Raw genomic sequence first — 62,903 nt, forward strand, 5'->3', positions numbered from 1 at the left:
AAAAGACATAGGGTAGCTGCGTGGATAAGAAAACAGGACCCATACATATGTTGTCTACAAGAGACACACCTTAGAACAAAAGACACACACAGATTGAAGGTAAAAGGATGGAAAAAAATGTTTCATGCAAACGGAAATGAAAAAAAAGCTGGGGTAGCAATACTTATATCAGACAAATTGGACTTTAAAACAAAGGATATAGTAAGAGATAAAGAAGGCCACTACATAATGATAAAGGGAGTAATCCAACAGGAAGATATAACTATTATAAATATCTATGCACCTAATAAAGGAGCACCCAAATATATAAAACAGATTTTGATGGATTTAAAGGGCGAGATTAACAGCAATACTATAATAGTAGGGGATTTCAATACCCCACTAACATCACTAGATAGATCCTCAAGAAAGAAAATTAACAAAGAAACAGCAGACTTATTGGAAACACTAGATCAACTCGATTTAATAGATATCTTCAGAACCTTTCACCCTAAAGCAGCAGAATATACATTCTTTTCAAGTGCTCATGGTACATTCTCTAGGATAGACCACATGTTAGGGCACAAAAGTGCTCTCAACAAATTTAAGAAGACTGAAATCATATCAAGCACTTTCTCCGATCACAACGGCATGAAACTAGAAATGAATCACAGCAGAAAAGCTCAAAAATTCTCAAACACATGGAAACTAAATAGCAGGGTGTTAAATAATGAATGGATTAAGAATGAGATCAAAGAAGAAATAAAGAAATTCCTAGAAACGAATGACAATGAGCATACAACAACTCAAAATTTATGGGACACAGCGAAAGCAGTGCTGAGAGGGAAGTTCATAGCACTACAGGCACACTTTCAGAAGCTAGAAAAAGCTCAAATAAACAACTTAACCCTGCATCTAAAAGAATTAGAAAAAGAACAGCAAGTAAAGCCCAAATGTAGTAGAAGGAAGGAAATAATAAAGATCAGAGCAGAAATAAATGACATAGAGGCTAAAGAAACAATACAGAGGATCAATGAAACTAGGAGCTGGTTCTTTGAAAAGGTAAACAAGATTGATGAACCTTTAAGTAGACTCACCAAGAAAAAGAGAGAGAGGACTCAAATAAATAAAATTAGAAATGAGAGAGGAGAAATAACAACTGACACAACAGAAATACAAAATATTGTAAGAAAATACTATGAAGAACTGTATGCCAAAAAACTAGACAACCTAGATGAAATGGACAAATTCCTTGAAACGTACAATCTTCCAAAAATCAATCTGGAAGAATCAGAAAACTTAAACAGACCAATTACACCAAAGGAGATCGAAACAGTTATCAAAAAACTCCCAACAAAGAAAAGCCCCGGGCCCGATGGCTTCACAACGGAATTCTACCAAATATTCAAAGAAGAACTAACTCCTATCCTTCTCAAACTATTTCAAAAAATTCAAGAGGAAGGAAGACTTCCAAACTCCTTTTATGAGGCGAGCATAATTCTGATTCCAAAACCAGGCAAAGACCACACAAAGAAAGAAAATTATAGGCCAATATCTCTGATGAATATAGATGCTAAAATCCTCAACAAAATATTAGCAAACCGGATCCAACAATATATGGAAAAAATCATACACCATGATCAAGTGGGATTTATTCTGGGGAGGCAAGGCTGGTACAATATTCGTAAATCAATCAATGTGATTCATCACATAAACAAAAAGAAGGAGAAAAACCATATGATAATTTCAATAGATGCAGAAAAAGCATTTGATAAAATCCAGCACCCAGTCATGATCAAAACTCTCAGCAAAGTAGAATACAGGGAACATACCTCAACATGATAAAAGCCATCTATGAGAAACCCACAGCCAACATCATACTCAATGGGCAAAAATTAAAAGCAATACCCTTAAGATCAGGAACAAGGCAGGGGTGCCCCCTTTCACCACTCTTATTTAACATAGTCCTGGAAGTCCTAGCCACAGCAATCAGACAAGAAGAAGAAATAAAAGGCATTCAAGTTGGAAAAGAAGAAGTAAAACTATCATTATTTGCAGATGATATGATATTGTATATAGAAAACCCTAAAGTCTCAGTCAAAAAACTACTGGACCTGATAAATAAATTCAGCAAAGTGGCAGGATATAAAATCAATACTCAGAAATCAGAAGCATTTTTATACACCAACCATGAACAGTCAGAAAGAGAAATTAAGGAAACAATCCCCTTCACAATTACAACCAAAAAAATAAAGTACCTAGGAGTAAACTTAACCAAGGAGACTAAAGACTTGTACTCGGAAAATTACAAAACATTCATAAAAGAAATCAAGGAAGATACTAACAAGTGGAAGCATATACCGTGCTCATGGTTAGGAAGAATAAACATCATTAAAATGTCTATATTACCCAAAGCAATTTATAAATTCAATGCAATACCAATTAAAATACCAATGACATACTTCAAAGATATAGAACACATATTCCAAAAATTTATATGGAACCAAAAGAGGACACAAATAGCCTCAGCAATCTTAAAAAAGAAGAATAAAGTGGGAGGTATCACACTTCCTGATATCAAGTTATACTACAAGGCCATTGTACTCAAAACAGCCTGGTACTGGCATAAGAACAGGCATATAGATCAATGGAATAGAACAGAGAACCCAGAAATAAACCCACAGTTCTATGGACAACTGATATTTGACAAAGGAGGTAAGGAAATACAATGGAGTAAAGACAGCCTCTTTAACAAATGGTGTTGGGAAAATTGGACAGCTACCTGCAAAAAAATGAAACTAGATCACCAGCTTACACCACTCACAAAAATAAACTCAAAATGGATAAAAGACTTGAATGTAGGCCGTGAAACCATAAGCATCTTAGAAGAAAACATAGGCAGTAAGCTCTCCGACATCTCTCGGAGCAATATATTTGCTGATTTATCTCCACGGGGAAGTGAAATAAAAGACAGGATAAACAAATGGAACTATATCAAACTAAAAAGCTTTTGCACAGCTAAAGACAAGAACAGAATAAAAAGACAAACTACACAATGGGAGAACATATTTGACAATACGTCTAATAAGGGGTTAATAACCAAAATTTATAAAGAACTTGTAAAACTCAACACCAGGAAGACAAACAACCCAATCCAAAAATGGGCAAAAGAGATGAATAGACACTTCTCCAAAGAGGACATACAGATGGCCAATAGGCATATGAAAAAATGCTCAACATCACTAATCATTAGAGAAATGCAAATTAAAACCACAATGAGATATCACCTTACACCAGTCAGAATGGCGCTTATCAACAAAACAACACAGAATAAGTGCTGGCGAGGATGTGGAGAAAAGGGGACCCTCCTGCACTGCTGGTGGGAATGCAGACTGGTGCAGCCACTGTGGAAAACAGTATGGAGATTCCTCAAAAAACTGAAAATCGAACCGCCTTTTGACCCAGCTATCCCACTTTTAGGAATATACCCCAAGGACACCATAGAACGGCTCGAAAAGGAGAAATGCACCTGCATGTTTGTGGCAGCATTGTTCACAATAGCGAAGATCTGGAAACAGCCCAAGTGTCCGTCAGAGGACGAGTGGATTAAAAAACTTTGGTACATATATACTATGGAATACTACTCAGCCATAAGAAATGATGACATCGGATCATTTACAATAACATGGATAGACCTTGATAACATTATACGGAGTGAAATAAGTAAATCAGAAAAAAAACTGAGATGAATCCATACATAGAAGGGACATAAAAATGAGACTCAGAGACATGAACAAGAATGTGATGGCAACAGGGGCGGGGGGGGGGGTTGGGGGAGGGGGGAGGGGGTGAAGAAGGAGAGAGGGGTTAGGGGAGGGGAGGGGCACAAAGAAAACCAGATAGAAGGTGACAGAAGACAATTTAACTTTGCGGGAGGGGTATACAGCACAATCAAATGTCAAAATAATCTAGAGATATTTTCTCTCAACATATGTACCCTGATTTATCAATGTCACTGCATTAAATTTAATAAAAAAATATTAATATTAAAAAAAAACATCGTTCAGACTTAAATATAAATAAAACGAAAATAATGTAAGTTATTTATTCTTTCTCTGCAGATCAGTACCAAATGGCCCATGGACTGGTACCAGTCCGCGGCCTGGGGGTTGGGGACCACTACCCTAGAGAACTGGGCACATGTACACCAAAAAACATGTGCAAGAGTGTTCATAACAGTAAAAGTTGGGAACTGGTACTAGCCCAAACTTCCATCGACAGTATAGTATAATACATAGACAAATAAATTGTTTATACACAGTGGAAACCTATGCATTAACGAAAAGGAGAAAAACATAGGTTAGCACAGCAGTACACATGAATCTCACAGGAGATGCTGAGCAAAAGAATATATATGAAATGAATCCATTTAAATAAGGTTTAAATAACAAACAAAACATGTATTTGGGTAATAAAATGACAAAGAAAAACAGGAGAATGATAAAACCAGTATTTGGGAACTGGGAAGAAGGATGGGAAGGGGAATTTCTGGTATTCTAGTGTCATTCTATATCCCTTGTTCTCAGAATGGACACATAGGTATTCGTTTCAAATTTGACATTTATAATACATTGGTGCATACTTTCCATATGTGTTACATCTCACAAGAGTTTTTAAAACTTTAAAAAATATTGGAAGAGCCTGGCCTGTGGCGCAATGGATAAAGTTGAGGTCCTGGAACGCTGAGATCGCAGGTTCAAAACCCTGGGCTTGCCAGGTCAAGGCACATATGAGAGTCGATGCTTCCTGCTCCTCCCCCCTTCTCTGTTTCTCTCTCTCTCTCTCTCTCTCTCTCTCTCTCTCATTTCTCTAAAACTAAATTTTTAAAATCTAAAAAAAATGGAAGAAAATCACTATATGGGTGAGAAAAAAATGTTAACTTCATTTACTATTTCGTTGCCTAGTTTCCCCCATTTTATTTATTAAATCATCAAAACTACCCCTACTGATTTGTGATACTAATGTAACAACATATTCAATGCTTACTTATTCTTGAAAGTTGGTAATAATTTTATCAACAAGCTGATCTTGGTTTTTGGCTAGGATGAACGGATTGGGGGGACCGGGTGAGAAAATTGTGAATAAAGTAGAATAAAAGCAAGGGAGGAAAATAGTCATCGTCATGGGATTTATTTTTAAATAGGAAAATTCTAGATACAGAACTGGAAAGAGAAAGGAAGTCTGTGGGACGGTTGCCAAGTCAGAGAGTAAAGTGTCACCTGATAAAAAGGACTTATGAATGAGCTCAGACCATGGAGGTCGTAAGATAAAGTCTGGAATGTTCTAAAAGAGTTGACATATAGTCATTTTTAAGTTATATTTATTGCTTTTTTTCTTACTTTAAATGCAGTATTTGATTGAAGAAAATTACAGAAAAATAGGCGCTGACACATTTTCTTCTACCTTGAATGCCGGGATCCCTTCCAGCGTAAGCGCACAACGGACATGATCGTTACCTGCATTCTCCGCGGAACGGCCCGGGGGGCTCCAGGGCGACAGTCTATCCCAAATCGGTCATTAACCAGCCTCCCAGCCACAGTACAGAGCAGTCACGGTCTAGTCCAGGCCGGTCGCCCCCTCAGCCAAGGGTGGAGCTGAGAGGTGCGAGGGGGCGGTCCGAGGCCTGGCCCGCCCCCAGAGCCACGCTCCTGCCCCGCCTGGCCCGGGCCTGCGCTCACACTCGAATCCCCTAGTTGAGCCCGGGCGGTCGGACCCGCGCCGCAGCGGCTGGAGATGCAGCGGGGCGCCGCGCTGTGCCTGTGTCTGTGGCTCTGCCTCGAACTCCTCGGCAGGGACCGCGGTGAGTTCTCCGCCCGCCAGTGCGCGGTTGACCGCCAGCAGGGACGCTCTCCCGGGGCGAGTGGTGGTACCGCACCGACGGGGTGCGGGTGGGGGCTAGGGCACCCTCAAGTGTGGGCCACCTGGGGAGACGGGCGGGGAGCCAGGGTTGTGGACATCGGACGGAGCAAGGCGGATCGGGCACGGGCCGGCCGGGATAAGGACAAGCCGGGTGGGAACTGAGGCCGGCTCAGAGATGGGGCTCCCGTGGCACCGCAGCGCAGGGACAGTGTCCGGGTTCCGACCTCGCTCCGCCGTCTGTGGTTCAGCCGCCTTGGAGCCGGGCCCGGTCGCGCTGCATTCTTATTCTGGATCCTTCGCTTCCTTGCTCGCTCCCGGGCATAGTCCTAGCCCTTCCACCCGCGTGCACCCACGACGGTCCCAGGGCGACGAGGCGGCAATCCGCGCCGGGCCGCAGACCTGGGTGCGCACTTCCCGACGCCTCCCGTCTGCGCTCGAGGGCGGCCCCGCAGAGGGCGCTCCCGGCAGGCTCCCACCTTCCCCAGGTTATGGAGAGGAGAGGTCGGGATGCAAATACCGGGAGGGCGCAGGTGCATGTTGGAATTGGAGGCGAATCTTGAGTTGGCAACTTGTAAGCGATAAGCATGAAAGAAGAGGCAGGAGGTCGGCCTCTCCGTATTTGGGGGTGCAAGGATCTTGAAGACTGAGTTAAGGAGCCTGGACCATAAGGCAAGGGTCACTATGGAAGGGTCTTAAACTGAGGAGAGGCTAGGTTCCATCTGTGATGGGAACATAACCAGAGGTTTCCCATATAGGGTTGGAGAGAAAGGAGAGTGGGGCTGAGGAAGGGGCTGGTTGGCTGGAGATGTCAGGGATAAAGCACCGGTTGTGGAGGGGAGATGAGACCTGATGACCCTGGAAACCAGAGGGTAAGAGGGGGGATCATGGGTCCCCAGTGGTTGGAGGAGGAGTGCTGGGAGGGCTAAAGGGAGAGCTGGGGCTCTCACCATTTTGGGAAAACCTGGGCATTAAATACTGGCTTTAAATGCTTCCGCTTTTTCAATTCTTACAAGGCAGTGTTAGGTCCATTTTTCAGTTGGGGACGCTTAGAACAGGACATATGTAACTTCTCCAGTTTCTCCGGAGACCAGTAGTAAAGGAAGTTGTCAGCCCAGGTCTTTGGGATAACAAAGCCTTCATGGGCTGAAGGAGGTGTGGATGAACCTCCAGGAACGCAGAAGGGCATCTGTCTGGACCTCAAGTTGGGCCAATCTGATCCTGCTGTCTCTGGGCCCTTCTCACTCCCCCGCACTCAGCCTAGGACTGGACTCTCTCACAGGTGCTCAGCATGTGTTTGTTGAGTGACTGAATGAGTGTGGGAGAAGCGAATGGATTTCTGGTTGGACTGTGGGGCTGAGGGGGTGGGAGACCCTGCCTTGAGACATCTGGCTGGCAGCTGGGTAATAGTATATGAGAGGCTGGCCTGGGGAGCTGTAGAGGGAGCAGAGCAACGGGTCCAGGGTGGGACACCCTCTCACACAGAGGACCAGGGAAAGAGGGGCTTCCAGGGAGATGGCAACATTCTGCAGGGTGTAAGAACCAGGAGAGCCTGGTGGCCTGGTGCTTGGGCAGTGGAGGAGGGAAGGTGGTGAAGCCAGTCCTGCTGTGAGTACAGGTGATTCTTACCAAAGCTAGACAGTGAAGGGGAAGAGAAAGGATGTTGGCTGAAAAGGTCCATGGAAGCAGTGGCCCAGGCTGCATTTGGGTTTGGCTGATGGGAAGATGCTCACAGATAGTAGAGACCATTGCTGCCCTCTGTGAGCATTTGCCTCACCCACTGCTAGGTGAGAAGGACTCAGCCTTATGGGGGGTTCTGGAACAAAAGCAGATGAGTGTCAGTGCAGCCAGAATCGAGGTCAGGTGCTGGCAAGAAAGAAGCCTAGGGACCCTGGGACTGGCCCATCAAAGGTGCACTGTTGGCCCTAGAACCAGGCCTTTGTCCCAGCCTTCCCCCTACATTATTTGCTGTGTAGCCTGGGCCCCTTTTTCCTCTCCTTGCACATCAGTTTCCCCAGGCATAGCAGTGCAGCAGGTTGGCAAATACTCAGGGACTTTGTGGCCAGGTATTTTAGCCTGGTTTCAAAAAACCTTGCTCTGGCAGTGACCCTGTAGAGAGGTCAGGTGGCAGAGGTCAGCTCCAAGATGCTGTCTCTTGGGCTTAGTCTAGAGAGGCTGTTTGCACCTCTGAACAGTGGGCAGTCAGCTCAGGGACATGCCAGGGAAGCAGGCAACAGCTGGACACTGCATTGGTTTGAGGGCAGTGGCCCCTGCCACGAGCCGAGTTCCATATGGCCATCCCGGCTCTCCACTGTCCCAGCTCTTCATCCTTAAGCCAGACCAGCTGGGTGGCACAGAAGAGTGAGTGTGAGGCAGAGATGCAAGTCAGTGCAGGCAGGAAGATGTGGGGTCTGGGCCCACATTACTTGGTGCTTGTGGACCACTGGCTCAGTGCTCCAGGGATGCCAATGTAGGTGCTGCTCATTCATGTGCCTACCAGGCCTCCAGGCTCAGTATGGCCGAGGGGCTTTGCCTCTCCAGAACACAGTGGTCATGAGGTATTACAAGGAACTGTCTGGCTGGCTTCTGGCTTTGCCTTCTCCACCCTGCCCCTAGGCTGTGGCACCTTGATCCAGACAAGGAAACTACAGTTCTGTGCAAGTCACAAGCTATGGTGCTCAGGATAGTCCAAGGGGAACTGGACCTGCAGGGTGGTCCAGGGGGAATTGGACTTGCAGGGGTTTCCTGAGTGTCAGACCAACAGGCATACAGATGTGACATTGGATGTCTAACACAGGGACAGAGTGCTCAGTGACCGCAGTGAGGCCCAGCTGGTGGCTGTAACTGCATAGGAAAGCAGCAGCACTTTCAGTTTAGGGCTTCTTGGAGGGTCTGCAGACTCCAGGAGGCAAAGAAATCCTCCAAGACCAAGAGGAAAGAAAGTCCCGACTGTATGGGGACATGTGAGTGGTCAGATGAGGCTAGAGTCTGGGGTGGGGGCAAGACAAGGCAGGTGCACGTGGCAGGAGCCAGCAACACATCTGGAAAGAGGAGATTCTGAACAGGGAGCCACCTGGCCAACATCCATGAAGACATCACCATAGGCACAGACCAGATGCGAGCCTGTAGCAAGGAGGCCGTGAGTGAACCCAGGAGCTCCACCAGGGGAGCAGGCAGCAGTGACTGAAGATGATGGGGAGAGTGGGACAAGGGCATACCAGATCAGCATCTTCACCAGTTTCTGGCTTATGCAACAGAATAGATCACGAGGTTATTTACCAGATGGGGACTGTGGGAGAGAGGATCAGGTGTGGGGAAAGAGAAGGTTCTCCACTGGGGAGGCCTGTCCTCTGGGTGGAGATGTCCCATAGGACTTCCAAAGAAACCCAAGTTGATGCAATTCAGCCAGATAAGGAAAGAAGACAGTTGGTAGTACTAAGTATGATGGGACTGAGGAGAAGCAGGGAACCCAGGGAAATTAAGTGGGGTCTTAGCTGTGAGAGGAAGTTCTTCTCTAGGTCTAGCTTACACCTCTCCTGCTATCATCTGGGTATTTTCCTCCATGTGGCAGTTTCTTTCTACCCTTCCCTAGCCGCTGCCCCACAGCTATCTGAGATGCCCCTTGAAGAGGGGGTAGGCAGGTAGAGTGGCTCTCTGGAGAGCCACTCATACTCACTGCACTGATCTCTGAGCAAGACTCTACTGACATGTCTGGCTGGAGCCAGGGATTCCTGAGTTTCAATCCTTTTCAGACACTGGCTTCCTCTGGGATCTTGGTTTTCCGGTCACACCGAAGGCAGAAGTCTGGGAGAGGAAGGTGTGGGTCTGCATCACGTTGGCAGCTGAGGCTGGGTGGGCAGACAACAGGCACTCCCGGCCCCACATCAGGCCGGGTGTGGGTGGCCTCTCCAACAGGCACAGGTCAGGGTGGTGAGTGGGGGAGCCCCGCCACGTGGCCAGCGAGGTCAGCAGGGGTTCATGGGAAAGGACTTGTCGGCCATAGGAGAGGACATCCTGACTGCATTTCCCTCTTCCTGCTGCAGGAGCCCACGGCCCGATTTAGCAGCACTAGGGGGCCACCTCTGAGCCAGCTGGGCAGTCTGATAACACCGCCTGTCCTGACCCCAGGCAGGCTGGGGCAACTAACTGGCACAGCTGGCTGCACGCACAGCTGTGCTGTGCTGTGCTGTGCTGAGAGCTCAACATCTGCCAGAGTTCCCACCTCCCTACCGCTCCCACTCCAGGGTACCCAGGCAGCCCCACTCCCACTCAGCCTCACCACTCTCTCTCCTTGCTGAAATTGCCTCTGTGCTGCCCCAGAGTGACCTCTCTAAAACAGAGGCCTGAGCTTCCAGTGACCCCCCTCAGTGGTCAGCACCCATTTCCTACTCAGGTGGTATAGGATCTCATTTTGGGGTCCCCAGGGCATCCCTACCCATGTCCACCTAGCGTGCACCCCAGCCTCAGTGCATTCCAGATTGGCTCTGCCCTTCACCTTGCCTTCTTGACGACTCCAGGCAGGGGGCTGGCTGCTGCTTTAAGTAAGAGGGACCTTCTGGGAGGGTGGCTTCATTTCCACTGCGGTGTGCCCTGAAAGCCCAGAATCCAGGTGTTCAGGTGAGCTTGGGGGAAGCTCTTATTCTCAATCAACCTAAAGCACTATCCTCAAAACTCCCCTAAGCTTAACTGATGGAGATCTGTTAGCATTGAGCAGCAAGTGCGCCTGCACCCAGGCAGACCAGCAGGCTTGGACTGCCTGGAGACAAGCCACACCTGCATATCAAATGGTTAATCTAATTGCTTTACCCCATGGTGTATGAAGGTTTTAACATTGTGACATAGACTTCTTGTGCCCATTTTTCAGATTAGGAAATTAAGGCCAGAGGGATGAAGTGGCTCAGAGCAGCTTTGAGGGAGGTGACAGGTGTCTGGTTCTAGGTGGCATGGTCGCCAAGGGGGTAAGACAGGGCAAGCACACAGACGGTTGTCCACATTCCCTGGGCAAAGTTCTAGAAAAGTGGGTATGTGGGATCTTAAATTTCTGACCACGTCAGGGACATTATCATCTTGATATCCCATAGACCAGTGGTCCCCAATCCCCGGGCCGCTGACTGGTACCGGTCTGTGGGCCATTTGGTACCGGTCCGCAGAGAAAGAATAAATAACTTACATTATTTCCGTTTTATTTACATTTAAGTCTGAACGATGTTTTATTTTTAAAAAATGACCGGAATCCCTCTTTTACATCCGTCTAAGACTCACTCTTGACACTTGTCTCGGTCACATGATACATTTATCCATCCCACCCTAAAGGCCAGTCCATGAAAATATCTTCTGACATTAAACCGGTCCGTGGCCCAAAAAAGGTTGGGGACCACTGCCATAGACCTTTCAAAAGGTCACACCGCACAGACATACTACCTTCTCTCAGGTCTACCCTGGCTGATGTACTTACCTCAGTGCAGGGCACCTGTGCCTCCATCCCTCACCTCCATACCTGTCCACAAACTGTGTGCTGTCCCTTTGTCCCCCAGATTCTCAAAGCCAGTCGGGGCAATCACTGGTCAATTCCCATGCTGAGGATGACACCATGAAAAAGCTGTCCTAGTCTTTGAATTAAGGAACTGTCAAGACCAATGAGCCAATCTCTGCCTGGAGTCGTGGGCTATGGGCATGTGCAAGGGGTCCATGGGAGGAGGCTTCAGCTTGCAATTCTGGGGCTGGAGTGGGTACCAGGCAGCTGGTAGGTGACAGATCTGGCTGGAAGGTCATGGGAGGAGCTCAGATTCTGCCTTGAAATATCAGGGAAGCAAGGAATGGTTTTAGACGGGAGAGGGGCTTGTGCTCTAGAAAGACTCTCTGACCACTGAATAAGGTCTCAACCAGTGAGGAGACACTGGAGTGTTGAGTCAAGGAAGGGACATTGAGGCTGGCCAGATAGTGGAGAGGAGAGGGGAACTGAGCAGGGGCAGCCCAGGATGTCTAGAGTGACCAGAAGGGATCCACTGCAAAGCGTTTGAGCGCTATGAGTGCAAAGCTGTGCCAGGGTGCCAGGGAGAGGATAGTGGCAGAGTGGTAGGGGACCCCGGCCACCCTGTCTTTGATACTGGACCCGAGAATGGACGTGACTTGGTGACCAGTTGGCTGTGAGGAATGAATGAAATCATGGGTGCCTGGCAAGTGATTGCCCCTAGGCGAACCTCGCAGAAGGGAAAATGTTTCCAAGTGTGTGGAAGAAGGATGAGTCCATTGGTTTAAGGCCTTTACATTCCATAAACTGCAGAAATGCAAATAATGCAGACCTGTATGGAGTAAACAGAAGCTTCCCATAATCTTGCCCCCAAAAGTAATCTCTGACTAGCAAGTTAACTTCTGTACCTTAGTTTTCTCTTCTGCAAAATGACAAGAAATGTATGAACTGGATGAGGGGTGGGGCGTTATAAATCAGAGGACTGCTGTGTGCATAGCAGGCCAGCCCACAGAAAGTGCTAAATACACATTTGCCGTTATTGTCGTAACAGGATGTATTGGGGTAAGCAGAATTAGGGGTCAAAGTTTATGAGCATTTTTATTACTGCGAGGCCTGTTTGCCCACATCCTTGCCAATGCTAGAAATTCTCCATCTTTTTAATACTTTCTCATTTGAGAGGGCCAGTGGACAGCATACGCCCTGTGGCTCCAGTTGTCTTCCCCAGTGGTGAGTGTGTTCTGGTTAGGGTCTGAGGGCTCAGGAGTGCCCAGCAAAAGACATCTTGAGACCACAGCCTCCCAGGACAGAGCTGCCAGGGGCAGGGGGGAGCTCAGAGATGGCCTTGAAGTCCTGGGCATGGGCCATCTCCAGAAGGAGAGAGCACATGGATGAGAAGAATAGAGCCCTGAACACAAGGAGCTGGCCAAGACTCTGAGGCTGAGCCTGTGACCTGGGCCCTCTTCTGTGGCCTCATTGCCCCACACTGTGCTCCATCTGTTCCGTAAACCTTACAGCCCAAGGTCACCTGCACTCTGGCCTTTGTACCAGTTCCTCTGTCCTGTGTGTCCTTCAGGGCCAGCAAACTCCTACTCAGTCTACAAAGCCCATTTAAACTCACATGAACATGCCTCCCTCCAGCAAGGCTTTCTATGACCCCCCACCTCCATACTGTAAACGACTCAGGCTCACAATGAGATGCAACAGCTGTGACAGGCAATGCGTTCAGCAGGTGGCAACAAAGAAGGGCTCGGTGTGCATCAGCCAATGACAGTTTGTTCTTACAATTGTACTTAATGTTATGCTATTTGTGGTCTGTGGTTCCCAGTAATTCCACGGACACTCCACATTTTACAAGTGGGAAAATTGGGCTTGGAGGAAGTGATTTGCCCAAGTCTACACAGCTAGAGGGTGGCATTGTGGTGCACACAGCCAGGCTTGGGAAACCCTTTCACCCCAGCCATTGCAGTCCTGCAAGGTCAGGGGTGAGGCGACTGATGGCCTCTTGACGCCCACCCTTCATCTCTGAGGACACAGAGGCTGCCAGACAGGTTGGGGATTCTCCAGTACAGAATACCCCATACCTCCTCCCAGGTCTATACACAGGCGAGGCTCTTGAGCAGGTCTCCCCACCCTGCCCAGCCACGGGGTCAATGTATGGATACTGTCAAGCCTGGTTTCACATAGCCAAGCTGTCCCTTATGCTTCTACATCAGTTCACCTCCAGTCTACAGTCACTGGCTTGACCCTGACCGTTTCTGTCCTCCTGGGCACAGATGCTGAGAGAGTGTAAGCCAGATTGACAGGACTGCCACACAGCACTGTCACCCACAGGACATGGCCTGCAGTAATGCAATAACTGCTACTGCTACAGAGCTAGGGCATGGAGGGGTGCCTCTGTGGTCCAGGCCATCCTGATGTCATCCCTGGTCAGTCTCCTGGACCTGGGGACAGAGCCATGGGCTGTTGACATCTTGACCCCCAGGAGAAGCCCAGTGACACAGTCTCTCCCTGTGCGGCAGGTCAGGGCCCAGGTGGGGGATGCTCTCAGCCCTCAGTCTCGGGCACACTGCACGGGCTCTGGAGCAGGAATAGCAGCTCTCCAGGCACGGAGAGCAGGAAGAACAGAGGATACAGCCCAAGCCCAGCTGGGAGGTAGGTCAGGGTCTGGCGTGCTCTGCAGGTGGACAGTGCGTGTGGCTGGTGTGTTGGGAGGTGAAGCTGGCCGGGAAGGTGGGGATTTTTGGGATGGGCTTTACCCTGGAGGCCAGGCCAAGGTCATGTACAGCTCTAGAGGGCCAGGAAGAGCCAGTGAAGGTGGCTGAGGGCTGCTCCTCTGGGTTGAGGGACAGACTGGAGGCCAGAAGGAGTCTGCCGGGGGCAGGGGGCAGGCTGGCTCTCAGGGTGATTGTTGAAGAAGGAGATGGAGATGTGTGAGGCGTCAGCAGACATGGGCTCCCGCTTAGCTACCGGCCGTCCCTGCTCTGGGGGTGGGAGCTTCACTTTCTTTGTTGGCTGAAAAACGAAGACCCCTTCCTCCCAGGCTGTGTGAGGATCAAATGAGGCAGTGACTGCTGGGCCATGGTCAGTGCCTAATCCACAAGACTTCCCACCCCTGCTGCCCACCCCTCACCCAGGATCCCAGTGTGCCACTCCCACAGTTAGCCTCCTGTGGCTGATGCCAGGGGCCCTGCTGCCCAAGGCTGCTGACAGTACAGAGAAGAGGTATGCACTTTGGCCTCTCTGACCTTGACTTGGCGCCTGCCCCAACTGTTCTGCTGTAGGCTGGGGGGCCAGGGCCACTGGCCAGGGGAAGGAAGAAGCAGTTCCTGGGCCAGGAAAAGGAAGGCAGGGGGATTGCGGCAGAAGCCAGGATGACAGTGCTTCCTGTTGTGGGAAGGGAAGGACAGTAGGGACAGACAACAGCCAGAGAGGAAGGATGCACCTTCCTCAGAGATGTAGGTGGGGGCTGGGCAACATGGAGCCTCTGGACATGGCAGCCCTCAGGCCCAAAGCTGCCCCAGCTACTGAGCAGCCTAGAGTACACATGGTCACCAGGAATCCTAGCCTTTAAAACTACAGGTCCAACCCAAAGAAAGACCTCAGAAGTTCATTTAGCCATCCAGTCAGCCATCCCCCTATCGTTCCATCCACCCATCCACCCTGTGTATCTGTCCCTCCATCCTTCTATTCTTTTATCCTTCCATATAGCCATCCTTCCTTCCATCTTTCCACATATTCATCTACCTAGCCAGCCAGACACTCATCCTTCTATCCATCTGCTTGTCCATCTGTCCTTCCCTCTAGCCACTTTCTTCCATACTTTCATCCAATCATCCATCCACCCATCCATTATTCATTAAACAAGTATTTAAGGAGCCTTGGCTCTGTGCCAGGTGCCATGCTAGGGACAGGGTTGTATTGGAAAGAAGACTGTCTTTGTCCTTACCCCACTGAAACTTACTGTCTAGCAGAGAAAATGGAAAAACATAACTTCAATAAGAAAATAATGTAATTACAAATTGTGACAAGAACGATGAAGTTAGCAACCAGAAGGCTGAGACGGGAGCTCACAGGAGGACTTAGGTTTTGGGGAGGTGAGTTCATGTCTAAACTGAAGGTTAGAAGCTGGCTGTGCAGGGCGTGTGAGAGGAGGCGAATCAGGAGGAGAGGTTTGTACAAAGGGCTGGGGTTTGGGGAAAGCAAAGCAAGTTATGGAAGAGCGTGCGGGCTGTGGTGGCTGGAGGATGGGGACACAGCCAGTGGACAAGGTATCGAGAGTGGGCAGGGCCAGCCCAAGGTCAGGAGTTTGGATTTTCCTGAAAGTTCAGTGGAAAGTCACTGACAGGAAAGTCCAAGCATGATTTTAAACCATCACTAGGGACTAGGTGAGGGGTGAAGGAGGGCAGGAGCAGCCTCAAGAAGCCATGTTGGAGCTGACTGCTGTGGGCAGGTCCCGGTCCTCAGAAGGAGAGCAGGATCTGGCTCTGGGATGCTTTGGTGGTGGACAGAAGGGCCAGGTGGGAGAGGCTGGCATCTGCTCCCATCTGTGGAGATGAAAGCTAGCAAAGAGGAGCCTTTGGCAGCGTTAGAAAGGGTGTGAGTTTTGAGTTCAGCATCAGAAATGTGGACTTAGGTGTCTATGGGGTAGTCAAGCACAGTAACAGCTGGATCTTTTACCCTGGAGTGGAGAGAAGGGGTCTGGGTGGGAGACAGAGAAATTGGGGGTAGCTGGACACTTGGGAGAGAGATCAGTGGAGAACAGAGTGAGGAGCACGGCGCTCGTTGCTAGGCAGAGGGCGGAAGACAAGGGAAGAGCTAACTCACAGAAGGCAGCAGGGAAGGCACAGCTTCGCTCCCTGCCCACGGGTGCCACTCAACCTGCAGCCTGGGGGTCACGGGAGACCATGAAGCAGGGAGTGGGCTGCACCCCAGTGGGAGGATGAGCACATGTGAGAGGAGGGAACAGTGAATAGGGCTTTTGCTGTGAAGGGGAAATGGAAAGGGATCAATGGCTGGAGGGGAATATAGGATCAAGGAATTGGGGTTTTATTTTTGTTTATGAGACATGAAATGATTCTATAGAGAAATATTGGTGATCAGAAGAGAAAGAAATTAACTGCAGGAATCAGGTCCAGGGGACTGGGATCCTTGACACGTTGGAGGACTTGACCCTGCGAGTGGAAGTGTCAGGTTTTGGGGCCTCGTTGGGGGTGTCTCCATCTGATGGCCTCACTGTTAATGCTGAGAAGGTAGGTGGGGTGGGAGGGGCACCCTGAACCGCAGCCCCAGGATCCCGTTAGGGTCTGCCAACAGGAAGAGAAAGGGGAGCTGCAGTATGGGGCTCCAGCTTTGTCCACAGTGCTGCACCCTGATGGGTGTGGTGGGCTCACAGGGTTGGGATGGAGAGCGAGAGGCAATAATGGACCATGACCATACTGTGCCAGGACATGGGGGAGGCCAGGAAGGAGTGGCATTGGGGAGGGGCCCCTGGCCTGGGAGTTTTGATGTGGCTGCAGGACTTAGCAGCGGTGGGACACGGGAACCTAGCAGGAGACAGAGGAGGCAGGAGAAACACTCAGGAAAACTGGCACCTGGTGATGGTGAAGCTTCTGGCCCAGGGTGTGCCTGGGAAGCAAGGGGCTCAGGGAAAGTGTGGGGAGGACAGTGGAGATGAGAACCGAAAAGCCCAGGGTACTCGTGAGTCATCCGTGTGGGTGCTGAAGTAATGGAGAATGGCCTGAGTTGAGGTGGAGGGGGCTGGAGAGCCAGAAGCAGAGAATGGGGGAAAGTGACTGAGACAACAGCTGATGACAGGTTTAGTGGGGAAGGGGCAGTGCCCCTGGAGAAGGGAGGTAGCCACATGGAGTTCTCCAGTGTCAAGCATGTGCAGGGAAGAGCAGGAGTCGCCGCAAGGCAGTGTTGTCCTCAGAGAGCCAGGTTTCAGTTAAGGCAGGAAGGATAGAGGAGGACGGTGACATCCACAGCATTCTGCTGATCACGCAAGTCCCAGTGGAAGTGAGTGAAGACAAAAGGGCACTGAGGCAAGTCAGGGAATATGGCAGTAAAGAAAAGACTCAGGAGTGAGTAAGAGGGTAGGCAAGCACAATGGATGGTTCTCCATTAGTATAGCATTAGTACAGGAGGCAGATGCTTCCTTTGGTGCAATGGTGGCCTCTAGGGAGGAAGCTCTCATAGGCTCCATTTCCCCATCCATCCATTCACCCCCCCCCATCCATTCATTCACTCACTCTCACATCCATCCATCTTCCCACTCCACTATCACTCACCCATACTTCATTCACCCATCACCCACACATCCAACCACTTCCCATCCATGCCCCCCATCCATCCATCCATCCACCCACCCACCCACCATCCATCCATCCATCCATCCATCCATCCATCCATCCATCCATCCATCCATCCATCCATCTACCCACGCACCATACGTCCATTTATCACCCACCATCCATCCATCCATCCACCCACCCACCATATGTCATCCATCCATCCATCTATCCATGCACCATACGTCCATTTATCACCCACCATCCATCCATCCATCCATCCATCCATCCATCCACCCACGTACCATACATCATCCATCCATCCATCTACCCACCCTCTCTGAGCTGATGCTGAGTAACTGTGACTGCTCCATAAGAAAGGGAAGCATGAGCTAGACCTTCAGCATAAATCTTCTCAGGAGTGAAGGGGCAGAACGTTCTGGGCACGAGACTTCCAGATGTGGAGAGCTAGGCAGTTTGGGACGATGGTAAGAGGCCCATGCCTCTCAGAGATGTGTCAGATGAAGCTGGAGAGAAGAGGAATGGACAGAATGTAGAGGCTGGGCATGCCCTGCTTTATCTCAGAAGCAAAGGGGAGCCTTTGACACATGACATCTGCCATAACTTCATAGCTAGGGGTCCCAGGGGTGTGCCTTGGACGTGCACCCCAAAGAGGGAACCCTCAGCCTCTCTGGGGACACCAGGACAACATGGCAGGCATCACCATAGGGAATGCATGGTCCCAGGCAGGTGGGTGCCGGCTGCTGAGGCTCTCCTCACGCCCACATGCTGGTTGTTAGAGGGCCAGTTCTTTCATCCCCCCAGGTCCAAACCCAAGCCCTCACATCCCCTTTTCTGTAGCTCAGAGGCCAGTGGTCTGCCTAGGGTGGCTTTTATTCACTTTCCATCGCCTGGAAAATCCTACTTTTCCTTGAAGACAAGTTCAGAGCCGCCTTCCTGGGTTTCTTCCCAGCCCTTCACAACCCCAGGAGGGCCAACCCACTGCGGATGCCCCTCTCCAGCAGCCCGGGGGGTGCACAGTGGGGAGCTGGTGTGCATGGAGGGCCTGGCTTCCACCTGGAGATGAGTGGGCCTGGTGGTAGAGCGCACACAGAGAAGACCCCTGGGAGCAGAGTCCAGGGCCACTTTCCTGCTTTAGGGCCCCAGGGTGGCACTGCTGGCCAGAGTGCTAGGAGGGGACACTCTGAGTTCAGGCTAAGGAAGGACTTTGCAGCAGTCACAGTGTCAGCCAGGTCAGAGGCTGCCATCTGAGGATGGCAGTGCACTCTGCTGGCCTCAGTTTCCCTGTCTGTACAGTGGAACTGGATTCTTGGTGAGGGTTTCCCAGCCCTGGCCACCTTGTCCATGTGTCTGAAATGAGATCTTGTACGGAGGGTACCGCCCAGGTGCCTCTTCCTTGGGCAGTTTGGGGTGTGGAGGGTTAGGGGAGTGTTGATCCAACTTGTTTGAGGCCCCAGGCCTCAAGGAGCTGGGTTGATGGAAGGGGCTGGGGGTTGGGCAGGATAGTGGGCTCTGCCCCCTGGAGGACAGGGATTTGAGGGAGGACAGGACACAGCCCTGGGCCTCCAGCCATGCAGCCCTCTCTTCCTGTTGTCTCAGGACAGTCCTGGCAGGATACATCTGCCAGAGTTCCAGGTCCAGACCTCCCCAGGCCAGCCAAGATCACACACACATACTGACATGCCAAAGACATGTCACATATACCCCAACCCCACAAACAGATCCATGCCCACAGATAGAGACAGACACATGGAGCAATGCACACTTAGATACATGCACACGCATGCACACACATGCCATCATGCTGGGCGGAGGATGGTAGGTGAGGAGCTGTGGGGGCAATGGCCAAGGTCCTGGGGGGCTGTGGAGGGGTTTTCAACTCGGGAGGTGGAGTTATTTGTGTGTTTGGGGACAAGCCCTTTGGGAAGAATGGAGGCCGAGGTGGGTGGAGTTGGAAGGAGCTGGGGCAGCCAGCAGAGGCCTGGAGGGCGGACAGAAGTTGTAGGAGCCAAGGAAACATGACATGGGCTCTGTGGGACCTGGCAGAGCATGAATTCACAAGCAGCATTTGATGGGGAGGCTGAGGCCCTCAGTTCTGAGCATGTTTGGGGATGGTCTGCACTGTGCAGGATCCCTTCACAAGCAGGGGCTCTGAGTCTGAAGAAGGGAGGGGTTTTCAGGCAGGTATGTGGGAGTCACAAGGCTAAAGTGACATGCTGCAGGCCTCCCGCAATGTGGGATGAGGTTTACAATATCCCCTGTCAACATCATGTTGGCAGCTCAGCGCATGTGGGGCCCGAGGGCTGGGCTCATTCCAGAGCCCCGTCAGGGCTCGCTTGGGTGGGACCCAGTCGGTAGCCAGGCAGGGAGCAGCCTTGTTTGTGCTGCTCAGAGCCCCTGCTCTGGGGAGGGGTCTGCATCTGACTGACTTCATGTGAACTCATGACCGAGTGCCACACTAACCTTGTCTCCCACCCCAGGCCTGGTGAGTGGCTACTCTATGAGCCCCCCGACCCTGAACATCACAGAGGAGATACACATCATTGACTCCAATGACAGCCTGTCCATCTCCTGCAGGTACTCAACCCCCTGCTGGAAGAGTAGAGGCCTGGGTCCCCCATCTCTCATGACATAAGTGAGGCAGGAGATGGTGGCAGAGAGCCCAGAGGGCAGCTCTGCATGAGGACAGAGGCCTTGAGGCTTAGGGGGTCCCCTAGGAGCTTGCATGTAGAAGCTTGCAGACCCGGCAGACACAGGCACTTTGCACCCCTCCCCAAAGCCACCTCTTGTCATTTCACATGGATCACAGACTGGTCACCCTGCACCTACACCTGGGTCACCCCACGCTGAGCCCAGGCCACCCCATGCCCACCATTGGATCACCCTGTACCCACTTCAGCAGGCACTGTTCAGCCCAGGCCAGTTACTTTATTTCACAGGCCCCAGACCTGTTACCCTCCCTGCAGCCCAGCTATGACCAAGGTCCAAGCTTCTCTGCAGGCTGACCCGCCACACAGAGGCCCAGGAGCCAGGCAGACGTCCCAGGGGGCTCAGAGTGCCCCACTGAGGCCTGGATCCATGGTGTGGGTCCACGATGTGTGCTCTAGCACTGGGCTGTCCTGACCTCTGGGTGGGACAACCTGTGGGCAAGTTTTGGCCTCTGGGACTGCATTGGGGTCCTTCTTGACCTCCGTGTCCTCTGCCAGGGGGCAGCACCCCCTCCAGTGGGCCTGGCCAGGGGCTCAGGAATCGCCAGCCACGGGGGAGAAGGACAGCGAAGACACAGGGTTCGTTCAAGACTGCGAGGGTACAGATGCCAGGCCATACTGCAAGGTGCTGCTACTTCCAGAGGCCCATGCCAGCGACACGGGCAGTTATGACTGCTACTACAAGTACATTAAGGCCCGCATTGAGGGTACCACCGCGGCTAGCACCTATGTGTTCGTAAGAGGTGAGGGGCCCAGCCTGTGCACTGCTGCAGCCAACGAGGTGGCCGGCGAGATCCTGGGTCCTGGGGGTGCATCTGACACGCACCCCCCCTCTACCACTGGCCTATGGACCTTATGGGCCTGCCCTCTGCCCCCATCGCGGACAGGGAACACCCCCCCCCAAACCCCACCTGCCCTTCCCACAAACTGCTCCCTCTCTGCAGACTTGGAGCAGCCGTTCATCAACAAGCCAGGCACACTCCTGGTCAACAGAAAGGACTCCACATGGGTGCCCTGCCTGGTGTCTATCCCCGGCCTTAACGTCACACTGCGCTCGGTACATTGCCCCCACCCCCCTTTCCCTGGGACCCAGCCTTCCTATCCTGTCCCTGAGAAAGGCAGCGGTCCATCTGGTCAGGAGGAGGGGGCAGCCGGGTGCTGACAGCCACCATATCCCTTCAGCAAAGCTCGGTGCTGTGGCCTGATGGGCAGGACGTGGTGTGGGACGACCGCCAGGGCATGCGGGTGTCCACTTCGCTGCTGCGTGACACTCTGTACCTCCAGTGCGAGGCCACTTGGGGTGGCCAGGCCTTCCTGTCCAATCCTTTCATTGTGCACATCACAGGTAAGGTCACCTGGGGCCGCAGGGGCATGGCCCAGTGACTGCTCCCAGGTTCTGGGAGGAGGACTGCAGGGGGAAGACAGGGACCCCCAGTTCCCAGTGAGGATGCCATAGGTCCCACAGCTGGTCTCAGCATGTGCACTGTCCTGTAAATGGCGGGGGTCACTGTTCATATATCACCAGGCAATGAGCTCTATGACATCCAGCTGTTCCCCAAGAAGTCGATGGAGCTGCTGGTTGGGGAGAAGCTGGTTCTGAACTGCACCGTGTGGGCTGAGTTCAACTCTGGTGTCACCTTTGACTGGGAATACCCAGGGAAGCAGGTGAGGCCAGCAGCTCTGCCAAAGGTTGTGCCTGTGCCACCCAGGAGTCCCATCACTGTCCATGCCCACCCTGTGCCTACACTGTCAGGAGTCCCCACCACTACCCACACCGGCCCAGGTCTGGCACACAGGCCTTTGTATGGAAAAGGTGCAAACTCAGTTATGCCCCAGGAGCCCTGGTCTGATAGAGAGATTTTCCTACCCCAAGGAGAACTTTGGGCCTGGGTCCCAGGCTCCCACAGCCACTGCTGGCTGCATTGACTATGTGTGTTTGGTGGTCGGCTCTGCCAGAACCTGCCTGCCCTGACCCTGAACCTCCCCTGGCACGGCAGGCTGAGCGGGGGAAGTGGGTTCCAGAGCGGCGCTCCCAGCAGACTCACACAGAGCTCTCCAGCATCCTGACCATTCACAATGTCACGCGGCAAGACCTGGGCTCCTACGTGTGCGAGGCGAGCAATGGCATCCAGCAGTTCCGGGACAGCACCGAGGTTATTGTGCACGGTATGTCCTGGGTCTGATCAACATGCCCAGAAGGGCCTGGGTGGACAGGGAGTCAGTCATCAAGCTTGGGGAACAAGGGTCCTTCTGCAGCTTAGACCCAGGGTCAGAGGTCATAGTGCACCAAGCAGTGTGGAGTCTAGCCCAGGGAAAGGGAGAGCTGTGAGTAGATGACCTACCTGGCCCCCACACCTTGGTGGGTAGAGTGAGACCAGTCTCCAAGTGTCTGTCTTCTAGGAGTGCAGGGCCATGGCTGGGAACCCCTGGGCAGTGGTGAGTGAGTAATGCCAGGCCCTGGATTTATTCTGATGCCTCCTATCTGGCAGAAAAGCCTTTCATCAGTGTCGAGTGGCTCAAGGGCCCCATCCTGGAAGCCACAGCAGGAGACAAGCTGGTGAAGCTGCCTGTGAAGCTGGCAGCGTACCCCCCACCGGAGTTCCAATGGTACAGTCTTGGCTCCTGCCCTTCACTGCCTGCCAGGCCTAGCTCGAAAACTGACCTTGGGGTGAGAAGGACATCCTCCCAGGCAGGGCCTGGGCCTGAGAACCTGTGGGGACCCCCTCTGAAGACACTCTAAGGAACATGCATAGAATGTGATAATTCAGCTAGAAGGAAGGTTGTCCTGGGTTGCTGCTAAACAGAAAACTTGTAAATGCCAGCCTCCTCTTACGTGTGGGTGTGGTGGGCACAGCACAGGGCTCTATCTAACTTCTTCCTGCACCCGCTCAACACCTCTGAGGCCCCTGCCCCTGGAGCACATCACAGAGCTTGCCCTGCCCTGCAGCAGTGGCTGCAGGTTTCCTAGGTCTCACTCCAAACAGGTTGCCACCCCAGGACCATCCTATCTAGAAAGTCAGAGATGCCACAGGTCACAGAGCCAGGCCTTCAGGCCTGAGTTATGTGGCAGTGAGTGAAAGCCCCAGGGAGGCCTGCAGGCTGCTGGAGCCCCACCTGCAGTCTGAAGTGCATGTAAGGGCACACTGAGAATCAAGTGGAGGGGGTCCTGCAGTGGTGGGTACGCCTCACCACAGCACCTGCACACACTCTCAGGTTGTCTGCACAGTCCGCATGGCCCAACCCGTGGACGTCATGCTCTAGCCTGATCCCCGTCATACAGTTGAGGGTATACAGGCCAGGAAAGGGGAAGGGCATTCCTACCTGAGCTAGAGCCTCCTGGGAGGCCCTGCTCTGTCCTTTCCCAGCTGACCAGAGGAGCCTTGCCCTTCCCAGCCTGGAGCACCTCCTTATAGGCAGAACAGCCTTTTCTAAAAGCCTGGGTCTGTTTAAGCAGATATTTTCAACCAAGAGCCTAGTTTGCTGGCTGTAGGTCAGAGCAGGCTTCTACTGGGAGGGCCTAAGGATCTCCTGGTCTTGGGCCAGGAATGACCCTGCTTCTGGGGCCACAGAGTTTGGGATCCATCAAGAACACTTGGTGCAGACCAGGGCCCCTAAAGACACTGATGCAGGCTGGAGCCTCCCTCAAGGCGTGGCTTCCTAGAGACACCCGGGGCCCTGTCCCCTGTCCTCTAGGCCATCAGGATTGACCCTGCTCTGGGTTGGTGGCTGGCTCTGCTGTGCCTGGGGTTTGTCTGGTCCAGGCTTCATCCTCAGACAGCTGGCTGCATGTCACCATTCCCGCCACATCTGGCCTTTCTCTTCTCACAAGAAGTGCTCAAGTGGCCCCACTGTTCACAGAGACATTTGCCCCAGGGCACTAGTGGTCACCACAACCCCACAGGGATCCAGCCCTTGGGTTTGTGATGATTATGAATGAGTGAGTGGGTAGAAACCTAATGGACACACAGGCCAGTCCTCAGCTCCCAAAGCTCCCTCCATGTGCACAGCGGGAAGCTGTTAGACCTCACAACCCCTGCCAGAAGGTGCATTTCATTTCCCGTTTTCAGATGAGAACACAGGGCTTAAGGTGGTGCAGGGTTTTGCTAGGATCACAGATGTGGCGAGCGGCAGACTCAGGACTGCACCAGAGCTGCATGGCTTTGGTGTTGCCCTGCCCTGCCCTGCCCTTGGACCTTAGGTGAGTCACATCCCTCCTAGTTGGGCTGTGGTGGCCCCTGCATGCCCCTCACTGTTGGTCTCTGCTGAGCCTGGGCCTCTCCCGAGTACACCGGGGAAAGCACCTGCCTGAGTGGGGACCGTCTGTTTCCAGGTTGAGTCCGGAACTGGTTGCAGAGGCAGCCGCCTGAAGCACTACCAGCTCAGGACTAGGGAGGAGCCACCCTCTGGGGTGTGTGGCACCCATCTGCTCACACACGTAGCAAATATGCATTGGGGACCTACACATGCCCAGCACTGACTGCTCTCTGTGTAGGAGACATGGCAGTAAGGGGCCAGTCCCTGCAAGACTCACAGCTCAATGGTGGGGGGAGGGGGGGACGGACGATATGAAAACCAGAGTGCAGATGAGCAGGCAGCAGAAAAGGCCCGAGGACCCCACTGGTTTTCAGGATGCGCTGGTCTGAGTGGGTACCTGACTGCATAGAGGAGGGAGGGGGGGACAGTGTGATGCAGCTCCAGGAAGGGCAGAGCCAGGAGAGGGCGAGACAGGGCCCCGCGTGGTAAGGGTTCAAACTGTGCTCGTCAGGGATTCACCTCCCCTCCTTCACCACCAGCATCACACACCTGTGAGAAGGAGACGGTCTATTGAGAAGGTGGACAGGACACTCCTGGGCTGGGCCTCTGAGCCTGGCTCCCAAAGGCTGGCCCTGGCCACAGACAAGCCCGAGGGAAGGTAGCTGCACTGGGCGGTCCCTCCCTGCCAGTGGGAAGCCCTAGGGGATGTCATGCATGCTGTAGCAGACCTGTGTTCTCGAGCTTGTCAGGGCTGTGGTCCTGCCTGGAGACACCTCCACAGCCGTCGGGCCGTCTGCTTCCCAGTGCAGGTTTGGCTGCCTTACCCTTTACCCAGCATCCTCCTGGTCTGGTCTAGAAGGGTCCTGTGTCCCACAGTACCTTCCAGCTGTAGGGGCTGGGATGTGGCCAGGAAAGAGTGCCGGGATGGGGCTGGGCGGGTCCATGAAGTGCTTTAACTCCCTTCCTGGGTCAGGTACAAGGACAGAAAGGCTGTGTCGGGGCGCCACAGCCCTCATGCCCTGGTGCTCAAGGAGGTAACAGAGGCCAGTGCAGGCATCTACACCCTCGCTCTGTGGAACTCCATGGCTGGCCTGAAGCACAACATCAGCCTGGAGCTGGTGGTGAATGGTAGGGGCAGGTGGAACAGGGGAGGGCTGGGTGGGTTGGCAGGTGGGCGTGGTCAAGTAGCCGGCTGACCAGCTGCCTGCCTGTGCTCCTAGTGCCCCCCAACATCCATGAGAAGGAGGCCTCCTCCCCCAGCATCTACTCCCGCCATAGCCGCCAGGCCCTCACCTGTACCGCCTACGGGGTACCCCCTCCTCTCAGTGTCCAGTGGCACTGGCGGCCGTGGACGCCCTGCAAGACCTTCACCCAACGCAGCCTGTGAGTGTGGTTCCAGCCTGTTTTCTACTTCCCAGTCCTGTCCCCAACCTAAGCCATGACCTCCACTCACTGCCCACACCCCTCCTCAGAGCCCTGCTCTAAACCCAGACCCTGACACAATTGTCAAGGATTGTAGCCAATCCCTGACATCATCCCATCTGAGCCAAGCTCCAACCCTGCATCAGTCAGGCCCACCTACCCGCCTGGAGAGCAAAGCCCTCAGACACACACAGGTATCATCAGAGAGATGCCTCTGGGTACCCTGGCCGACATCTGCGGAGCGGGCAGACCGGGCCATTTCACAAGACTCGCACTGAGCCCTGAGGCACACCGCCCATGCCCCACTCTGCGCTCCTCTGTGCAGTGCTTACACTCACCCCGGCCAGAGCAGGAAACAGGGTCCCAGAAAGGATGTGATTTGCTCAAGATCACAGCTTTAAGCCACAAAGCCTGCCCACCTGTTGGGCCATGCTCCCTTACACTTAATTCAGCGCCAACAGGACAGACAGGCCGGGAACAACTTGGACAAATGAAACTGGAGGGGAGGGTGCGGAAGAGGGCAGAGGTCTCTGGACGGCCCTAGGAAGCCAGGGAAGAGGGCTGAGCAGAAGAGTGCCAGGTCGTACCATATTTCCCCATGTATAAGACGATCCCATGTACAAGACACACCTTAATTTGGGGACCCAAAATTTGAAAAAAGAAATGTATTACATCTCATCACTGTCAAAACTCCCATCCATTAGCTTGTCTTCATCTGTGTCTGATGACAAATCACTGTCTTCAACAATGCGCCCAGAAACAAGCGCGAAAAAGCAGGAAATGCAAGTAAAAATACCTATAACCACTGTATAAGATGCACCCAGTTTTTAGACCCCAAAGTTTCCCAAAAACAATGCATCTTATACATGGGGAAATACGGTTTTTGCCATTTAGCAAGAGATCTTGTAAGCAGGTTGGTGGGTCACAGGCTAGGGAGGGAAGGAAGCTGGGAACCAAGGCAGGAGACAGGGAGCAGTACCAGTAGAAGGACTGTGTTCCCAGCATGCTGTGCAGGAGGGCTGAGCCAGCCCCCAGTATCCAAGGATCACAAGAGATTCTTCTAGATCACAAGGCTGTGGGTCACTGCTGACACCTCCAAATTTGCTTCCCTCTGGTGCTTGACCATTATGCTCTGTGCCAGCAGACAGTGCCCTGGGGCCGCTCTGCTCTGCTAGGGGCAGAGAAGAGTGTCTTTTGGGGCCCGAGACCCTAGTGAGAGACCCAGATACCACTTGGTCCAAGAGGGTCTGCAGCTCTGGACAGGGAGGGAGAGAGAGGGCTTCCTGGAGCAACAGTGCTGACTTTGCTGCTCCAGGTGGACTTTGTAAGAGGGGTATGTGCAAGCAGGGGTCAGTAGGCACAGAAGTTGGAGGGCAACCACAGAGCTGCCGTGTGCCACTCAGCAGGCAGCAGGCCCTGGCGTACTTGGAAGCCTGCGTCCGGCAGCCCCTGAAGGATAGGTTACAGGGCCCTGAGCATAAAGAGTAAGAGAGTGTTCCAGAAGCCAGTGCCCCCTCCCTTGTTCACCCCAGCCAAAGGCCCTACTCATTGTGGGCCCTCCCTGTCCCCAACAGCCAGCGGCAACAGCGAGACCGCATGCCACAGTGTCGGGACTGGAGGGCAGTGACCACGCAGGATGCTGTGAACCCCATTGAGAGCCTGGACACCTGGACCGAGTTTGTGGAGGGCAAGAATAAGGTACAGGCCAGCCATGCCATTGACTGGCGGAGAGAAGGGAGGAGGGAGTACCCCTGCCCTGGCCTTCTTGGTTTCTACTCGGCCTGCAGGGCTCTGGGGGTAGCAGGGTTGGTACAGACCCAGCACGACCAGGCCCTGTCCCTTCCCCAAATGGCCACAGCCTGAGCCCATCCACAGCCAGCAGTCTCTCTGGCCCGCTCTGTCTACACCTCAGCTCCCCTGCCTGCATGAGGTGTGGGGGCAGGACCTCCATCTGCTTCCCAAACAAGGATGATAAAATTCAAGGCTGCCTGGCCAGGCCATGGGCTCCAGCTGCCCACAGGCTCCCGGCTGGGGGCTGGCCTGGTCCCCACCAAAGGCCACTGGCCCAGCCTGGGGGCAATACTTAGAAAAGCCAGGCGGGGGAAGGGACTGAACAAAGGCACCCACTTCCTACAGTCACTTCCTGTTTTCCTACACACCTCCAGAGCCTCTTCCTGTTCCATGCCTGGCCAGGAAGTACCCAGCTTAGAATAAGGGGAGGTTTTGGATGGTAGGCAGGGCTTATGACCCTCTCTCCTCCCCTGCTTCCAAGCTTCCTACTGCCCCAGGCCAGAGTCCTTCTAGAGGTCTAGGACCCAGTCCTTCTCCTTGCCACTATCCAGGGCCCTGGGAGAGGTGTTGTGGGCAGCTCTGGAGTGAATGTGTGCATATCACAAGTATCTCACTCAGTGACCTGCTAAGCAGCTGAGGCCACAACCTGACCCTCAGTGTGACCCCAGCCTGAATCTTGAGCCTGGCTTGGACTGACCCAGCACCACCAGGCTCCTGTCTCCTCCTCAAACGTCCACAGCCTGAGCCCATTCACAGATGCCAGTCTTTCTGGCCTGCCTTACGCCACCCTCTGACCCCAGCCACAGCTGATGCTAGTTGTCCACAGCACAGTCCTTAACTTTTCCAAGGAGCCCCTTCCCTGTGTTGCCAGAAGGCCTCACTTTCTCTTCTGTGCCTTATATTCCTGGTCCTGTCTCTGAATGCTGTCACTGTAAGCTCAGAGCCTCAGTTTCCCCGTTACCCTGGTGGGTGCAGCAGCCCCCTTGCAGAAAGGGAAGGTTGGGCAGGGAAACTCAGACAGGAAATGGATCCTCTGTCTCTGCTTTGCCCAGACGGTGAGCAAGCTGGTGATCCAGGATGCCAACGTGTCTGCCATGTACAAATGCACGGTCTCCAACAAGGTGGGCCAGGACGAGCGGCTAATCTACTTCTACGTGACTAGTGAGTGACCTGGGTGGGCCTGGTGGAGGTCAGAGACAAGATGGGCACAAGAGGAGAACAGACTTGGGAGAGGAGGATAAGACCAGGTTGGGGCTCACTCAGATTCTGGTGACCATGGGGCACCCAGGAGTGATATCCAGGGCCCAGTGGGCCTGTGCAAGAGGGATCAATGTGGAGACCACGGCATGTAGATTGGGGGCTGGTCCACCAGGATGGAATAGCACCCTCTGCCCTCAGCCCTGCAAGTGCCTCCCCTAGAGATGCCATCCTGAAGCTCTGCCTCCCTCCGCCTCCCTACCATGCTCTTCCCAAGCCTTGAATCTGAAGAAGTGGCTCATGAGTGTGTTTTGTCCTGAGAAGGTCCCTGCTTTCCTCAGATTTTCGAATGTGTTAGTGACCTGAGAAAAGCTAAGAAGTCCATGAAAGGAAAGTCACTGGGCCCAGCGGTGTGGGGTGATGGGGACTTAGAAGAGAAACGAAGCCAGAAAGAAAACTTGGGGTGGGGGGAGCAACTGGAGCCCAACAAGGAGTGGCCAAAGGAAATCAGAGTGAGAATGCTACTGCTGAATGCTAATGAAACAATGAGATTGGTTCAAGGGAAGACAGTGGTGGGGTGTGGTCAACAGTGAAGCAGGATAGGGACTCGGGCCCCTACCGAGTCTGCTGAAAAGGAACTCACTGATAATGGGGCTACTGGGAGAGGTAGGGGCAGCTGGGAGAGGTAGGAACAGCCAGGAGAGAGCTGGAAGGAGGCAGAAGGAGGAGAGCCTGTGGATTGGCCCCAGTGGTCAGTAAGGGGAAGTGAAAGGAGTGAAGTGGGCTCTGGGTGGTGTCCCTGGCCTAGATCTGCATGATGCATACCTTTGGTTGAGAGCTAAGTCCAAAGACCAATGGGAGGTGAATTCACCTGGCAGGTGAATCACAGTGTCACTGATACCATGTCACAGCAGCTCTTCCTTACACTCCAGCCATCCCCCATGGCTTCAGCATTGAATCAGAGCCATCAGAAGAGCCCCTAGAGGGCCAGGCTGTGCACCTGAGCTGCCAGGCAGACAACTACACTTATGAGCATCTACGATGGTACCGCCTCAACCTGTCCACACTGCACGATGTACACGGGAACCCATTGCTGCTCGACTGCAAGAATGTGCACCTGTTTGCCACGCCACTGGCCGCGAGCCTGGAGGAGGCTGCGCCGGGGGTGCGCCACACCACGCTCAGCCTGACAATCCCTCACGTGGCACCCGAGCATGAGGGTGACTATGTGTGCGAGGTGCAGGACCGTCACAGCCACGACAAGCACTGCCAGAAGAAGTACCTGTCAGTGCAGGGTGAGGCAGGCAGAGCCAGCGGGCATAGCGGGCAGCGCTTTCCAGGTAGCCTTCTCCCGCAGCCCAGCAGGAGTCTGGGCGCTCCCCCCATGAGCCCAGTCTGCGGGAACATCCTCTCCCCAACCTGCTTAGAAACCCTTCCCCTTCTTTCAGCTTCTTGCAATCAGTCTCTACCCTCTGCTCCCTGGAGGTCCCCTTTCCGCTCCACTTACATCCCTCTTGACTCTTGCACCCAGCCCTGGAAGCCCCGCGACTTACGCAGAACTTGACCGACCTCCTGGTGAACGTGAGCGACTCCCTGGAGATGCAGTGCCTAGTAGCCGGGACGCATGTGCCCAGCATCATGTGGTACAAAGACGAGAGGCTGCTGGAGGAAGAGTCCGGTAGGGGGTGGACCAGGGCAAAGAGGTGCGTGTGGAGGCTCAGGGCACCAAGGCCTGAGGCGCATCTAAACTTGAATCTGCACCCCATCTCCTGCAGGAATCGATCTGGCAGACTCGAACCAGAAGCTGAGCATCCAACGCGTGCGTGAGGAAGACGCAGGCCACTATCTATGCAGCGTGTGCAACGCCAAGGGCTGCGTCAACTCTTCTGCCAGTGTGGCTGTGGAAGGTCCGGTCTCCCCCGCACACCCCTCCACCTACCTCCTGCCCACACTTACCAAGTTGTTGCCACCTTACCAGAGGGGCACTCGAGGGGGTTGGGGGTGCACCCTCTAAATGCATGCATGCACGCACACACATGGCTATTTTTGCCCACTCAGGCTCCGAGGATAAAAGCAGCATGGAGATCGTGATCCTCATCGGCACCGGGGTCATCGCTGTCTTTTTCTGGGTCCTCCTCCTCATCATTTTCTGTAACATGAGGAGGGTGAGCACTCCTCTCCCCAGCTCCTCGTGGGGTCTCTCTCCACCCTGGCCAGCCCATAAGATAAGGAATAAGGTCCTTTCCTGGCTCACCTGGAAGCCTCAATCTCCCTGACACCTCCGTGCTGTTTGTCTCACTGTCCTCTCCTTACCTGAGAGCCCCGAAGGAGATCCCACCTGCGCCGGACAAAGTTTTACCCAAGTCACAGAGGAATGGCCTAACCAATGCGTTGTGCCTGCCCCCACCCCCAGCCAGCCCACGCAGACATCAAGACTGGCTACCTGTCCATCATCATGGACCCTGGGGAGGTACCCCTGGAGGAGCAGTGTGAATACCTATCCTATGATGCCAGCCAGTGGGAGTTCCCCCGGGATCGACTGCACCTGGGTGAGACGAGTACCCATCATGCCCCACCCATCCTGTCCTGCCTGGCGGAGGCACTTCAGCTGCTGTGGGGCAGTAGGCTGTAGCCCTGAAATTCATCCACTCTCAGAACTCATGCCAGAAAGTCCCGCCTGGACTCCACCTGGCCTTACCTTTCCGTTGGGAGTGCATCCCCAGAACCACAGCCAGGGTTCCCAGTTCCCAGGCCCCAGAGGTCACATCCTGCTGCTCTGAGCAGGGTGAACCCACCACACCTGCTAGGAGAGGATGCAGGCCTTCCTGTCTGCCTCTCTCCTCCCCTCTCCCTCTGTCCTTCTGCTCCCCAGGATCTTCCTGTTTGGCAGGGGGGTTCCCGACCTTCCTCCCCTTCCTGGGCCTTCCTTCCTGGCCCTCCACTCAGGTTGCCCCTGCTGCCCATCCCTCTCCACCTCACCTCCGTGCAGCTCACCTGGAATCGTCTTCCTGCCTCCACAGGGAGAGTGCTGGGCCATGGGGCCTTCGGGAAGGTGGTGGAAGCCTCAGCTTTCGGAATCAACAAAGGCAGTAGCTGTGACACTGTGGCCGTGAAAATGCTGAAAGGTGTGGGGTCAGCTGGTGGAGGGGCCGCAGAGCTAATGCATAGCAGCAACTCTTGCAGGAAGAAAAACTGAGGCTCGGAATCAGGGTCTCACAAAAGGTTCTACAGGGAGTCCATGGGATTCAGAGCTAGGCTTGGGGCTCAGGTCTGAGTAATCCTTCCCAATCCCACCTGAACCTCCTGCCTCAGAGGGGCAACTGGCGGTGCTGGGGACCTGCACCCCTGCTGTCAAGAGCGCTGAAGGTGCCTTAGCTAAATGCAGAGATTGGGGCGGGCAGAACTGGCACCACGCAGAGCTCCTGTGTTCCCTCCAGAGGGCGCCACAGCTAGCGAGCACCGCGCCCTGATGTCGGAACTCAAGATCCTAATCCACATCGGTAACCACCTCAATGTGGTCAACCTCCTGGGGGCGTGCACCAAACCTAATGGTATGGATCGAGGGCCCCCTGGGTCTGCGGGTGCGAGGGGCTGGCTGAACTTGAGGCAGAGAAGGGCAGGTGGGCGGAGACCTTGCTGCAGTGCTGACCCTCCCATGTGCCCTCGATTACCAAACACTTGGCTCCTGCCGTCCCCTGCCCCAGGCCCCCTCATGGTCATCGTGGAGTTCTGCAAATACGGCAACCTCTCCAACTTTTTGCGCGCCAAGCGGGAGGCCTTCAATCCCTATGCAGTAAGTGGGCGCCCTGCCAGGACCAGAGCTCTGCAGTGAGATCGCAGGGTGGACCGGTGGGTAATACCTCTGCCTTCTTCAGACGCTTTGTGTGTCCGCAGGAAAAATCCCCCGAGCAGCGAAGACGCTTCTGCACCATGGTGGAGGGCGCCAAAGCTGATAGGAGGAGGCCTGGGAGCAGTGAAAGGGCCATCTTCACAAGGTTCCTGATGGGCAAGGGCGGAGCAGAGCCGACCCCTCCGGTCCAAGAAGGTAAGAGCCTGGCTTCTTCTTGCCCAAGATGTGACCAACACCGTGATACTTCATCATCAGGGGACTTTTGGATAAGCAGGCCTGGTGTCTTCCTAGGGGCTTCCATGGGAGAGGGGCTTATGTGGGGAGAGCATGTAATGGTTCTGCCTTAGGAGGGGAGGAGACCTTGGGCATCACTGGATGAATAGAAGTTTGCCTTGCAGATGAGGAGGGGGAGCAAATGAGCAGAGGTAGAAGGTGCAGTGGTCCACTGGTGTAGCAGCATTCACTGACTGGGACTAGTGGATGTTGCAGAGAGTGGAGTCTGAGGGGCAGAGAGTGGGCCCGTGTGCTTTTTAGCTAGTGCTAGGGGCCCCAGGGGCCCAGCCAGGAGAGATGCAGCAAGGGTTGGAGAACAGACACTCACTTTGGGGTGGCATGGAAGATGAGGACCCTGGAAGGGACCCCTCCTGAGCCTGCTTTGCCACCTTATGCAGCTGAGGACCTATGGCTGAGCCCACTGACCATGGAAGACCTGGTCTGCTACAGCTTCCAGGTGGCCCGAGGGATGGAGTTCCTGGCCTCCCGCAAGGTGACTGCCCTAGCAGGCCCTTCAGAGTGGAAAAGAGTGCAGACCCACCAGCATGCCATGGTGGGAGCAGTCCCAACTCACCCCACAGTGACCCTGAAATAGAGGCATGTCTTTCCCACTTGGCAGAAGAGAAAACAGCCCACAGCATGGAAATGACTTCCCAAAATGTACAGCTAGTTAGCAGGAGAACTGGATGTGGAATTAGAGTCTGTCCACCTTACAGTTCTCTCTTCTGTCCCCATAACTTCACAAGCCCTCTTCATTACAAGTCCTGGGGGTCCACAGAGACCTGTGGTGGAAGGACCAGGGCCCTCGCTGACTGCCCCTTGCACCTCCTTGTGCCCCTAGTGCATCCACAGAGACCTGGCTGCTCGGAACATCTTACTGTCAGAAAGCGACGTGGTAAAAATCTGTGACTTTGGCCTGGCCCGGGACATCTACAAGGACCCTGACTATGTGCGCAAAGGCAGTGTGAGTGTTGGCCATGAGTCTCCTGTCCCAGAGCAGGGTGGGGGACTCCCTGCTATCCACATGGAAGGTCTAAGGGCCTGCAGGAAGCCAGGTGACCTGCTGAGGCATCTAGGGCAGGAGAATAGGGACAGAAGCTGAGGATCAGGGACCATGACACTCCTGTTGGATCTTGTGTCTGGCCTGTGCCTTGGTCCATTAGTTGGACACTGGCTCCCATGCCTTTCCTGTGGGGGCTGCACATGGAGAGGTGTACCCTTCATAGTGTCCATCCTGGAGGTGGACTGGCCAGGTAGGTGCAGGGCAGTCACAGAAAGTTTGAGGGAGCTAAGTGCAGTGTGTGATTGGTGGTGGCACTTAGAGGTTGTCAGGCAAGCACCTGAACTAGTATCCTTAGCTGATTAAGGGTTTTCTCCAGAGGAGGAAGAAGGAGGGCTGGAGGGAGGCAATGGCTAGATGGGCCATCTGTGTTAGGCCACACAGACATAAAAAGGCTTTTGTCTTTCACTCTCACAGGTGTGTGGTGTGTGCAGAGGTGAGGGACAGGTTTGTGGAGGTGAGAGGCAGGTGTGTGAGGTGTGTGGAGGTGAGAGGGCAGGTGTGTGGGGTGTGTGGAGGTGAGGGGCAGGTGTGTGAGGTGTGCGGAGATGAGGGGCAGGTATGTGGGGTGTGTGGAGGTGAAGGGCAGGTGTGCGGAGGTGAGGGGCAGGTGTATGAGGTGTGTAGAGGTGAGGGGTAGGTGTGTAGAGGTGAGAAGCAGAGGTGAGGGGCAGGTGTGTAGAGGTGAGGGGCAGGTGTGTGGAAGTGAGGGGTAGGTATGTAGAGGTGAGAAGCAGGTGAGGGGCAGGTGTGTAGAGGTGAGAGGCAGGTGTGTAGAGGTGAGGGGCAGGTGTACGGAGGTGAGGGGCAGGTGTGTAGAGGTGAGGGGCAGGTGTGCGGAGGTGAGGGGCAGGTGTGCAGGGTGTGTGGAGGTGAGAGGCAGGTATGTAGAGGTCAGGGGCAGGTGTGTGGAGGTGTGTAAAGGTGAGAGGCAGGTGTGTAGAGGTGACGGGCAGTTGTATGGCAGTGAGAGGCAGATGTGTGGGCTATGCAAAAGTGAGGGACAGGTGTGTGGGATGTGTGAGGTGAAGTTCATATGTGGAGGTGAGGAGCAAGAGAAGCCGCCTCTGGGGATTATGAGGGGATAGGAGTGGGGGTGCACAGATGGATACAGTAGCCACTCAGAAAGGGCTGTGGCCCTCAGGGAACCCGAGTAGAGGTCATCAGTGGGAGAGAGACAGGATGGGAAGCACATCAGGAGCCACAGGAGGAGGGGTCAGAAGTGACACCAGGCTTCCGGGCTTCCAGTGAGGAGACCAAGTGAGTAGATGAGGTGGGGAAGGGAGGGCCTGCAGGGACCTGGTTCCTCCAGAGGCCAGGCTGAGGCTCTGGAGCTAGAGGAGGGGTACATGAGCTTCTGGGAGAGTGCAGAGGCCAAAAAGGGCCACAGGGACCCAAGATAGCAGCAGAGAGGAAGTCTTCAGGGAGGTGCCAAACATCTTTGACAGGTGGAAAGGAGCAGGGCAAATTGCAGGAGCCCGGCCCTGGCAGGTTTGCTCAGTGGATAGAGTGTCAGCCCAGCGTGTGGAAGTCCCCAGTTTAATTCCCAGTTAGGGCACACAGGAGAAGCAACCATCTGCTTTTTCCCCGTAGCTTTCCCCTTTCTTTCTCACTCTCTCTTCTCCTCCTGCAGCCATGGCTCTATGTACTCTGAGTGCGTTGGCCCCAGGCACTGAGGATGGCTCCATGAAGTCTCCGCATTAGGCGCTAAAAATAGCTCAGTTGGGAGCATGAGTATATCTATCTACCCTCCTCTCATTTAAATACATAAAAATAAAAATTGCAGCCAAAATCCTTCCCCCTGACTGAGCCCTCCCTCGCCTACTGTCTGGATGCTGCTCCTGCTTCCAGGGCTGGGGAAAGGACTGCAGGAGGCTGGGTGCTCATGTGGGACCCATCCACCTACGCAAGCCCCACGGTGGAGCCTGGACCCCGCAGGACCAAAGTGAAATCCCTACACGAGGGTTGGAGGGAGGCAGTGAGCAAATGCGACAGTGAGCATAAAAAATGCTGTTTTTGTTATGCTTGCTGCAACCTTAACAGGACAAGGGACTGGAGGGTGGTTGGCTAGGATTTGGCCCCCCTCTCCTCTCCCCTATGGGAACATAGTTCCTCTGCCTCCTGCAGGCCCGGTTGCCCCTGAAGTGGATGGCGCCTGAGAGCATCTTTGACAAGGTGTACACCACGCAGAGCGATGTATGGTCCTTTGGGGTGCTGCTCTGGGAGATCTTCTCCCTGGGTGAGTGCAGGGGAGGGGACAGGCGGGATCACAGGCTCCAGACACCACCATCCCCTGCGATGCAGGGGGCTGGGTAGCCCTGGCACATGCAGCCCAGGTGGTTCTGAGGCAGGTGGTTGGATAGATCCCCTTCTATGCCCTGCGTGGGCCACCCTGGCACCTCTGGAGGCTGTTAGGCTGCAGCCTGTGCCAAGGCAGAGCCTGTGTTCACTGGGCAGTCCCCAGCTGACCACAGGTCCCAGAGGGAGAGACATAGTGGGTCCTCCAAAATCCTTCCCCCTGACTGAGCCCTCCCTCGCCTACTGTCTGGATGCTGCTCCTGCTTCCAGGGCTGGGGAAAGGACTGCAGGAGGCTGGGTGCTCATGTGGGACCCATCCACCTACGCAAGTCCCACGGTGGAGCCTGGACCCCGCAGGACCAAAGTGAAATCCCTACACGAGGGTTGGAGGGAGGCAGTGAGCAAATGGGACAGTGAAAGCACTGAATGGCCACAGTGGTGATGCTGCTCCTGAAGTAGGAGCATGGAGTGCCCAGGAAGGATGTGTGCTGTGGGCAAGAGGGCCTGGGCAGGGCGGACTGGTGAAGAAGGGGTGGGGGGAGGCAGGGGGGCCTGGGAGGACCACAGCCTGGGTGGGGCTTGGGGGCAGCCAAGCCCACAGTCCCTGCATGTTAGAGGTGGGCAGGGCTGGGGTCAATAGATGCAGCCAGAATTAGAAGAGGTGGCCCTTACAGCTTCTTTGGGCTGTTCCAGTCTGGGTGAGTACCTTGAAAGTCCAGTTCAATGCGAACAGTGCAGGGCTTTGAGCAAGGATGGAAGCAGTCTGACCCGTACTACCCTGGGGGCAGAGGGAGATTAAAAGGCTCCTAGGAACCCTGTTAATCCCTGAATGCTGTTTTTATTATGCTTGCTGCAACCTTAACAGGCGGTGCCACCTCCCATTTTAACCAAATAAAGAACTGCTCCTGGTGGAAGGGATGCACTGCCAGGCCCCTCCAGGAGCTGCAGGGGGCCAAGGCAGAGGCTGTTTGGGAGGCTGGGTTGAGCAGCAGCCAACTGCTGCCCACCCACCTACCCGCACCCCATTCCTGCTATCAGGGGCCTCCCCATACCCTGGGGTGCAGATCAACGAGGAATTCTGCCAGCGACTGAAAGAGGGCACCCGAATGAAGGCCCCAGAGCTAGCTACTCCCGCCATGTGAGTCCTCTGCTGGCCAAGCAGGCTTTGGGGGTCAGGAGAGGTTGGCACAGTGGGGGGTATGCAGGTGGAGGCAGGAGTAGGGAGGTGGTACAGTCAGGGGTGGGGGTAGAGGTCTGCAGATGTGTCTGTCACTCCACTGCTGTCCTTCCTGAAGGCAGGAGGGACAGCCTGTGCCTGAGCCCTCCTGGGGTGGGGAGCAGGCAGGTGGCTGTGGGGGCTGAGGTGGAGGGACTGGGACCGGATGCAGGTCCTCAGGCCCCAGTTCAGCCTTACTTTTCCACAGACGCCGCATCATGCTGAGCTGCTGGTCTGGGGACCCCAAAGAAAGGCCTGCATTCTCGGAGCTGGTGGGGATGCTGGGGGACCTGCTCCAGGGTGAAGGCCAGCAGGTGAGTGCCTGTCCACCGTGTCCTGCTGCAGCAGTCCCTGACCCCTACCCTGGGGTTGTCATACTGTGTGGTCAGAGCCTGTCAGAGCCCTCGAGGAGTCCCTTGCTCCTGCTCCAGGCAGAAAAGTAATGTGCTGCACCCCCCAACTACACCTCTGCCTCCTGCCACTCTGCCCCTGCACCTGCGCTTGCCTGTGTCTCACCCCTTGGGGAGCTGAGGGCTGGCTCAGGACCACACAGTGCTCTGGGACCTGGAGCAGTGAGCACGGAAACCTGCTGCCACAGCACCTCGCATCCATTTCTGCCTCAGGAAGAGGGTGGGTGGCCCTGGCTGGTGGCTCTGTGGATAGAGCATCAGGCTGGAGTATGGACGTCCTGGGTTTGATTCCCAGTCAGGGCACACAGGAAAAGTGACCATCTGCTTCTCTCTCTCTCCCTGTCCCCCTTCTCTTTCTCTTCCCCTCTCGCAGCCAGTGGCTCTGTTGGTTCAAGAGTTGGCCCTGGGTGCTGAGGGTAGCTTGGTTGATTCAAGTATCGGTCCCAGACAAGGGTTACTGGGTGGATCCTGGTGGGTGCATGCGGGAGTCTGTCTCACTATGTCCCCTCCTCTCACCTAAAAAAGAAGAGGGTGGGAAGTGCTGGTGTGGTGCTGGCTCCTGAAGCTGCGGGGTGGGTGCTGTGGGGACGATGCTACTACTGTGCCAGCCTCCTCCAGGCTCACTTAATCCCCAGAGCCCACAGAGCCAGGTGCTTCTCGGGTCAGGAACCCCAGTAGTCCTAAGTGCAAGGGTGGGGCTGAGGGTCACAGTGCCCTTCTACCCTGGCCATCTCTTCCATTCCTGCCACCAGGAGGAGGAGGAGGATCACATGGCACCCTGCAGCTTGAGTTTGGAGGAGGGCAGCTTCTTGCAGGCATCCACCACAGCCCTGCATGTCACCGAGGCCACCGCCACTGAGGAGGGCAGCTGGCCAAACCGGCACCGGCACAGCCTGGCCACCAGGTCAGCTGCCCTCCCCAGGCCCAGGGGTTCTCCCAACAGGAAGAAAACAGTTTGGACACGGTGTGTTTTATCCTCATTAGTCATCAAGGAAAAAGCAATGCGAAACCACTATATGTCAACTCAAATTGCAAAGTGACTTTCAATGCCAGTGCTGGTGTCAGGGATACCCTCCTGGTCAGCCTCGAGGGCCCTGCAGGACACCTGGCCTTTCAACTTTGCTCCTTGCTGTGTCTCCTCAGTTCTCTGCCCTCCATCTTCCCTGTACTCCCAGCCCCTAAGAGACTCCAATTTAGAGGGACTGCCCATCTGGGGTACAGTGCCCAGGTCAGCTCTACTCGCAGGAAGAGAAAGACGGGTGATGAGTCACATGGGCCACTGGCAGAGACCCTGGGAGCAGGGCAGGCCACCCACCAACTGGACTCCAAAATTGAGAACGTAGCCTGAGGTCCAGAGTTCTGGATCCGAGGTCTCGTAGCTGCTCACACTCCACATTCCCACTGGGGCTGGGAGGGTTCTGCGAGTCCTGCCCACCTGCCCCAGTGTAGATCAGGGCCAGCCTGGGGGCAGGAATGCCAGTGGTTTTTGCCAGGGTGCTCCTATCCACCCTTAACATGCACATGCAGGCCAGGCAGTGGCTCACAGCTCCAGGGCTGCCGCCTTGTGCAGGGTGGCCCATCCTAGGATGAAGGGCTCCCCGGTCTCTCACCAAACCCAGCTGGCTGTGCTCCACTCCCCTGCTGCACCCTCCCCACAGTGGCCTCTGGAGGTTTAATCCTCTTGCAAAAGAAGTGTGAGGAGCCCAAAGCAGCACTGTAGCCCCAGCCTTGGGTCCTTCCCAGGAGGAGACAGGGTGGCCAGAGCTTTCGGAAGGATTCTAGGGTGTGTTTCTTCAGCACTTCCTATTTTCTCCCCACAGATACTACAACTGTGTGTCCCTCCCTGGGAGCCTGGCCAGAGGGACCCAGGCGCAGAGTCCCTCCAGGATGAAAACGTTCGAAGAATTTCCCATGACCCTAACAACCTACAAGGCCTCGGTGGTAAGTGGGAGACCAGGGCCTCCGGGCTCTTTGCAGGGAGGCAGGCGGCAGGAACACCTGAAGTGGGTACAGAAACCAGCTTGGGACAGGGAGCCAGCCCACTGCCGTCTAGGCCGCACCTGGGATTGTCAGGGCTGGCTGCTCCTGTAGTGTCCAGGTCTCAGCTGCTGGCACCGTGCCGCCCTTGCTCACAGCCCCAGTCCTCCGTCCCAGCAGCTGCAGGTCCCGGCTCCTCTCAGCCCTCTCTGGCTTCTGGGCTCCTAGAGAAGAAGGCCTCCCAGGTTGACCTGCAGGTGTGACTGTGAGAGACAGAGGACAGGCCCAGGATGCCTGATTTCCCAGTTTGGCTCACCTGCCACAGTGTGCTAAAAAGAAGGTTCTCGGTGATGTGACCACCCTGCCCCCATCTCCCGTCTAGCTCCCAACTCAGCTGTGCAGTGTTCTGCCCCTAAACTTCCCTGGCTGCTCTGCTGTGACAGAACCCTGGGCTGCTGTTCCCTGCTTCTCCCACAGCAGGGCAGTGCTAGGTCAGCCCATTCCACTGCCAGCCAGCAGACTCCCAGGGCCATGTAGGCTGGTGCCCAGGCTGTGGGGACCACTCCCCAAGGTCGGGACAGAGGTTAGCCTTAGACATACCTTTTCCTGCCTGTAAATACAAAGAGTGAGCCCTTTTACCTCGCCCCTCAGCTTTGGAGAAGGGAGAGAGAGATGATGGACCACTCAGAAAAGAAGCTGAGGTCTCAGAAGTCTTCCTGCCTTGACAGGGAGGGGGGAGTGTGTGCCTGTTCACATGCCCAGAGTCTGTGACCTTAAAACCATCCTAGTGGATGAATGAACAGGGAACCAGAGGGGTCTTCTTAAGACCCCTCTGAAGTCTTGCTAAAACAATTCACTTCCCACCTGACCAGGCAGTGGCGCAGTGGATAGAGCATCGGACTGGGATGCAGAGGACCCAGGTTTGAGACACCGAGGTCACCAGTTTGAGCGTAGGCTCATCTGGTTTGAGCAAAAGCTCACCAGCTTGGACCCAAGGTCACTGGCTTGAGCAAGGGGTTACTTGGTCTGCTGAAGGCCCACAGTCAAGGCACATATGAGAAAGCAATCAATGGACAACTAAGGTGTCGCAATGCGCAACGAAAAACTAATGATTGATGCTTCTCATCTCCGTTCCTGTCTGTCTGTCCCTATCTATCCTCTGACTCTCTCTCTGTCTCTGTAAAAAAAAAAAAAAAAATTCCCTATGTCATTTCCACCTTTCTCCCACACCATGTGGCTAGAAAGCCCACCCTTTTGGCTTGCTACTCAAAATACTACATACATATGGTTGATTCTACCTGCTTCGTTTTGCAAGTCCAGTAAAACTGACTCATAGCAGGTTGTACTTTCTTTTTCTGACACCAATGCAATCAGGGAATCTTAGGGGATTTTTGTGTTTCTTTTTCTTTTTCTTCTTTTTTTAAGTGAGAGAAGGGGACCCAGCAGCCTAGACTGGGGCTGATGCTTGAGTCAGCTGAGCTATCCTCTGCATGCAGCCCACGCCCGAACCAATCGAGCCACTGGCTGCAGGAGGGGAAGAGGCAGAGAAGGGGGAGGGAGAGAGAGAAGAGAAGCAGATGGTCACTTATGTGTGCTCTGACCGGGGGTCAAATCTGAGATGTACATATGCTGGGCTGATGCTCTATCCACTGAACCAACCCGTCTGGGCCCATTTTTCATTTTCAGTACTCCTAGATTATTTGACCTGTATTAAATTTCTGAAGTCACATCTGGTAATAGAACATCTTATGTCAATGAGACTCTTTGAAGAGATGTAACATGTAATTTTTTTCTTTATCCTTCAGAGGAAGAGAAACAATAGGAGTCTTACTCAAAGAGCTCATAGATAAAACCAGTACTACCTCCCATATAACCCCAAGCATATATTTTTACATCATTAGCCACAGAATGGCCCAAGTCCCACAGCCACACCTTTGCTTAGCCCTGCTTGTCCCACGTCACCTCCACTGGAAACCATGTGCTCACTGGCTTGTCCCCTTCCATGAAGGTGGTGTGGCCTGTTGATGAGAACCCCACTGCTGTTCAGGAACTGCTGGGGTGCCTTTCCTGTTTCCCATCGAGCTCCACCCTGATATGCTTGCTCCAGAAAGCGCCCTCTTTGATGGAAGCGGGGAGAAGCTTCTGTGTGTATGGGAAATGCTGCAACCTTAGGAAGCAAAGAAGCTGCATTTAGAAAGCTTGCCGCCACATCCATGGTTGAGTCCCAGCCTGGGGCAAGGACAGGACAGGCTGTTTCCTACCATTGACCCATTTGTTCTATTTCTTAATTTATGTAAATGTTTAATTTTATCATTATTATTATTAGTAGTAGTAGTAGTAGTAGTAGTATAGTAGTAGTATTAAATTAGAGGTGGGGAGGCAGAGGCAGACTCCTGCATGCTGCCCAACCTGGACCCACCTGGCAAGCCCCCTGCCAGGCAGTGCTCTGCCTGTCTGGTATGCTGCTCTGTTGCTAGGCAACTGAGCTATTTTTAGTGCCTGAGGTGAGGCCATGGAGCCATCCTCAGTGCCCGGGCCAACTTGTGTGAACCATTCAAGCCATGGCTAGAGGGGGGAGAAGCAGATGGGCACTTCTGTGTACCCTGACCTGGAATTGAACCCAGGACTTCCACGTGCCTGGCCGATGCTTTACCACTGAGTCAACCGGCCAGGGCCAGTGCTTAATTTCTTTAAACCAAGTTAACAGAACTCTTTTTATCCAACCTGAACAATGCACCCCAAGAGGCTACATTTGGGAATTGAATTTGAGTTTCCCATAGCTGCCACATTTACATGTAAGACAAACAAGGCACAAACAAAATCCAACTCCTGCAGGACAGACAACCAGATCAGAAATGGTCACTGTAGGGCTAATGGCCACCGCCATGGCCATGCAGGTTCTCATTGGATTCAGGCAGACGGTAAAGGATCTGTGGAGCCAGAAAATGGTGGGCCATTCTATTTATTAAAGTCTCGTAAGGGCAGATGAGCAAACAGGCAGGGCTCCCAAGCCCCTCGGCATTCCAGACTCACAGGCCCCCACCAGCCTCAGCACTCCCCAGCCAAACAGGCTGGGTGGAAATCAGGGCTCCCAATCCCCGACTTGGTCTCCAGTTTCACAACTGGTAGAAACCGGACTCATTTTCTGGACTCACAGGCCCCCACCAATCTCAGCGCTCTCTCTTGCTCCCCTAGCCAAAACTGGCAGGGGGGGGGACCTCTTTTCCAGCAAACAATAGCAAACAATGGCTCCTCCCAAGCAGGAAGGCAATTTGCAATTTGCAATCTGCCACCCTGAGGGCAAGCACCTGCAGCCTTCCATAGACTATACACATATGGTGCTACCCCAATAAAAGCGAGAAAACCTTAAAAACACTTGTTACAAACTTGTTTGCCCAACAGTCACCCAAGGACATACTGGGTTGTCCTGCTGGTGGTCCCAACCCTCCACAGTTAGACCAAGGTTGAGCCCTGAATCCAGCGCCCCGGAGACTATTCCCATCTGACCAACCAGAAACCAAGTACACACCAGAACTGAAACTACCTGTCTGACAATTATACCCAGAACAGGAATAGGAATACTAAATAAAGCAACTACAGAAGCTGATCTCCCCACCTCCCTTCTGAAGCGCTAAATGAAACAGGTTCGGGTGGGCCCTCTGCTTCACTGTGGAAGCAGCCAGGCTATCATGCTGATGTCCCCCTGAGTGGAAGCCTCCCACAGAACAGACCCTCCATCCAGTGGAGGTGCAGGCGGGTAAGCCCGGGACCAGTTGCTGCTGCCTACTGCTTCACCAAGTGTCCACACCAGACTGAAAGGGAGTGTTCTTTTAGAAGAATTCCTCCTGAGTCACCAAATTTGTTACTGAACTCAAAGGGTTCACCCTTGGAATGCTCTTTCAAGAGCCACGTGTGGTTGTCTTACAGCAAGTAAAGGAAACCGGCTCATATCTAAAGCTCTGTCTTAGCAGTTGCTTGTAAGGACTGTTTGGCCAATTACATGTTGATTTCTTTGCAGTTGGCTACATTTATTTCCTGAGTTCTTGTCAAGCTCATCCTGTTTACAGCAGATCTGCAAAATACTGTGCTACATGTAACATATAGCAAGAATAGCACTTAGTAGGAAGTGCCCAGACCTTGTCCTAGCTAACACCCTGACCACATGCATGGCTGCCTTATAGGCCCCCCATCCTGGGGCGTCTCAGCTTTTCTGGCACCTAAGCATAGGCCAAGTGTGTCCCCAGGCCTCAGTTTCCTCCTCTGTGGCAGGGTGTATGACCCTTGCCTGCATGCTCCAGTGAGCATGCTCCTGTTTCCTGCTCATGAGATGGGTGTTAGGTGGACGGCAGTGCAGTCCTCGCAGCCCCGTCCTGGCTTCCGTAGGGCCCACAGCCTTGGCTTCTTCTCTCCACACAGGATAACCAGACAGACAGCGGGATGGTGCTGGCCTCTGAGGAGTTTGAGCAGCTGGAGAGCGGTCCCAGACAAGAAGGCGAACTCAGGTACAGCTCCCTGAGCCTCCTCCCCTGGGCTTGTGTATGCCCAACACTCTGTTACCAGAAATCTTTCATGGCTCCCAATTGCCTTTTTGTGTGTTCAAGGCAATCCACTGTGGGACTCCAGGCCTTTGGCCAACAGCCTTCTCAAAAAAGCACCCTCTCCTATAATTGTCCTGACCCAGCACACCTGGTTCTGTCCTCCACATCTCCCTGCATGTGACAGATGCTCAGACACCACCTCTTTGTAAAACCAAGTGTGCTCCACCATGTCTAGTGTGCATACACAACCCGTCCTCAGCCAGGGAAGGCCATCCCCTGGGCCTGCAGAACTTAGCCCAGTGGTGTCTGGAGTGAGACAGATCATGTGACCTGGAGCTGACTGACTGATGTCCTGTTTTGATAAGAATACAGTTACAAAGAAATCCTCATGTGTGCCTGTGCATTGAGTGACCTGGATAGAAGGTGACCATTTGCCCAAGAAGATAGCCCCCTGAAAATACTGAATATTTAAACTTTTAAGGGTATAGACAAAATAGTTAAATGTCTACTGATTGACTTTATTAGTTGACTTGCACATAGCTGTTTAAATGGCAGAACCTACAATATTACACAAAACAGGGCTCTTCTCGGCCCCTTTGTGGGTTGCCTGGCACAGTTGCCCAATGCCAATGTTGGCTTATTCCTCTGCTTTTTTTTTTAATCGATTTATATGTTGCCATTGAATATTTTACCCTAAACCATAAATATTTGTGTCATGTTAGAGTAGATGTCCTTTTTCACCTGTTAGGTGTATTTATGACCTCTACAACTTAACCACTGTTAACCTATGATTATTGCTGTCAATTCAATGCCAGTAGGAATCCCCAACTTGGGAAGCAGTGAAGAGGGAGACTTTAATCAGTGAAAACAGCTCAATTATGATACAGACAGCTGTGGGCCAGCTCAGTGACGTCACAGCTCAATTATGATACAGACAGCTGTGGGCCAGCTCAGTGATGTCACAGCTCTATTATGATACAGACAGCTGTGGGACAGCTTAGTGATGTCACAGCTCAATTATGATACAGACAGCTGTGGGCCAGCTCAGTGATGTCACAGCTCAATTATGATACAGACAGCTGTGGGCCAGCTCAGTGATGTCACAGCTCTATTATGATACAGACAGCTGTGGGCCAGCTCAGTGATGTCACAGCTCAATTATGATACAGACAGCTGTGGGCCAGCTCAGTGATGTCACAGCTCTATTATGATACAGACAGCTGTGGGACAGCTTAGTGATGTCACAGCTTTATTATAATACAGACAGCTGTGGGACAGCTTAGTGATGTCACAGCTCTATTATGATACAGACAGCTGTGGGACAGCTCATTGATGTCACAGCTCTATTATAATACAGACAGCTGTGGGACAGCACAGCTGTGAGGAGGTCCTGGACACAAGGACCTCTTCTGGTTAGATAGCTGCTTTGCGCAGCTCTGGTCCAGTGATGAATTTTTGGCATTCTGGACCTAGAGGAGATCCAGCGGTTTGCAGGCTTCTGTTAAAAGGGAAAGTGTACTCTCTGAGTCAGAGGGAAGCTGACTTTCTTTTTTTTCCTGTTGTGGCACTTGAGTTGTCTCATATGTGCCTTGACCGGGGGGCTACAGCAGACCAAGTAACCCCTTGCTCAAGCCAGCGACCTTGGGTCCAAGCTGGTGAGCTTTGCTCAAACCAGATGAACCCACACTCAAGCTGGCGACCTCGGGGTCTCGAGCCTGGGTCCTCCGCATCCCAGTCTGATTCTCTATCCACTGTGCCACCGCCTGGTCAGGCAGGAAGCTGATATATATAGAGAGAAGTCCCTGCCTTGGTCCCATGATTGGTCTGTTTTCATGCAGTAAGAATTTTTAAATCCTCAGTGTGGTCCTGACAGCACTGTCCTGATTGGTTGGAATGAAGCCTATCTGATTGGTTGGTGAAGACGCTTATGATGAAATAGATGGGCAGCTCTGATTAAACAAGAAAATTCTCAATCCTATTGGTTGAAATAGACGTCCATGAACTCCTTTATAAGGGTTGGGTCAGCCAGCAGAAATACGGTGCAGGCAGGCAGTTCAGTGCACGCTTCTACCTAAAGTACAGCTTGCATGAAAGGCCCCTATTTAGCAACAGCTGCTAGGCTCTGTTTATAAATTTGAGCCCAGTTAGCCACCAGGAGACCTTCTCAACAGGTACATTCACTCTTGGGTCAACACCAACTATTGCATGTTTTCCTGGCAACCTATAGAGAAAGAGTTTGCAGGACTGAGAACACTGACATTTGTGGGGTCATGTGCCCGGGAATAATTTTGCTTCTAAATGGGGCAGGTTGGCCTCTGTTTTTGCTTTTCCTCTATCAAGTGGTCTCTATTAGTAACATGGTTTTGGAAAAGTAATGCCAATTGCATTGAGAGAAATAGTTTCTGGCTAATGTTTGTTTACCAAACAATATTATATCTCTCAAAAATAAAGTAATTCAGTAAGAGGATGAACAAGGGGATGATAGCTACTTAAATTCAAATCTTCACACGTGGAATAAAGCTGTCCAGAGCCTGGGACAGAACCAGGAGAGAGACTCTGGTCTGTGTAAGAGGAGGGAACTCAGCATCAGAACCAACAGAGCTACGCCTGACAGAAGGAGTGTCAGACGAGGACTGCCCCAGGACAGGAAGTTATGACAAGGTCCTGGGACAGTGGCCCCTATCAGGGAAATAATGAGGAGGCTCAAACCTGGTAGGAAAAACAGGGCTTTCTGGGAAAGTCTGAGGTACAGGGGCTGCCGTCTTGGGAAGGCATTGCTTCTAACGGGCAATGAGCAGGATGGGAGTGTGTACCTCAGATGCTTGCTGGTGAAGGAAGGAGGAAGCCACAGACGATGAGCATTCTACAGAGCAAGATGATATTAAGGACTCAGAAGACAGACACACATGGTGCAGCAACCTCTGTGCACAGGTCCCTTTAGAAGCACAGCGTGACAACCACAGAGAAGTGCAGCAGTCACCTGTCAGGTGCATGCACTTGGCAGATAGACTGTTCGCCAAACAGGTGCCTGCACAGACTGTGCCTCAGAGGAATCTGTGGGAGGAGGAGAAGGCAGGCATTTATCTTCCGAGTCCTCTCCTGTTTTCTGTTCACCACTGGTCAGCACCCACCCCACGGGGAATCAGCCTGTCCTCATTTCCAGCTTGCTCACCCAACCCTTCAGGGGCTCTCAGGACGCAGAAGCCATGCCCGGCAGTGTGGCATATCATCCACTTAGCAGGGGAAAGGGCAGTCTGGGACCCCTGAGCTGGGGAGGTCAGCATGGCAGCAGCCAAGAGGGGCCCAGAACTCCAAGCTGAGGGACTGGTAGTCCCTGGTGACAATATTAAAGGATGCAGGACATGAATGGAGCCCTTGAAAGAAGGACACAGCTGAAGGCATTCAAGGTGACACCAAAGAAGTGAGTCAAATAAAGCACTCCTGAATGAAGAAATCTAGGAAGCTACCCACATCCCTGGCCCTCCACAGCCACTCTGGTCTAGGACATTTCAGTGTGATTAATCATGTGCAGAAAAAATAAGCATTATCCATACAGAGTCATTATAAGAAAAATAGAAACAGAATAAAAACTTTTGAGTAGATATAAAACTCAAAAATTGAAGCAGAGCCTGACCAGGTGGTGGCACAGTGGATACAGCATCAGACTGGGACACGGAGGACCCAGGTTTGAGGCCCCGAGCTTGCCAGCTTGAGCGCGGGCTCATGTGGTTTGAGCAAAGCTCACCAGCTTGGACCCAAGGTCACTGGCTTAAGCAAGGGGTCATTCAGTCTGCTGTAGCCCTCGGGTCAAGGCACATATGAGAAAGCAATCAATGAACAACTAAGGTGCCGCAAGGAAGAATTGATGCTTCTCATCTCTCTCCCTTCCTGTCTGTCCCTATCTGTCCCTCCCTCTGTCTCTCTCTGTCTCTGTCACAAAAGAAAAAAGAAAGAAAAAGAAAAGTTGAAGCAGAGAATAACAGTGATAAAGGCTCCAACATGACTTAAACACATCACCAGACCAGCAGCTGCGCCAGGAATCAGAAACTCAAAAATGTAGAACAGAGGTGAACAGTGTGAGGATATCAAATAGAAGTTGACTAAACTCAGGAAAGAAGCTGAAATATGAAGACCAGGGTGTCTCAGAGATGACAGATGAGAGCAGACTTACAGTGGGGAGCATGGTGGACACAAAGAGACAAGAAAATAAAATGAAAATATTTTAGAGATAAAAAGACTAAAAAGTAAAGTGGTATAAAATTGAGTAGAAAAAGACCCAATATGTGTAAATTGGAATCTGAGGAAGAAAATGCTTATAGTGGAAGAGAATTAATATTTTGAATTTGTAATTCAAGATACCTCTGCTAAATAAAAGACCTGAACCCAGAGCTGGGGAAGCTACACAGAAATTAACTCTGAGACATGTCCTACTCAAACTATTAGACTTTAAAGATAAACATTCTAGGAATTCAGGCAAAAAGACCAGCTCATGAAGCAAATAAGAGTCAGACTGACATCAAGCTTTTCAATAGTGAAGTAAAAAACAAAAGAAGGCCCTGGCCGGTTGGCTCAGCGGTAGAGCGTCTGCCTGGCATGCGGGGGACCCGGTTCGATTCCTGGCCAGGGCACACAGGAGAAGCGCCCATTTGCTTCTCCACCCCCCCCCCCCTTCCTCTTTGTCTCTTTCTTCCCCTCCCACAGCCAAGGCTCCATTGGAGCAAAGATGGCCCGGGCGCTGGGGATGGCTCCTTGGCCTCTGCCCCAGGCGCTAGAATGGCTCTGGTTGCGGCAGAGCGGCGCCCCGGAGGGGCAGAGCATCGCCCCCTGGTGGGCAGAGCCTCGCCCCTGGTGGGCGTGCCGGGTGGATCCCGGTTGGGCGCATGCGGGAGTCTGTCTGACCGTCTCTCCCGTTTCCAGCTTCAGAAAATTAAAAAAAAAAAAAAGAGCAACATTTTCAAAGAAAGCCAAAGCTAAGGAGGGAGGACCCCAGGGTCATCAGAGGGGCGGGGAGGCCCAGTGTGCAGGGCTCCTAGGCCAGGGCCAGAAGTTGGCTTTCATTCTGACAGTGATGGGAAGCGAATGAAGGGCCTGCTGGATGGAGAAAGACATCTCACTTTCTCTGAAGAGTAGACTAGAGGGAAGGACACGTGAGAGAAGAGGGTGCCCAGAGTCGGGACAGGATGTGGAGAAAGGGGCAGGGATGTATTTTGAAGTTAGAGCAGACAAGATATGTGGATGGATTAGATAAGAGTGGTGAGGAGAAGAGAGGAAGCCAGGATGACAGGCAGGTGCCTGAGCCACGGAGTCAGTGCTGGTGCCATTTATAGAGATGGCAAGACTGGTCACAAAGCAGGTTTGGGGGATTGAAGTTAGGCATTCTCCATTGTCCCACACCCGGTGTGAGGTGGAGAGAACTAATGTTTGCTAACAGTCACATCAGTCTGAATTGCTGTTTAAGCTGAGCCGGTGTGTATTTATTGCCATTGGCTTTGCGCTCAGTTAGCTCAGTGTGTCGTTGGTGATTCCAGTCAAACCTACCCCAGGTCCAGCCCTTCCTCCTTCGGTTCCCACTGACGCCACCTTCTCTGTCTCGACAGCTGTAAAGCATCCGGCTGGAATGTGGACATGACCAGAGGACACCCTGACCCCCAGGGGCGCCAGCACCGGCCCGACCGGGGGGCATCAGGCGGCCAGGTGTTCTATAACAGCGAATACGGGGAACTGGCAGGGCCACGCCAGGAGAGCGACTGCACCCCATTGGCCCGTGCACCTTTCTTCCCAGACAACAGCTACTAAGGAGTCTCTGGCAAGGCCCCCATGGCCCTGGGTTCCCGCAGGTGGTGGGGCTGTGCCTAGAGGGGAAGCAGAGGGTTGGAGGCCCCAGCTGGGAACTCATCTCCTTTGGTTCAGCTGGGAGACATTTCCTCCTCCATGTCCACCCCTTTCTAGCTATGAAGAACAAAACCCAGGTTCTAGGGCCCCCCAAACTCCATCACCACATCTGCCCAGGACCTCCCCCAGGACCCTTCTTCCCTTCCTAGTGATGCCTCAACATCCTAAGGGCCCAGCCTGGGCTAGACGCTCCCAAAGGAATGTCCCTTTGATTGCCTCCTGGGTGGGTGGCAGCGTGATCCCCATTTTCTGATAAGGAATTTGAGGGTCTGACAGTCACAAATGATGCCGGTGAAGCCAGACCTGACACTGCAGCTTCCCAAGCCCTCCCCAGATGCTGTCTCTCCACACAGTCCTTCCTTGCCCTGGGGAAGGCCTTTCTCCCCTTGCCTCTCCAGGGCTGAAGAGAGGATACCACATTCCCATCTCAAAGCACAAATGAGGAATTGTGTGTGTTTTGGTGGGAGGGTGCCCTGTCCTGGGCCTGCCAGACAGCTCAGCATCTCAGGAGCACTGTCTCTGCAGTGCGCCTGTTAACAACACACCTCCCCGGAGTGTGAGAACAAGTCTACAGATTTTTTTCATTGGAACTTCAGAAACTGAGCTGCTGTGAAGAATTTACTATTCAAAACTTCAGTCTGAAGGGAGGCCAAGGAAGTTCCCTCTGAGTCTTTAGACGGTTCTGGTCCCTGGTTCCCAGCTGGTGCCATCCTAGCAGATGCAGCATGGCCTTTCCTAGAGGAGGCTCCAGCCCACTTGCCTGGCCCAGGATTGGAAGAAGCAGCTGATGGTGGCAGACCCATTTGGAAAAAATGCTTGGTTCTTCGGTCTGACGCCTGGGTCTGTCATCTGAGGCCCCTCCCACACTGGGAGATTCTTAGGAGAGGTGAAGCCCAGGGATTCCACCCAGGCAGGTTTCAGGGCTGGCTAGAGGACCCACCCAGCATCCCTCCAGGCCACCAGGCAATCAGCCAGAGTTTGTGTGGCCTTGGGGACTCTGTCTTCTGCCCCCTGGTCTCTGCCTGGTATTGGTGCCCTGACAGTTCAAGACTCTGTCATCACAAGAAAACAGCCAAGGACCCTCTGGAGGCTGGAGCTATTCGCCGAGGCCCATCCCAGCTCACACTGCCCAGCCACCCCACCTTCAGAAGGAGAAGGACCCTCCTCCTAGTTAGCACCACAGAGATTGACACCCCACCCCCACCACAAGAGACGCTTGCAGGACAGGCCCACAGACCCCCTCCGCCCCGCCCTACTGTGTATTGTTTCTTTAGGATATGTGCAGTGCACATGTGACTGACCTTTGCTGGCAATGTCGCCTGACTGTGAGACTCGGGTCTCAGGTTTACCTCGTAGAGGGGTCCAGAGGCTGTTAGAGGAGCCACACATGTAATAGAGGTGCAAGGCCTGGCCCCCCAGGACCCTCCCTGTGCATACCACCTCTGTACCTCTCCTTCTGTTACAACTGCACACACAAAATGTACCAGGAAGAAAACCTACCATGCCCTTGTACACCATCTCCAAAAACATCTGACATATTTAACGAAAGATAATAAATTTGATGCCAGTCTCTGAGTTACAATGAATGGGTTTTTAGTTAAGTCCCAGCTCTCTTTGAATATTTGATTTCAGCATTCTTCCCCGTGGTTGTCAGCCCCACAAAGCCACTGGACAAGCCACCAAAAGAAAGGGTGGCAGAGGCAGCTGAGCCTGGACACCCCTCTGTAACCACCAGCAGAGGGCGCAGGGAGGCACTACCAGGACACCTGAAAGCACCCATCCTGGTTTTGGGTGATACAAAGGCACTCCCCTATCTACTTTTTGTCTAAAGTGACATGCCAGGTGGATCCTATTTGGAGTGCATGCGAGAGTTTGTCCCTGTCCCCCCACTTCTCACTTAAAAAAAAAAGGCCAAAGGCACGCTTGTGTCCCCCGCTGCCTTGATTCCATCCTGCTCTTCAGCATCTGGAGCTCGGAGCTCCTGGGCCCTGCTCTGAGCCACACACGCACTGTGTCCTGGGACAGGGAGCTCACAAGCCAGAGTCCCTGCTGTAAGGAGGCCTGTGGACAGAGCACTACACAGGAGGAAGATTCCACTTGAAGGAAGAAGGGACCGTGAGGGGAGGACGGAGGTAAAGAAGAGAGGTTGGCAGGGGCCATCCTATAAGGCCTAGAAGCCCAAAATTAGGAGCTGGGTTTTTACTTTAGGACCAGAGGGAAGTTTGGGGACAGGGTGACGTGCTTGGACTTACAGTTACGCTCAGAGAAGCACAAATCTTGAAGGAACCGAATGGGGCCTGGAGAGGCCTGGGTAGGCAGGCTGGGTTGCACTCGGCACTCTGAGGAGCAGGGGAGGACGGCTGTGGGAGACGGGGACAGGGAAGGGGAGCTCTGCTATTAGCTGGCGCTTATTCAGGTTGGACATGCAGAAAAAAATCCCTTTTCCTAAGTGGCCTACCAGAGCCGTCCTCCACCACAAATACTGGCCCTCCATCCTCCCGTTGGCCCCCAGGCCATTCCTCCTCAGCAGATCCAGGCCAGCTCTTGAGGCCCAGGGCTCAGCCTATATAATAGACCACAGAGTGCCTGGGGTCCTGGCCGGCACCCACGCCACATGCAGATTCAGAGAGGGGACTGCAGCATCACCAAGAGTGATGTCTGCCCTGTGGACCACCGAGCAAGGCCCTGGTGCTGCTGGACAGAGAGCCTGCGCAAGGCTGGGGTCTGGGGGCCGCTCAAGGCCGAGAGTGGAGGATGTGGTACCTGAGTCTGGGTGGCCCTACAACATCAGGCTCTGCCCTCAGGACCTCATGTTCTCATCTGTGAATTGCCACCTTGTAGAACTTTGGTGATGCCATGATAGTTGAAATGCCATTAGGTATGGCCACTAAAAAGGAAGCCCCTAACCCTACCGGGCCATGTCCTTCCAAAACAGCAATAAGTTAACTGGGAAAGACCCCATTCGCAGGAATATCCAAGCCAGACTCCTCCCTTCCATTGACTCACCCCTCTACTCCTCCCTCAGACCATCTATCTATCCATCCATTCAGCTCCCTATCCACAGACACCCACCCACATAAACACCCATCAGGGATCACAGAGAGGCCTTTGGGGGCAGCCACCACTGAGGATAGGGACACGGCATTCTCAGCCAGGGCAGGACCTTCAGTGAAGGCAATAAATAGGCAGGGAAGGTGGGAGGCTTGTTTTTAGAAGGATTCAGGTCAACGTGATGTTAATAGGGAAATATGCCTTTCTGTATGAGACCCACTGGGGTGCTCTGGAAGTCAGTAAGTACCCTCTGTGTTCTTCTCTAATTTAGGAGCTGCTGGCTGCAGCCATCAGTGCAGAGCAAGTGAGTCATTGTGGTCCCAGACCTCAGCGGGGCACCCCTGCGCTTCAGAGCCAGCACTGCAGGGAGAGACAGGAACCCCTTCACTTTCCAGCTGGAGCCAGAGGTAGCGAAGTTTGCCAAAATCCACACGTGAGTGTGGGACATACGGAAGGGGCTGCTACAGTGGCCGGGGGAAGAACTCGGAGCCCGGAGAGAAGGAGCCAGGGATGTGGAAGGCAGTGGGCAGTATTGTGAAGGTCCGATTAGCATGTGTGTAAGGCTTCCTGACGATGTCTCAGTGCTGCTCTGGGACCCACTTGAGTCCATCAGAACTGATTTTCGTGCAGCTGGACAACCGAGTGTGGCTCTCTTTGAAGGAGCAGCAGTTCCTTCCAAGAATGGAAGGCCTGGCCCCTTTGGCCATGGCCAGGTTTCATGGTCTCTCCTGTGGCCTTTGAAAGACAGAAGTAACAGAAGAGATTGCTCTTAAATCCTCAGCTTTAATGTGTTGAATCAGCTTTGAACAAGCCTCACTGAGTACATCTCTCTGTGGGTGGGGCCATGGCCTGGAGTCTGGGCTGGGACACCCCTGGGTCTGATCAAACTTCCCACTGCTCACCTGGCCTGGGAAGAGACCCAAGGGACTTTGGGCAGGTCACTAATGTTCTCTGAGCTACTTTTCTTCTGATGGGAAGGGCATGCTCCCTACGCTCCCCGACCCCCTTCCATTTAGGGAACTACCACTGGCTGCACCTTCAGTCCATGGGTGGTGGGGCCCCGTGCTCGCCCTGGCTGATGCATGTAAACTGATTATATAAGACATGGCTTGGCCAGAGTGGGCTGTGGTCAGCTCAGCCACTTGGAGTAGGGGCCTAGTGCAGCTTGTTCCCCTGAGCCCAAGTCAGTGTCTGAGGTTTGGAACTGCCAGTGGCCAGCTTATAACCCCAAGGAAGACATCTCTCCGAAAAAAATGAATTTCAGACTTGGCTGAATTTAAGTCATGCAAGCCAACTTTTCTGTCACTTTGACCCAGAGCCCACACAGCAAAAAAACATGTGGACAATAGCTGACCCTGCCCCTGTCCCCGACGCAGGGCCCTGGACAGGGAAGGGGCAAAAGGAAGTACTCAGAGGAGCCAGATCAATATTGACCCAAGTGAAGGTGCTCACAGAGGCAGGAAGAGGACACGCTGGTGACACTGCCAGAGCCCCAGGGCCCCGCTGACTGAGCTATGAGGAAGAGGAAGGAGCTGCAGTGGGTGCTGGCAGAGGGTCATGGGTGACCTCTGGGTAAGACACCCGGCTCTGCCCCTTGCAGGCGAGCCCAACAGCCCTCCTGCTTGGGCCCTGCCCCTGGCCTGCCCCTATTAAAGCCACTTTGAGACCACTGAGAAGGCTTCCTCTCGGCTCCCAGAGGAGCCCTGGGCGTGCTGCGTGCCTACTTCTTCTTATGGTGACAACTCACGGCAGGAGAGGGAGCTTCTCACTGGTTAGTCCTGGCCCAGAAATATTTCCCTTGGAGGGCAGCTGTGTGGCCAGGGGTTCTCCAAGACCAGGCTATTGGGGGGACTCCCTTTAGGCTGCTTATCCGTGCCCACCACCATGGCACCAGGGGGCTGTTTCTGGGCCCTGGTGTGCACCAGCCGCAGAGATTGAAATAAGAGCAGTTAATCCTTAAGCAATACCACAGACACAGTCAACCCCAGGATCATCACACTGAATAGGGCTGGCCAAACCAGCCCCCCTTTAGTGACCACCAGGAGACTACACGACAGTGAGTTATCATAGAAGAACAGGTGGGCATCCAGGATCCCCCAAGAGAACTCTGATGATGCTCAGTAATGAAGCTGAGACCCTGGAACAGGGACTCCCGCTATCCACAGGTGTGGTCAGGACCGACCTCCTCCTCACGAAGAGGTGGAACTGGGGTCCACAGCCTGCACCTGCTTGCTAGTAACTCACTCAGCAGGCTCTCAGACAACACTCCAAAGTATTGACGCTGCTCTGACAAAAAGAGAATGAGAAGAAACTGAAAGAACCCCAGGATCTCAGGGGCGGTGTGCCATGCGTGGCGGCCCCATCGGTGCAATGGCACAGGGTCAATTGCCACATACTCTCTGCAGGTGTTTGCTGATGTCAGAGACACAAGGGAAGCCAGGCAGAGGCAGCTGGCATGGGCCCCACAGCTCCCTGTCTCAGCACCCCCTCTGAGTGCCTGGCTACTGGGGCCTGGTATTTGGCCCACGACCCTGGGCCACCAAATTTCTTGTCTACCTCCAGAACCTCATTCCCAGAGGAGCAGGCCAGGTGCCAATGTTTGTTTTGGCACAAAGGATGTCCTGCAAACATTGCCCAGGACAGGCTGACCATGAGGTCTGCAGGAGGGGGAACCTCAGTGTCACCCCAACCCTCCTCTCCCAGCAGGAAGTAGTTGTAGGAACCAGCTCACGGGTGCCGGGGCGGATGCTGATGGCTGCTGCCCATCCTTGTACCTTCTCCTTTGTCAATGGGTTCTGACACCCATCTTCCATCTGGCCACTCATCTGCTAGCCTGGAAGGGGAGAAAGCCACACAGAGCTTGGGGCTGTGGTAGGCTTAGAAGCGCCCCACAGTTATCCAGGATGAACCTTAGAATGTTACTGTATATTAAAAAAAAATCTTGCCTTGTGGCAGGATAGTTCAGTTGGTTAAAGCAGTGGTCTCCAACCTTTTTTGGGTCACGGACCGGCTTAATGTCAGAAAATATTTTCACAGACCGGCCTTTAGGGTGGGATGGATAAATGTATCACGTGACCGAGACAAGCGTCAAGAGTGAGTCTTAGACAGATGTAACAGAGGGCATCTGGTCATTTTAAAAAAAATAAAACATCGTTCAGACTTAAATATAAATAAAATGAAAATAATGTAAGTTATTTATTCTTTCTCTGTGGACTGGTACCAAATGGCCCACGGACCGGTACCAGTCAGTGGCCCGGGGGTTGGGGACCACTGGGTTAAAGCAACATCCCAAAGCACAGAGGTTGTTGGTTCGATTCCAGGTCAGGGCATCTACAGGAACAGAACAATGTTCCTGTCTCTTCCTCTCTCTCCCTTCCTCTCTCACTAAAATCAATCAAATTAAAAGAAAAAGAGTCTTGGCAGATATAACAAAGTTGATTAATTTGAGATTATATTCTAGATTATCCAGTGTAGAAGCCCTGAATAGGAACATAGAACAGGAACAGAGTTCAGTGCCCTGAGGCAAAGACCACAGTGGCTTTACTGACAAAAGTACTGAACACAGCACAATAAGGATAGAATTAGCAATTCTGATTAATCAATAGGTGGGGTAAATATCCCAAAAGTGAGCTACTTCTCTTAGCCTTTTGTCTGCTCTAAAAATGTTCCCCTTCCTGACTTCCTTATCCTTGACTCTGCTTCTATTTGTGTATATCAATAAATACCCATTAGGACTGGGGGTTGGAGCTTTCTCATAAAATCTGCATATGGCATTGAGAATCGGTCTCCCCGAGGCCCCTTGGAGCACTCCTTGTCGACTCCGAGTAGTCATTGTCTCCATGAAAAGTGGTGTCCCCCACTCCCTCCCTCTACTTCCTCGCTCCTTCCCCACCCCTCCACCCCACTCCCTGTTACCATCACATTCTTGTCCATGTCTCTGAGTCTCATTTTTATGTCCCATCTATGCATTGGTTCATATAGTTCTTAGTTTTTTTCTGATTTACTTATTTCACTCTGTATAATGTTATCAAGATCCCACCATTTTGCTGTAAATGATCCGATGTCATCATTTCTTATGGCTGAGTAGTATTCCATAGTATATATGTACCAAAGCTTTTTAATCCACTCATCAGGGGCACAAAGAAAACCAGATAGAAGGTGACGGAGGACAATTTGACTTTGAGTGAGGGGTATGCAGCATAATCAAAGGTTAAAATAATCTGGAGATATTTTCTCGGAACATATGTACCCTGATTTATCAATGTCACTGCATTAAAATTAATAAAAATAAGATTAAAAAAAAAGTGGTGTCCCGTGTGAGGAAAGGGAACCAAACAACATTCCAGTGAGCCCTGAAAGCAACCATACATAATCATAGAGGCTGAGAGAGAGAGAGAGAGAGAGAGAGAGAGAGAAGGCCATGTGACCACAGCAGTAGAAACTGGAGTGACGCTTCCACGAACCAAGGAAAGCTGGCAGCCACCAGAACCTGAGAGCGGCCACAGCGCCTGTGGAGGGAGCAGAATCCTGACAACACCTCGATTTTGGCCCAGTGATACTGGATTTCTGGTGTCCAGAACTGTGAACAAATAAATGTGTGTTTTTTTCAGTCACCAAGTATATGGTGAGTTGTTAGTCACCCCAGGAAACTAATACAGAGGTGTCCCCTGGCCCACCAGGCTAGCCACCAGGGCTCAGGTCAGACCCTTAGCTGCCCTGCTGCAGATGATTCAGAGGGGACAGTGTGGAGACTCAGCATGGGGTGAAGGGCTGGGTGTTGGGCAAATGAGTTTGTAAAATTTTGGGGTTTTTGTTTGCTCACTTTTTTTTTTGTATTTGTCCGAAGTTAGAAGCGGGGAGGCAGTCAGATAGACTCCTGCATGTGCCAGACCAGGATCCACTCAGCATGCCCACCAGGTGGCGATGCTCTGCCCATCTGGGCGTTGCTCGGTTGCAGCCAAAGCCATTCTAGAGCCTGAGGCAGAGAATATGGAGCCGTCCTCAGTGTCTGGGCCAACTTGGCTCCAATGGAGCCTTGGCTGCAGGAGGGGAAGAGAGAGATAGGGAGAAAGGAGAGGAGGAAAGGTGGAGAAGCAGATGGGCGCTTCTCTTGTGTGCCATGACCGGTAATCGAACCCAGGACTTCAACACATTGGGCCAACGCTCTATCACTGAGCCAACTGGCCAGGACCTAGTTTGCTCATTTTTATTGTTAAAAATGGCGCTGGTCTGTGAAATTGCTAATTACCTTTCCTACTTGGGAAGGGTCATTGTTATGCTAATGTTTACAGGAGGAGAGGTTTTTTTTTTTGTATTTTTCTGAAGTTGGAAATGGGGAGGCAGTCAGACAGACTCCCACATGCACCTGACTGGGATCCACCTGGCATACCCACCAGGGGGCGATGCTCTGCCCATCTGGGGCATTGCTCTGTTGCAACCAGAGCCATTCTAGCGCCTGAGGCAGAGGCCACAGAACCATCCTCAGCACCTGGGCCAACTTTGCTCCAATGGAGCCTTGGCTGCGGGAGGGGAAGAGAGAGACAGAGAGGAAGGAGAGGGGGAGGGGTGGAGAAGCAGATGGGTGCTTCTCCTGTGTGCTCTGGCTGGGAATTGAACCCAGGACTCCTGCATGCCAAGCCGACACTCTACCACTGAGCCAACCGGCCAGGGCCCAGGAGGAGGATTTTGAGTGAAAAAATTTTAAGTAGAGAAAGAAGCAGAAGGAAAGGAAAGAAGAAAGCCAAGTTGGCAGGGTGCTGAAGGAGAAGCCAGTTTATGCAAAGAGGAGAAGGGAGAAGGTGTGCAGATGTGCAGAGGTGACTGAAACTGGTGGGGGCCTTTGATTCTAGGAAAAACCAGAGAATATGCCAGGGTTTTGGAGCCCTGTGTGTGCTTACTCACCTGCCGGTGCGAGGCTAGAGTAAAGGCATGGCCCATATAAAGCCAGTAGCCATGGCCACCATCACAGCTGCCTGGCCCATGCAGGTTCGCATTAGATTCAGACAGATGGTAATGAAACAATGGAGCCAAGAACTGGTGGGCCATTACCTTTAATCCTAGCTTGCACCCGGTGGGCAAGTAAAAATACACACTGGGCTCCAAAACCCACTTATTCAGAGCTCACAAAGCTACTGACTTATCCAAGTTTCCTAGAATCAAAGGTTTCTAGCTCACTAGCCTTATTCACTTCTGTTCCCCATTCCTTCTCTCTGCACAAACTGGCTTTTCCTTCAGCACTCTGCCATCTTGGCTGCTTCTCCTCTTCTCCACGTGGCCTTTATCTGCTCTCTTCTCTGCTCTCCTAGCTAATGCTAATCTCAGGAACCGAGAGAGCAAGCTGCTGGTCTGCCCCACTTTATAGTGTAGAAACCAAAACCTTTAATCCAATATACCAGGGGTCGGGAAACTTTTTGGCTGAGAGAGCCATGAACACCACATATTTTAAAATGTAATTCCATGAGAACCATACAACGACCCGTGTACATTACATATTATCCAATAAAAATTTGATGTCCCGGAGGACAGCTGTGATTGGCTCCAGCCACCCACAACCATGAACATGAGCGGTAGGAAATGAATGGATTGTAATACATGAGAATGTTTTATTTTTTTAATGTTATTATTTTTTTTTATTAAAGATTTGTCTGTGAGCCAGATGCAGCCATCAAAAGAGCCACATCTGGCTCGCAAGCCATAGGTTCCTGACCTCTGCAATATACAAACAAGGAAGTCTCTGATACTTATCTGAGGCATAATGGGATTCCTCATAAGAGTGTACCACCGCACATCAAAAAGGGTGAGAAAGGCTTAGTCCCAAAACCAAGCCCCAGGCTACAAGGATCCTGTCTGCCCACAGCCTGCCCCCAACACACATTAATATAATCACACCCATCCCAAGCAAGAAGGGCAACCAATACCATCACCTGAGCGACGGGCTTCCACGTGGGCTGCGCCATCTTTAACAAAGTGAACATAATATATTTTATCTGCCCAACAGCCCACCAGTTTTTGGCTCAAAAACTGTTTCTTTACCGTCTGACCGAATCTAATGGGAACCTAGATGTGTAAGGCAGCAATGGCAGCGACTACTGGCCATACACAGAGCCAGTCTGGAGTGAGTCCTGGCTTTGACCATTATGGCTCAGGAGCCAGAGGCAAGCCCGTTGGTCTCCTTGGTGGAAAAATGGGGACACAATGAGACACATTTTTCAGGGTAACTGTGGGGATATAGTTTTGAATTAGAAATCTTGCTAATTCAAACTGCATGTGAGGAGGCTTGCCATCACTGTGCAGGCTCATAAGAAGCCAGGGACAGGTCCTTCCACCCACTGTAGGCCAGAATGAGGGTGAAGGTATTTTTTAAATAAAGGCCAGCAAGGGGAAGCAAGGGGACCACTGGAATGCTTGCACCCAGAAAGCCAGTGCTGCTGGGGACACATAGATGGCAGCCTCACTTCCTTTTGGCCTCCATTCTGGTCTGTCCCTGCAGTCAGTTTTCTCTGGTCCTATCTGCATGGTGGACAGTGCCTCCCACCCATCGGCTCCCAATATCTTCATATCCTGATCATTTGGGCCAAGGATCCACTGACTCCGGTTTGGAGGGATATACACCCAGACAGTGCCTGATCAGGAGAACAGTGCTACCTGCAATCCCCACCCGAAATGTTCATTGGCGAAAGTGTGACTCAGATTCCCACAGCAAATGCAGTCCTGTCCTCAGCCTTCCTAGGGAGACCCCCATGGCCACCAAGGCCCTGTGGTTCCAGATCCTTCAGCGGCAGCTGGGTCTGTGTGGTCGGGAAGCCCTGGGCACTGCTAGTGCTTCTCGCCAACCTCATCACTGGCATGAACCACGCCAACTCTCGCAAGGCCCCTGTGGCCAAGTGTCAAAGGGATGAGAGGACAATGAGAACATCTGGCACCAGCACCCCCACACCCACACACATTTAGGAAACTTTACTGACAATTCTCAACTGCCACGGCAGCTTCTCCTTAGAGCATGTGTCCTCCCCATCCCCAAGCAAAGGTGGCATTCCTGGAAGGGAACATGGGCAGGGGTCACCATAGCCCTGTGCCGGGCCTGAGGTCTCCCTCGTGGAAGGGGGCAGACACAGTCTCTCTGGTTTTAATCTGGAAGAAATCACTTAGCTGTGCCTACATTCTCCTTACCTGCCCTGAGCCACAGTGTAGTGGAATAACCCATTGCATGGCCTTGGATGGGAACACAGACAACAAGAAAAGAATGTTTCTCCAAGAGAATTGTTTTGTGACTTGAAGGCGGGTCACTGAAACAGGTTTATGTGACTGAAGGCAATTTCTGGGCTTTTTCTCAGTAAAACATTCTCATAAAATTTTTGTTCCTTTCAAGGTGATCCCTTGAGATAAAGAGAGGAATGTTGTGGGAACCATAGAAGCAATAGCAATTAATGCCTTTTGATAATATATTGTTATTAAGCTATCATGCAGGTGTACTCCATGTATCTTTAAGTAAAAGTTATGCTTGATGTTATGCCAATTTCTCAGTAAACAAGCTTTTTGAAGTCTTGTGAATAAAAATAGGACACTGCATGAACTCTGGGCCATATGCCTGAGCGAGCAGTGGTCCTTTGCTAGTCCTTGATGATTTCATCTGCTGATCTCTCTCTTTGCGCCCCCGACTCACAACAGCACCACAGCTTTCTCATCCTCAAAGCAGCCTCCACTTCAGGGAGCCCTCAGGCCTCTGTGGGGCCATGGAGAAACCCTCTGGCATTCCTCAGGCTCCAGTACCCTCTGCTGTGGGGGCGGGCAGGGTGACCCTGACTGCTGGGAGAAGCTAAGCAGCCTGCTGGGCCAGGCTTTCCAGAGGGTCTGGCCAGAGCAGTGTCCTTCAGCAAGTGTCCCCATGAGAGGACGAGACTCAGGCACTGCGGGTACGGCCACCGAGCTGCTGCATCACGTACCTTTCCGCACCCACAGTAACACGGTGGTCCCCTCCCCACCTTGTGAGCAGATCTCCTTCTAGAAAATCCCTTGGAAGATGAATTTACACAAATTGAAAATGTGTGTCCCATTAAAATTATTTCCATAATAGCCAACAAAATATACATTTATAATGCAAACCTCCCAACCCAGTGAAGGAAAAATATTCAAAGGAGCTGAGACCACATGCATGTGCACACATGTCATCATGGCTGCTCATAAGCCACACGCCATCTGCAGGTGGGAAAGCAGGAGGTCCTGCAGAGGTGAGAGTGGCCTCAGGACTTGGGGGCTGGGGACCCCTGGTGGTCCCAGTGGGGTATCCAAGGACT

General features: G+C 52.9%; 1 protein-coding gene across 2 annotated transcripts; it reads left to right on the forward strand.

Moving 5' to 3' along the window:
* The first annotated feature begins 5,720 nt into the window (after nucleotides 1-5,720).
* Nucleotides 5,721-52,123, forward strand: FLT4 (fms related receptor tyrosine kinase 4). 2 transcript variants are annotated; one of them, XM_066272424.1, is made up of 31 exons: nucleotides 5,745-5,839; nucleotides 13,885-14,017; nucleotides 20,154-20,250; nucleotides 20,880-21,124; nucleotides 21,326-21,438; nucleotides 21,564-21,726; nucleotides 21,907-22,046; nucleotides 22,379-22,547; nucleotides 22,871-22,988; nucleotides 25,609-25,763; nucleotides 25,856-26,018; nucleotides 27,632-27,755; nucleotides 28,901-29,009; nucleotides 29,978-30,340; nucleotides 30,577-30,723; nucleotides 30,821-30,952; nucleotides 31,104-31,210; nucleotides 31,459-31,594; nucleotides 32,066-32,170; nucleotides 32,483-32,596; nucleotides 32,750-32,838; nucleotides 32,940-33,090; nucleotides 33,567-33,661; nucleotides 34,010-34,132; nucleotides 36,356-36,467; nucleotides 37,565-37,664; nucleotides 37,951-38,056; nucleotides 38,905-39,056; nucleotides 39,973-40,093; nucleotides 44,546-44,631; nucleotides 50,265-52,123. In XM_066272424.1, the coding sequence occupies exons 3-31, from the start codon at nucleotides 20,174-20,176 to the stop codon at nucleotides 50,461-50,463; spliced, it is 4,014 nt and encodes a 1,337-aa protein (XP_066128521.1). In that variant the 5' UTR covers nucleotides 5,745-5,839; nucleotides 13,885-14,017; nucleotides 20,154-20,173; the 3' UTR covers nucleotides 50,464-52,123. The 2 variants fall into 2 exon arrangements, with proteins under 2 accessions (XP_066128520.1, XP_066128521.1); XM_066272423.1 differs by lacking the exon at nucleotides 13,885-14,017 and having other exon boundaries at nucleotides 5,721-5,839.
* Nucleotides 52,124-62,903: the final 10,780 nt, after the last annotated feature.

Source organism: Saccopteryx bilineata, chromosome 4, assembly GCF_036850765.1.
Source record: "Saccopteryx bilineata isolate mSacBil1 chromosome 4, mSacBil1_pri_phased_curated, whole genome shotgun sequence".
Lineage (NCBI taxonomy): Eukaryota > Metazoa > Chordata > Mammalia > Chiroptera > Emballonuridae > Saccopteryx > Saccopteryx bilineata.

Coding starts and splice junctions, on each gene's coding strand:
- FLT4 (XM_066272423.1), top strand. CDS start 5,773: ATGCAGCGGGGCGCCGCGCTGTGCCTGTGTCTGTGGCTCTGCCTCGAA. Junction 32,597..32,749: donor GGCGTGCACCAAACCTAATG/GTATGGATCGAG, acceptor CCCCTGCCCCAG/GCCCCCTCATGGTCATCGTG. Junction 36,468..37,564: donor CTGGGAGATCTTCTCCCTGG/GTGAGTGCAGGG, acceptor TCCTGCTATCAG/GGGCCTCCCCATACCCTGGG.